General features: G+C 44.1%; 1 protein-coding gene across 3 annotated transcripts; it reads left to right on the forward strand.

Annotated features, from left to right (window-relative positions):
- Positions 1 to 14851: 14851 nt before the first annotated feature.
- GPM6B (glycoprotein M6B) lies at positions 14852 to 57875 on the forward strand. Of its 3 annotated transcripts, XM_006835622.1 has the most exons (9): positions 14922 to 15134; positions 19139 to 19176; positions 23572 to 23691; positions 46357 to 46543; positions 47502 to 47658; positions 52387 to 52558; positions 54106 to 54179; positions 55098 to 55163; positions 57542 to 57875. In XM_006835622.1, the coding sequence occupies exons 2-9, from the start codon at positions 19164 to 19166 to the stop codon at positions 57689 to 57691; spliced, it is 939 nt and encodes a 312-aa protein (XP_006835685.1). In that variant the 5' UTR covers positions 14922 to 15134; positions 19139 to 19163; the 3' UTR covers positions 57692 to 57875. The 3 variants fall into 3 exon arrangements, with proteins under 3 accessions (XP_006835684.1, XP_006835686.1, XP_006835685.1); XM_006835621.1 differs by lacking the exon at positions 19139 to 19176 and having other exon boundaries at positions 14852 to 15134; positions 57542 to 57691; XM_006835623.1 differs by lacking the exons at positions 19139 to 19176; positions 57542 to 57875 and adding an exon at positions 56006 to 56280 and having other exon boundaries at positions 14852 to 15134.
- Positions 57876 to 62586: the final 4711 nt, after the last annotated feature.

Consider the following 62586-nt stretch of genomic DNA (forward strand, 5'->3'; position numbering starts at 1 on the left):
TTTGGAAATGTAGCCCAAATCCAGAATTTGCTTCTGGTTCTTTAGTAATTGAACGATGATGATAATGATTAAATATAGATTCTCTGGATGCCTTATTTCAAGCACTTCAGTACACGTCATAGTCCCCCCAAACTGCCATTCTGTGTTGTAGAAGGACTCCCATTTCTGTGCTACAATTAACAGTGAGAACTTCCAGTAATTTGTTACTACTAATAAAGAATACAGATGTGCCTTGGTATTATTTTCTTTAAAGAATAAATGGAAGCATTTATTCAGCTCCTGACTGCTGTCACTCACTTGCACTTTGAAATGCTTTTCTGAGTGGGCAAGAGCGAGTGGCTTCCTACTATAGTAGTTGAGAATTGCATAGAAGCCGAGGTTTGCCCCTGAGGTGGTTGAGATGGAGCAGGTGATGGTCACAAACCCCTGTACCATCTAGTCAGTTTCAATTCCCAGTGACTCTGCAGGGCAGAGTGTTGCATCTTTCTCCTGCAGATCTGCTGGCGGGTTCAAACCAGTGACCTTTTGGTTAACAAGTGCTTTAACCGCAGCACTACCAGGGCTCCTTAGGTGGTTATTAGCCACCCATTAGGGTGTAGGTGGAGTAAGACTAAGCAGCCCAGTCCAGAATTGACTGCCTTCTTCTAAAAGCATTTCAAGACTTGCTCTGTCGTCCTCTATTAATAACAGCTGCTTTTTATTGAGTGTTTTCAGATCTTGAGCAGAACCCATGACATGCATTAGCTCCCTTAATCCTATGACAGGGGATATCTGTGGCTTTACATTAAAAAGACGAATTGACATTAACAAGCATTGATTGTCACAGATTTATGTCGTCGTCTCTGTAAGCCTCTGTCTCAGCCATTTTACTCTTAAGGTGCCTTTTGTAAAGATATGGCCAAGACCAAAGTTTTTTGTTTTTTGTTTTTTTTTTAATGAAGAATTTTCTGTCTTGCATACACATTGTAGATCTGGGATTTGGGCCTTTTCCTAACAGAATATTTACTTTGATCACTCCACATTAGGTGGAAATAAGAGCGTGTTTGGCTGTGAGTCAGGAGAACAGAGCTCTTCATTCAGCCTGTGTTTCCTGATTACAGATTGGAAAAGGAGCAAGAGAGTCTAGACAGTTTAAAACATTTCCCTTTGCTTTAGAGTTTTGTGTATGTGTAACATCTATTTAAATCAAGATCCGAAAATCGGAAGACTTGAAAATTCTTATTGTAGTTTCTGGGGGACGGGGGAAATTCTAGGTTGTGTGACTTGAAAATTCTTAGGTGGCAAAATGAATGCAAGTGGTCTGCCCTCTCAGGGTCCAAGATGACATTGTCATCTCCAAGGTACAAAGCCAATGGCATAGCCCATTTCTCCGAGTTGCTAGCCACCATTCAGTCTCCACTTTTAAACCACACTAGCCCATTCTAATGCTACTTCAGGGAGTCCCAGTATTCTAAAAAAAAATGATTTATTGTGGTTTGGTTTCCATTTGATCATTTCTATACAAAAACGGTTCACTGTCTTTAGTTACATTCTTCACAATGAGTAAACATTCTTAATAGTTTTCATTCTGGTTGTTCTGTTTCCTTGCTTTTAAGTAATTGTTGACCGTTTGGTCTCATAGATGCTTTTAAAGGAGCACAGTATTCATAGGTGATATTCTTTGTGAGCTGATTTGTTATTTAGCTACATGGGTGACCTTAGGGGCTAGTTTTGGTTGAAGGTTTAAAGAACACCCCGGGAAATAGTGTCAGGAATTCAACTAGCCCACTAAGCCTGGATTTTTTTTTTTTTTTTTTTTTTAAGTATTTGAGATTCGGCTCCACATTCGAATAGAATCTATCGCTGGGACCCCGTTCAGGACGGTTGGCAGAGGTAGCCGAGTGCCATCTACTTCTTCCGATCTCAGGGTATATGATGTTTTGGATGAGAAGAAATCAATAGTTGTATTTATAATTTAGATGGCTGTTCACACCAGTCCCAAAATTTTAAAGTGTACTCAATACCTTATTCCCAAGAGTATTGAAAGGGATTTTATCAGATGGTTTGTGAAATCAGTTTAGACAATGATGTTCTCCTAGTCTAGTAAAATGTTCATGGGGGCAAAGCAATTTTTCTAATTTAATGTTAGTTAGTCAATTTGTATGCTGAGTAAATAATCCAAGAAGCTGGACTATATGAAGAAGAACATGGTATCAGGATTGAAGGAAGATTCATTATTGTTAACCTGCAATAGCAGATGATACATCCTTGCTTGCTGAATTTGATGAGGATCAGAGACTGCAACCTTCAATATGGATTATACCTCAAAAACAAAAAAATCCTTACAACTGGACCCCAGTAAGCAACATCTTGACAAATGGGAAAAATATTGAAGTTGTCAAGGATTTCATGTTAACTTGAATCAACATGCTGGAAGCAGCAGTCAAGGAATCAAATGATGTATTGCATTAGCTAAATGAGCTGCAAATCAGCTATTTAAAATGTTAACGAACAAACATGTCATTTTGAGGACTAAGATGTATCTGACTCAAGTCATGGTATTTGCAGTTGCCTCATATGTGTGTGAAAGCAGGGCAATGACTAAGAAGACTGAAGAAGAGTTGAAAACCTCTAAACTATGGTGTTGGTGAAGAATATTAAAAGTACCATGGACTACCAGAAGAAGAAACCAATCTGTGTTGGCACAAGTACAGCCAGGCCCCTTAGAAGTCAGGATAGTGAGACTTCATCTCACGTACTTCAGACATGCTACCAGGAGGGACCAATCCCTGGAGAAGGCCATCATGCTTGGTAAAGTGGAGGGTCAAAGGAAAAGAGAGAGACCTTCAGTGGGATGGACTGACACTGTGGCAGCACCAATGGGCTCAAACATAAGAAGGAGGATAGCACAGGACTGGGTAGTGTTTCATTGTTTTGCATACACGGGGTCGCTATGAATCAGAACCAACTTGATGGTACCTAACACAGCAGCAATGTTAAAATTTCAAATGAAATGTTTAAATGAGGAGGGAAGCTAATTTAGTATTGTTACTGGAGTTGCCATAGTGACCCCTATGTCCAGCAGAATGAAAACACTGCCTAGTCCTGCACCATCTTTACAAATCATTGCTATACTTGAACCCATTGTTGGCGGCCACTATGCTTTATGAATGCCTTGCAATTTAGGGGGCTCATCTTCTAAAGGCTCATGTTCCCAGTACTGTGATCCTTAGGGCTTTCATTGGCTGATTTTTGAGAGTGAGTCACCAGGTCTGTCTTCTTAGACCTGCATCTCCGGGTTAGCAGTTTGAGTTCCTGAACGTGTTGAACTGTGCCACAAACAGAAAGAATCCATTGTGCTTCCCTTTCTTACCTACCACAGATTCAACAATAAGCATGGTCTGCCTTTCTGTCTACTGGTCATCATTTTAACTATTTGTGCAACGTAGTTAAACCAGTAAGGGAGAAAGGAAGAAATTCCATTGCATGTGTTCTTTGTTTTTTTAACTTTTTATTGTGAATTGAGCAAGAGTTTTACAGACAAGGCCATCAATTTTGCATTCAACAAATCATACATTTTGTCTTATATCGGTGATTGCAGTCCTCTCCATGCAACAGAGATCCTGCTTCCTACCTGCGGTTCCTATTTCCATTCCACCCACCTTCTTACCTTTGTCCTCAGGTAAATGTTGCCCTTCAGACTTGGAATGATTGACCATTCCATGGTGAGCATACCTTACTGGTGGTATTGTTCCTGCTGTATACCTCTGTACTGCTTGGCTGAACATTGGGCCACAAGCGTGAGTTCCTTTCCAGACCTGAAGGGTACTCATCAAGGGCCATAGGCTCAGCTCAGGTTCCTTCAGTATTTTTATAACCATTCAGCCTGGTCTTTTGGGGAGCCTTTGCTCCACCTTTTCTCCCACTCTATCCAGGACCTTCTAATATCGTTTTCAGAGCCTTTGGTGTAGTGGTAGTTGGATGCCATCTGGTTCTTCTGGTCTTAGTTGTGGAGACTGATGTTCACATGTTCCATTATTTCACTGGACTAATTGATTGTAAACATCTTCAATTCCCATCACTCTTCTTTCTTCCACACATGGAAAGACCAGTAGCTTTACCTTAGATGATGGCTGCTCATAAATTTTTTTTTTAAAGTTTTTATTGTGACTTGAGTGATAGTTTACATGGGGGAGCATCAGTTTTACACTCATTGTTCCATTGTAATGATTACAGTCTCCTCCCTCCGTGCATCATCATTCAATAGTATTTGCTTCTTTTCCCTCTGGTTTTTTGGGGGGACAGGAGGGTGTACACAAAAACACTCAAGAGTATATAATCATTTAAACAACCAAAGGGCACATTCTGTAAGCCTGCCTTCTGGCTGCCAGCACTCAGTCCCTCTCTTTCCGTGAGTCTAGAGTTCTCAGATGCTCTCTCTTTCCATGTCCTCATCTCTGCTTCCATCTCTGGTGTCGTTGCTTCTCTGGATAGGGTCTCGTGTTCTGCTCATGCTCTTCTCCCTCGATGGTCCTAGGGTCCTCTGTCCCTGGACTGTAAGATTAACTACTTGCCTCTTTTCATTACAAAACTTCCACCTTTACAGTTGTGACCGTCATCCATTGCATGTGTTTTAATAAATGTCGGAGGCAAATCTAATTTGGCCTTGAGTACTCAAGTGTTTGTAACATCCTCTACATTCGAGAAACCAATTTCATCCATTTGTTATCGAGTGCCCTTGGAGGCACATCTGTTTTAATCCCATTGATTTACTCATTTTAGTTGCATTTGGTTATTTGCAGCTTAGTTAATTGCAGCCATCATATCCAAGCTGTACCTTCCTTCAGGGAGGGCTCTGGGATTTTTTGAGGACAGACCGCAGGGAGATCTGGGGACATGGGGTTTGGGGGGTGGGCAGTACCCTTAGAAATGAATTTAGGCTACATGAGGATACAGAAGTAAATTCCTCAGGGACAGAGGCATGTTGGTGTGCAAGCTTTAACCCACGCTCTCCCACGTCCCCCAGTGAGGCAGCACTAGGAGAGGAGGCATCATCCTCCCCTGGTCTGGATGAAGGAACCAAGACCAAAGGGAGACAAAGGGACTCAGAGTAAATCAACCTGGAAAGAGCTGGAAGAATGTGGAATCTCCATCTTTTCCTTCCTCTTCCTCCCCTTCTCCTTTGGACCTACATGATAAGGTAGGAGCACTGAAGAATTTACAAAATTAAAATAATAGCACTTCCTAAGTACTGTACCCTAACACTAACCTTGAATAAAGCAGCTCTTTTATGAGCCCCACTTTACAGATGCTGAAGCTGGTGCTCAGGAAGGTCAAGTGTCATCTTAGAGTTGGTACTGAAGGTGGAGTGTGTCACCATTGTGCTGGTAAATGGTGGAGCTGGGTTGGAAGGGATGGCAGACTCAATTTGAATACAGACATGCAAACCTTAGTCTACTGTACGGAGCTCTGCAGTGGGGGTAGGGAGCGCCATGTGTAGGGGCGAATGTAGCAAGTTAAGGAAGAGCCATTCCAATCCCAGACTTTGGTGGAGAATTGGGATCACGGAGTTCTACAGTTGTGAATGGGTGACTGGTGGCAGGGGGAAGATTGAGTAGCTGGCCACTGGTCATATTGGTCCTTGTTTAGTTTGGGGTCCTGTCATGATGGCTGCCTGACCCCAGGACTTCCTGGTTTGGGCATCCAATGGCTTTCCCTCAAGGCTCAGCTTGACTCACTGGGTCACATTACATGAGTCCCTTCGTCTCCGTGTGGTCTTGATTCCGTCATCCAGACCAGGGGAGGATGATACCTCCCCTCCTAGTTCTGCCTCACTGGGGGACGTGGGAGAACATGGGTTAAACTTACACAGCAATGCCTCAGACCATAGCTCCTGAGCTGCTGCCACATCACATGTGGGACCCGTGGGCATGGCACTGAGTTGGTTCCTTGCAGAAAATGGAAATGCAGTTAAGAAGCACAAGTGCTGGCTGGTTTTCTGTGGTGACTTGTTAGTACAAAGCTGGGAAAAGATTCAGCCCCTAGGGCTGTGTGATGCTTTATGTTCAGATCCCAGTGATGTGAGTGCTGTCAGGGCTGTGCTTGGGGAGGGGTCCTGCGCCACAGGAGGTACATGGAAACCTGTGCTTACCTGAGGGAGCACCTGGCAGCCCCTCCCACTGCCATTGAGCCAATACTGCCTCAGAGTGAGTGACCGAACCCTAAATTACAGAGTAGAACTGTTCCGTAGAGTTTCCAAGACTATCGATCTTTACTGGAGCAAACAAGCTCATCTTTCTCCTTTAGATCAGTAGGTGGGTTTGAACCACCAACCTTTTGTTAGCAACCCAGTGCTTATACCACTGTGCCACTAGGGCTCCTACTTGGAAGCCAGACAGATACTCATTCAGGACAAGGTGATAGGGACTCCTGTATTTGAAGGGCGCGACCAGCTGAAGTCACATCTGTTGTGGTTGTTATGTGCCGTGGAGTCAGTTCCGACTCATAGCGACCCTGCACAGGGTTTCTGAGGCTGTTAATCTTTATGGGAGCAGAACGCCTCATGTTCCTCCCGTGGAGCAGCTAGTAGTTTCAAACTGCTGACCTTGCGGTTTGCAGCTCAATTCGTAAGCACTATACTACCAGAGCTCCTTGAAGTCACATCTAGGCAAGAATCAAGCCTTCTGATGAGCATTTGGAATCCTGGTATAGCGCTGTAGGATAAGCACTCGACCTTGGGGTTCAAACTCACCATCCGCTCCTCGGAAACCCTATACAGGGTCACTATGATTCAGACCCGTCTCAGTGGCATCTAACAACAACACCAACGAGCGCTGCGTATTCTCAGACATTAAAAATATCACTTCTTCATCCCTGCCCTGTCACACCCATTTTCCATACATACATTTTCAACCTCTCATGTGAAAATTGTCACAGTCCAGTGTGTTGTCCTACCTTCCATTTGAAGCTGCCAGGCTTCCTTCAGCAAAGCAGGCCCAAGAGATTGAGAGCCACCTACCTCAGGAAGCCTTTCTTGGGGGCACAATTTTGAAGGTTAGAGTGGGTTCAAGTGGGCACAAACATTTGCCTCCAACCTGTATGGAAGGCAGGTGACCAATGGCCATCCAGCCAGCTCCAAGTCACGTGTGTACTAGAAGTGTGCTTTTTAGCATTTAGCAGTGTCTGGTTTCTTGGAAGTACATTGCTAAGTCTTTTTTCCAAAGAACCCTGGGCGGATTCACAACGTCAACCTTTTGGTTAGCAGTCAAACATGTGAACTGTTTGTACCACCAAGGGACTTTGTTGTTGTTAAGTGCCATCGAGTTGGTTCCGACTCATAGCAACCATGTATAGGGTTTCTGAGGAGCAACTGGGGAGTTTAAACTGCCAACCTTGAGGTTCAAATCAGCTTTGCAGTCCAGCGTATTGACCTGCAGCGCCCTACAGGGCAGGTAAAAGCAACCAACTGTGCCTCTGCTGTGAATACATTCATTCCCCTGGGAGAAATTTGTGTTTATAGTGGAAACACAGAGGGGCATTAGCGATGGCTAAGAAGAGGTGGAGTTAACCCGGGAAGCTTACCAAAAGAGGTGGGCTTTGGGCTGTGCCTTTCAGGGAAGTGGGATCTGACAGGCAGTGCAGGTTGGGATTTTGGCAGTTGATGTAATGAAAACCCCCTTCAGAGCACCCAAGGTTCACACCTACCTTTGTAGTTGAGCCACTGACTTGCTTTGGGTAAAAGAATACTCCAGCCCCTGTGGTTTCTGGCGAATCCAGCAGGAACCACTATGGAAACATGACCCGGATCCCAATAGCTGAAATCAACAACTAACAAAGGCCTTGTTCATGCTGGCCTGATACATGTGGTAGAGGCATTAATTGGGAGCCCTCTTGGGGGACAAACCATTGATGGTGACACTCTTAATGAGGGACTGTAAGTGCCACACAGGATGTGATAAGTAATCAGAAAACACTTTGTCTGTGGATCAGCTGTCTGTCTTCTGATGTCTGCTTTGTATACATAAGAGGAAGTGGTAGAAATGTCCATTTTTAAATCAAAATTAGTCTTTTAAAAAATCTAGTTTTTGTTTCTTTGGGGGCTTTGTTTATTAAGCGTGGTTCTATCACACTGATGGGCAGCAATGAATGACCACATTGAGGGGCTTGCTTGACTGCCTTGTTCTACTCCTCCAGAGCCCCTGGGGCCTCTGAGCCCTGAAGATTCCTTTCCATTCAGCTCCCCAAGCCATGGGGCCTGAGGGCAAGCTGTTTCCCTTAGTAAGACCCAGATCTTGGGATTGTCCAAGATCTCTCCCAGATTTCTCCCAGAAGATGGGGGGGCTTGGTGCTGCTTCCCTCCCCAAACTGGGATGTGGAGCAAATCAAGGACCATTCTCAGTGCTTTAAACTGTTTCTGCCACCTCATGTACGGTGAAATCCCTTAACTCTTTGAAGAAAATGTCCCCCTTTTCTCCCTTTCCTCACTATTGTTTTGGAGACAAAAGCGGCTCATTGGCCTGTCCTCAGCTGGCCTCCCACCCCTCTCATAACCTTGGTTCTTCATGTGCCCGCCTCCACATGCATCTTCTTCAGTCTCATTCTTTCTAGTCTCCCTTTGAGCCTAAGAGATTGTTGGGTCTCTCTTCCTGGTGTATTTTCTCCCTGAAGTTCCCCACGTCTTTCTCTCTCCTCCTTCACTACCAACTTTTCACTTTCCAGTGCTTTATCGCCCCTTTATAATTAACTGGTTTCCACTCGAGTCTTTCTGCTAACCATGGTACAGAACTTGACATTTTCTATTTCGGTGGCTTTTGCCAAGTCCTTGCCTTCTGATTGTTTTGATGGCGACACACCCCCGCACCTCAAAATACCCTCCTCCTCTGGTATGGCACTCTTCCAGCCTCCTCCAAGGGTGGATCCTCCGCTGGGCCCGGGTGGGTGGCTCCCTCAGGCTCCTTGCTCTTCTCTGTACTGCCTCCCACTCTGTGCAGATCAGCAGCTTCCCTCTGCTGACTAGCCCACATCTTCGTTTCCACACTTGGCCAGGCTGAGCATCTGCTCAGACATGGCTTCCACACTTGATGGGTTTTCTCACTTCCGCTCCCCAGCTGATCTCCTTTTAGGCTCCACTTTTCCTTCTGCCTCAGCTGTCTCTACATTTTCCCTAGCTGAATGTGGCCATCCCGACTCGGGCCTCTCCTGTCTCTCATCCATCCCCCAAACCACCCTCCATATATTACAACAGCCAGAGGAAATGCAGGGGAAGAAAGATGGATATAAAACCATGGTAGCAGTTTTCCCTCCCCAGAGAAAGTTTTGAGATCTTTTTTGTTTGGGGGTTTTGTTTACTTAAGTGTGGTTGTTAACTGCTGGGGGAGTCACAGCGACTGGCATCTAGTGGGTAGAAACTAGGGAGGCTGGTAAATATCCTGCACAGGACGGCACCCACAACAAAGACTTACCCATTCTCAAATATCACTGATACGGCAGGTTGAGCAGCCCCTGGTTTACAGCTAGCAAAGAAGCAGTCATGCTTACCCTGACATTGAAATTGACAGATGCTATACACACAGTGAAGAAACTGTAAGTGCTTGCTCACGTCTTCGCACTCCCTGTGCAGTGCCCATTCACCAGCCTGATATGTTGAAACTTTTCACACCACACGTATTTCCTGCTCCTGCCAACTTCAGGCTTTTGCTTTCATTTTGAAAATGAGGTTCACGGCAATGGCTGCCGGGAGAGAGAGGCCCATCACACCTAAAGTTGGCTCTTGCCAAACTTGACAGTCACCATTTTGGTGACTCTGGCCGTTCCTCATGAGGTCGCTTGCTGCCTGTCTTTCCATAAGCAGCCAATTAGCTTGTATTTTTGGAGCCTTACCATTTGTAGGAACTGACTCCATGGCACATAACACCCAATTTGATTTGCCATTGCAGCTTTCTTTCAGCTTTATGCCATATTGTTTCCTATAAAGGGAAGCGTAACAAATCTAGAGGAGTTACTAGGGATAAATCCTACATTGGATGGAAAATTAGAAATGTCATTCTGGTAATGGGAGGCCTAGCTTTTCCAAATTGATTAAGCTTTGGGTAGGTTTAATTATGGAAAAAGAAAAGCCCAAACAATTCTAGACAATCATCTTTTTCGATTTCTGGCTCTCTGCTCGATTTCTAGTGTCTGTGTTTTTCATTGTATGTGACATTTAAGTTTATACAAAGCATAGAAATAACCATGTTATGAATATTATTGGTACCTTATATCAAAAGTACCTCTTTCTGCTAGAAATATAAGATTGGAGGATTCTTGCTGTCCGGGAGGTTCTCCCCCCGCTCCCCGCCCTGGGAAGGTGGCATTTGAGCAGAGCTGGACTTCTTGTCCATTGATGAGGCCTCTTCTGTGGCTCGACATTCCAGAATGCCTCCTGGACAGCTCCCCCAAGATATCCCAAGTTCATTGCTATTCGAGTCTATTCCAACTCATGGAGACTTCATGTATTGCAGAGTATAATTGTTCCATGGGGTTTTCTTGACTGTCATTTCCGTGGAAGTAGATTGTCGGGGCTTGCTTCTGTGATGCCAGTGGGTGGGTTTGAACCTCCAACCTTTAGGTGAGTACAAACCATTTGCACCACCCAGGCCTCCTTAAGCCGTTCATTCCCATCTTCCCCACCCGACTTCTTCCATCTCAATCAAGTTCAAAACTCTCGACTCACCCTGGAAGACTTTCTCTTTGACCAAGTCCACACATGCATTCCAGTCAGACAATATCGGGGTCCCTGCTTCTTCTCCATGCCACAGTTCAAGTCCTCACCTTAGCTTGTCTGTACTGTTTCAGGAGACTCCTAACTAGTTTTCCAACCTCTGTTCTCCCATACTACCCTGCTTTCCATGTGATCTATCAATCTTTGCCCATTGCCCCCAGGATAAATGTTTTACCAGTGTTCAATCTCTCTGGCCATTTTCCACTATTCTCCAGGCACCTCCCTCAACCCCACCACACATACCTGTGCCCTAGACCCACCCCCAGAAAAGCTATCTCCTGAACACTGTTACAACAGCTTTCCTTTTGTTTGCTTTTCATTTTCTCCTGAAACACTCTTCTCTTCCCTTTCTTTCCTGGTAAATTTCTAACCATCCTGTAGTCACCAGCTCAACTTTAGTGATATTTCCGCCCCATTTCACTTCCTTGCTCCTCCTCTTCTGTTACGATCCCTAGTGCCTGTTGTCTGTCCTTGAGTCATTACTGACTCATACCAACCCTGTGCCCACAGGGTTTTCTAGGTTGTCACCTTTATGGGAACAGATCACCAGATCTTTGCTCCTGGTCAGCAGCTGGTGGGTTTGAACCCCAACCTTTCTGTTAGCAGCTGAGCTCTTAAGCATTCCACCTCCTGGGAATAGTGTCCTGTTTGAGTAGAGTTCTTTGTGCCCTGTTGGCCTGTCAATTTCCTGGTGACAGGTACCCCCTCTTGAGTATGTTTGTGCTGTTTTCTTTTTAAGGTTTTAGTATGAATTGAGTGAAAGTTTACAGGGCAGATCATCAGTTTTAGATTCAACAAATCATATACCTTGTTTCAGTACAATAATTATAATCTCCATGTACCATCAGTTAACAGTATTCTCTTGATTCACTTTAGATCTTTTTTTTTTTTTTAAACACTCAGGCATATATAATAAATCACACCACCAAAGGGCACATTCTGCAAGTCTGCTTTCTGGCCACTGGCTCTTAGTCCCTCTCTTTCCATGAGTCTAGAGTCCTCAGCTGCTCCCTCTCTCCATGTCCCCATCTTTGCCTCCATCTCTGGTGTCGCTGCTTCTCTGGATAGCGCCCTGCTGTCTGTGCTTCTTGAAGATACATTGTAGCACGTAAGAGTTAAATACAGAACTTATTTACTGAGCCAACCTGAATTCGGCAGAAGACCTTCAAATAGCCGAGTTGAGCCATATGAAACTGCTATTTTATTGGTCAATGTCAGCAATTTCATATGGTTCGACCTAATACATATCCACATTGTAATAATTATTCCTGTTTTGGCTTTTCAGACTACCTTAAAGCTCCCAAGAATTATTCTCAGTTCTGGGAGACTTGCTGATTCTATTCATTCTAGATATCCAGTTTTTCTAGCCAATAATAGATGCCTTTGTTAGAAATGTTATAACGATATAGTCTGTTTTCTTCCTTGACGTTGACACTTTTGCTATCATTTTTTTATTACTCAAATGGTTCATCATAAACATTAGGTTTTAAAGGAGTGGCACTGTGGGTTAATGTACTGGACTGCAATGTCAGTTTGAACCACAATGTCAGTGGTTCAAGCTCACCAGCCACTCATTGGAAACCCTATATATAGGGTCGCTATGGGTCAGAAACTGACTTGATGGCACTTAACAACAGCAACAGGGTTAATGGGAGTCCTGGTGTGGCACTGTAAGATTAGCTATAGACTGCTAATCACAAGGCTTGTGGTTCAAACCCACTAGCTGCTCCTTGGAAAACCCTGTTGTACAGGGTTGCTATGAGTCAGAACCAACAGGATGACATTTCCCAACAACAACATCAGGATAATGAGTAACATCTAGAATTATTGTATTTACATGTAGTTTTTCAGGATGAAAGTAGATGATGGTATTAGCTGGAGGACTTGTGGGTATTTTCTCCAGTGGGTTTAATTTCAATGACTATAATATAAAACTGGAGTCCTGGTGTGGTGCTATGGGCTAATGCGCTGGGCTGCAAGGTCGGTTTGAACTTCAAGGTCAGTTGTTCAAGCTCACCAGCCACTCCTGGGAAACCCTACACAGGGTCGCTATGAGTCGGAACTGACTCGACAACACTTAACAACAACAACATAATCTAGAACTAGAGTTGTCCTTATATTTAGAATGTCTTCTTTATTCTGTTTTTCCACTTTTCTCAGCACTTTAATATTCTTAATAGCCAAAGGGAGTCATGCTTTTTGGTCCCTCATCATTGGCTGGGTTCAAGATTTAAGGGAACAGTTCTTTGTGGGCATGGTCTTCTAAGACAATGGTTAAAGTGAAAAATGAGATGAAAAATTGAAAGAAAATATTGCAACAGGCTAAACTGGTTTTTAAATTCCTTTCTGGTTGGACAGGGCCAGAAGTATTAAATGTAGAAGGGGATTACCTAAAACTACTGCATTAAAAGATTGGGCTATTAGAGGATTTTTGATTCTGGATCTTCATCTACTCTTTGTTGTTGTAAGTACTGAGCAGGAAAGCTTCAAAACTTGGGAGAAATTTTCAGTAGAAGGGTGGTCTCTAGTCTTTATGTTTGCTCTTTTGATGAGTGGTAAGCACAACCAAGGAGCTCCGGTAGTATAGTGGGCTATGCATTGGGCTGCTAACTGCAAGGTCAGCAGTTCAAATCCACTAGCCACTCCATGGGAGAAAGATGAGGCTTTCTGCTCCCATAAAGATTTACAGCTTTGGAAAGCCTACACAGGGGCACTGAGTCAGAACCAACTCCACTGCACATAACCACCATCACCACCACCAAGCACAACCAAGTAGAAGATTCCATTCACAGGGAACCTTTGACCCTGTGGTTATCAATGGCCATCATGTATTTGACTAGAGTTTCTATACTTTTGTTTGTTTGTTTCATTTTTATAGGTGAAGGCAAGTGGGTTAGCCATAAACTTCAAAAATAGTGCAGAATGCAGTGATGCTTGGAAACGCATAGATAACCATGTTAAAGACTTACATGCTTGAAGGACTTGAACTTTGGCGCCATAGTATCGGGGTACCCATGGTGCCTTGTCAACTTGCGGGCAAAATCATTATTGATACAAATGTTTTTATTCTGAACATTAAGAATGCACTTGAAAAATACCCTTTTGAATGAGAGTCTATATACATGAATTTTAAAACTATATACAAATAATCACACCCAACAAGAAAACTGCTCATTTTGATTTTCCTTCTAAAAGACCATTGTAATGTCAGTTGGCTATATGAGATGTCCAAAATTTCATGGGGAAAATGGAATTAAAAGAGAAGGAATTTTCCACAAACCTTTAGGAGTGTTCTGGTACCTGAAGCCAATGATGCTTATAAGGAGGGGGCGCCTCTCTCTAATTCAGGCTTCAGCTCAAGTTTCTCTTACTGTCAGTGCATGCTCAATTGTTGTTGTTAAGTGCCGTCGAGTCGGTTCCGACCCATAGCGATCCTGAACAGGATTTCCGAGGCTGTAAATCTTTACAGGAGCAGAAAGCCTCATCTTTCTCCCGCGGAGCGGCTAGTAGTTTCAAACTGCTAATCTTGAGGTTCACAGCGTGATTTGTAACCACTACACTATCAGAGTCTGGGAAATGGATTCTAATACTGAATTTCCGCTCTGCTATTGGTCAACCTGTCTGGACTTTTCTTCCCCTTTTGGAATTTTTTTCCTCCCCTCTTTAATATTCCCTTCTAAAATCTCTGAGAGAGGTTGATTGTGTGAAACACAAATATTAAAGAAAATCAAGACCATGAGCAAGTCCTTTGAATAGATTTTTCCAGGGTTGGGGACAAATGAAAGAAATCACACAGTGATGTACCATCAAGGGTCCCAGGGAAGAAAGAGTTGTGTTTATTCCTGGACATGCATTGTCCCAAGAGGAGGCAGATCCTGTGGCGACCAGCAGCCGAGTCACGTGGTGGGAGGGGGCTCTTAGCTTCCTCCTCCACGTCCCCTCCTCTGATGTCACCGATCTCTCCTTCCCTGGGAGAGTTAATTAGCATTCACTTGGTGCCTCAGAGTAAGGGAAGGGAGGGAGCCAGCGCGCGCCTAGAAAGGCAGGAGGGAGATTGCAGTGGGGGCGCCGATTGGAGACCCAGGCCCTCTTGGCACAGAAGGGCGGCTTCAGTATGGCTGCAGGCTCCTTGGCAGCTGTCTCTGTGGACCAGTGGGCAGACGAAAATTGACGCTGACAAGACTTGCATCTTGGAAGGGACTGTAGGGAGGAACAGAGCCTCTCAATCACGCGGGTATAAATAGGAGACGGAGGGGAGCCTAAAAGAAAAGGAAGAGGAGGGGAGAGAAAAGTGTGTGCTGGGGGGAGCGGGGCAGAACATTTTTGGTGGATGGTGTGAAGCCAGCCATGGAAACTGCAGCTGAGGAAAATACTGAACAAAGCCAAGAAAGAAAAGGTACCCAGGCTTTGACAATAGCCTATTTCAAGCTTTTCACTGGGGGGTGCTTTAAAAAGGGTTGAGATGGATTTTGTCTTTTTTTTTTTTTTAAAGTCTCTGAAACCATCTAGATGTCAGGGGCTTGTTTTTGGGGTGGCTTTTGCATGTAGACTCATGTTAAATTTATAGAGCAGCCTCCTCGCTTCAACTCTTGCCTCTTCCAAATCCTTCTACCGAATGTGGTGTTTCACATGAGTCCAGCAGCTTGTCACCTTGGGTAGATGGATTGGGGAAACGGTCTTATTTTTATTAATGATTTCGTTGTCGCTTAGGTCCTGTGTTCTATACGCTACTTTGGCTTAGAAGCCTTGAGCATGTTCCAGGGAGATAGGATGTGGGGTGCTTTGCTAATGCTATGGAGGAACTGAGGGGCACGCGTGTTAAATATGTTTTGGTACCACTAATGCTCTAGCGATTTGGACATTCTCTTAGTTTCTTATTCTGAGTGTGATTTCGCCCTGTGACAATGTTGGAACTTGAGAGAATAATGTCAGCTCTATCACCTAGGGCTAATGGAAAAGTGTTGGGGTGGGGGGCATAAGGGGGCTATCCCTCTGCTATTTATGACTTTGAGATTTGGGGAAGGAAATTTGATAAAGGTTCTCTTTCTTGAAAGGAATCTTAAGAACATCTCAGGATTCTGACAAAATGACTTTTGAGGGAGAAATGAAGAGCTTTGCGGTAAGAGGATGCCAGAAAAAAGAAGCTAGACTGAATCTCTTTTCCTAGATAATGGACTGATTTCAAGTTCGATACAGCGCATAGCATCAGTTCAGGCACTGTTAGGTTAATGGGATCTCACTGCATTGTAATTTATCTCCTTCACCCAAAGTGATAGATTGTCACGAATGCACAAAAAAACATATTCTGGAACCAAGATGGCCCTATTAGTAAAAGGCATCAGGCTTGGTGATTTCTCACGGTCCTGGGGTCCATTGAAAATCACTAAACAATTGTCATTCTCCAGGACAGAGAGACACAGCTGGGTTTGGCTTATGACTATATAGGTTGAACCATAGAAATTGCTGCCTGCCAATCATTTCTCACCCATAGCAACCACAATTTTCTGTAGTTCCACTCAATAGTATTCCAGTGGAGAGACGGTTTGTATTATATGGCATTTCTTTTGTACACAATGCTTAAAGAACATTTTAGCCTAAACAGAAGGAATTTTGATTTTAAATTTGGAGTTTAGTTCAGTCCCTACAGCAGAACCAGTTTCCTCCTTTCCCCTACCCACACTTTTCGGGTATGCGGGTTTGATTATGTGTATGTGTTTCCATTTACATAAATGACTAAATAGCAAGCTGAGGAACAGAGATCAAAGTTTAAACATTTATTTCCACGAGGAGTAGAGACTAAGTTGGTTGCATACTTGGAGATAGAATAATGTGATAGCATTGTTCTGAGGAAGTCTAGCATGGTTTATAGCCATTTTTTTTTCCCCTCTAGAACAGATGATTTTGTCTAGTACATAATTTTATTTTTACTAATATGGTATTGGTCAGTGGAAGTTAAAACCATTTTGGGCTTTGTAAAAATACACCATTTTTCTCTCCACAAGCAAGCAAAGATCAGAAAACCTATGTAAAGTCTGAACTAAACAACCCTGTGCTTCTTGATCATTTAGTTTTATAGAGTGTTATTATTTGATGTCAATTAAACATTATTTTTAAAAATCTGCAGATGGCCACTACATCTGTGGCAACCTGCATATGAAAACTTGTTACTTATGGTTTTAGAGGCAAAATTTAGAAGCAAAGCATAATTTGTGGGGAAACTTAAAAAATTTATTAGAATTCATAAATAAGCACCAGCTCTTTTTAAAAATAATTCATAAATACCAAGCTTACCAGAAGCAATCATCCCATGTATTCTACATTGATTTTCTTTCTTTCTTTCTCTCTTCCTCTCTTTCTTTCTTTCCGGATCTCTAGCAACGGGGGTCATGATTGCTATGTGGTCTAGCATAAATGTTGATCTGGAGAGTGGCCAGGTTCCTTATCCTCCTTTAATTTAAGCTTAGATGCCAGCTGCTCAAAATCAAAACTCACACAAATACTTTCTTTGCCGTTCCCCAGTTTGCTCACCCATTGTCATCGAAGGCTTATACACAAACAGCAAACTATAGCCCCAAATGTTTGGACTTGCTTGCCATTCTATCCTCCTGATTGAATCTTTCCTTTGATAAAATAATGTATATTCACTCCATTGAGATTCACATTGAAAAACTGGATACAGTACAATTGCTTATAGAAAGCTTTCTATAATTCTTGAACTGGTGGGTTTTTGTTTTTCCTTTTCAGTCTTTCAGCATATATATTTAAATTAAATTTACTCCTATATGTTAAAGGGCAATGCCTATCTCTTAATTTGGGGTGTTATTGCCCAAATTCCTAGTTCGCTACAGATTGTGAACAGATAACTTTGGATCATTTTAACAATGTTTCAGTACAGAAATGAAAGGAAGTTTTCTAAATCGATCTCAGCTTTATAGGTCATGTCCACTGGGGCCTTAGGGTCAGGAAGAAGGATAAGCCCAGCCATTGGGATTCACCATCTGCAACACCAAGTGGTGCCTTACATGAAATCAGAATCACTTTCCTCCTATTTTAAGCCAAAATGAATCCAAGTCCTTAAAGAAGAAAGTATATGGATTTGAAAGTCTTTATAGCTGTTGTCACAAGAGACCACTGTTGTTACGTATCATTGAGTCGGGTCTGACTCATAACAACCCTATGTTCAACAGACCGATATGCTTCCCAGTCCTGTGTCATGCTCATAATCACTGCTATGTTTGAGCCCATTGTTGCAGGACATTACTAGATGAACAAAATGTACAAGTATTTAGTAGATATTCGGGAATTTTAAAGGAAAGTAAGTACGTCTTAGACGGATGCAAGAGATGCTGCATGCTTACAAATGACAATTTTGAAATGGCAGACCTTAAATTGAATCAAAGTGTGAGAATTGAGTTAAGCAGATGCACTGAATTGGAGTAAGTGGAGGAAATGAATAGGACAGAATCAAAGGAAATAGATCACGGGACCCAACAATAGAGATGGCGAATTGGGTTTCCATTTATTGCAGTAGAGTATTACTTGATATCAATTCATTTGGGAAAACAAAGACAGCTGGATTTAACGGGAGTGCAACCACAGAGAAGAAAACCAAATGTGATCATAAGAACAACTTTGTATGCTCTGAAAATCTAAATATCTGAGAAGAAAATGAGTTTTATATCCCAGGAATTGGCATCAACTGAAACATTTATTATACAAGGGGACTTCACAGGGTCCATGGCAAAATGGAATTAAAAGATAATGGCATGTCCCCACTAACTTTCTGAAGCCTTCTCATAGTCGGGCTCGTGAAATCCCTATGAATCAATGCTGAAATAAATTCCAGAATGCTAGGCTTCAAATTTGAGTTCCGTACCCCCATTGGAAGAAAATACACAGTGCATCAAAAACAACGTGTAATTTAAAATAATCTTCAAAGGAAAAAATGAGCCAGTTGCTGAGTTGTTTCAAGAAAAGAACACATCCATTTAAATCTGTTGAGTCAGATAGGTAGCATTATGTTTTGGGTTTTTGTTTTTTAACTTAGCAGGATGCGTGCACTTTGGGCTTTCTTTTTAGGGAGAAAAGCATTTCTCGACACTGCCTGGCTTACATGCCAAACAACCCAAGCGACACATTGCTAATGTAACACTGTACCCGGTGGCCCTTGAATTCTTTGAGTTTGAGAATTAGAATTACATTTTCTAACTTGATGATGTGACTGTGGTACAGAGAAAAGTTTTTAGATGCAGGTTTTTCTCTGTAAGTATCTATCTGCCAAGGAAGCCATCTGAAGAGAGGGTGTCTGGGGAATATAGAACTTGCCTGCCAGATGGTGTTGGACATATGTGGGAGGTATGACACCAGCCGCCTTTGATTTTTTTTTTTTTTTTTTAAAAGGAAATTTAAATGTGGGAAAGAATGCATGGAGCCATTTGGTGTCTCTCCTACTCTTTTCTCGTCAACCCACCGTTTAAAGACTCAACTTTACTAGTCTGATTGGCATTAGAAAAATAATTCTGGTCTGTTTCTGGAATTTTCATTTGTCTTCCCTGAAACTTGAGTGTCAACCTTAATTTTGTTATGGTACTTAAATAAATCCTCTGTTCTCTGTTACTGGGTTGTACAGGCAAATTTAGGGCAAATAACTTTAGTAAAATGATTTCTTAGTGTCTTATGTATCTGAGAACACAGGTAGTAGGGTGTAAATGTCCCAGTACTTGGACTTGTGTGCTGGGTAGGATCGTCTAAGAGTTACTCGCTCTCTTGCCTTTGTTACGTCTGTGGGAGTGTGTTGGCCAGGGTTAAGGGTGGCGTGCAACTGATGAAGCAGGCGACCTCACTGACTTTGAGAAAGGAGGCAACAGCTCAGCTTCACAGATGTCTCTGGTTAGCTGCTTATCCATTCATTCATTCGTTCATTCATTCATTTACTTCACAATGTTCTCCTTTGAAATGCCATCCTTCCTCTGTTAATTCAGCTCATGTTTTACTGACAAGTGTGCTAACTCATGTTTGGGGACCAAAAAAAAACCCCAAATTCCCACTCATAGCGACCCTACATAGGATTTCCAAGATGGTAAATCTTGAGTAGACAGCATATCTTTCTCCTGCAGAGCTGGTTTAAACCACTGGCCTTGTGGTTAGCAGCCCAATGCATAACCCACAGGACCACCGGGCCTCCTTTAGGGATCATTGAGTGTGGTTTAATCTTGGTTTTGAACTACAATTGTGCTGATTGGTGGGAGATTAAATCGCAGACCACATGCACGTGGATCCTTAGCCAATCCAATATTTATTTCTCTTTGGAGAGTAGTGCACTTGGAGAAAAAGAAAATGTCCGCTTAAAGGCTGAAAATGTCCGCTTAAAGGTGTGGTACCACAGGGTAACCACTCAACCTCAAGGTCGGTTTGAACCACAAAGTTTGTGGTTCAAACTCACCAGCCACTCCTCTGAAACCCTATACAGGATCTCTAAGTTGGGTCCAACAGACTCAATGGCTCTTAACAACAATAGGCTGACTATGACTTGCATTAATTGCTTTCTATAGTGAAACCCTATTATGTAACAGGAGCAAGTATTCCTCTTCTGCAAAAAGCCAGATATTCCGGACTATGTGGAGCACACAGTCTCTGCCTCGCCTTCTCACCTGGTCTCTGGTAGGGCAAAGCAGCTAGAGGCTGTACTTAAGTCAATGGGTGTGGCTCTGTTCTAATAAAACTTTATTTACAAAAGCAGGTGTTCATACCTTGCCATTCTCTGCTGTATTTTAGAGTGTTGTTATGGAATTCCTTTAACACTTGAACCACTAAAAGTGAAGGGTGATAAATCTAGCTTTCAAATACCTTGCCCCACAAATAGGACCTTTCCAGTGAGCCTAGCCTTTGTCATTTAGTTGCCTCTGGGTCACAGTTTGCTAAATGTTAGAAAGCATAACCAGGCTGCCTTTCAGCTGCTCAGATGTACTCATTAAATCACATCTCCCTAAAAGAAAAAAACATGAAGAGGGCATTGTTTTGTTTGCATTTCTTTATCCTGGTAAAAACAAAGATAACCATGCATTTACCATTTCAACATTTGTTGGTTTGTTTACATGTACAATTCCATGACAGTTTATGTTCATCTCCGAATTCTTCCATTAACAGTAACTAAGGCTTTGGCTCTTTTTTCCCCTTCCATTTCTCGTTGCTTCCCCCCCACACCCCCAACCCCATACCCACCTTTTTTCTTTCTCTCTTTTCCCCCCATGATCCTCCCATAGTTGTCTCTCTCTCCATAAGCCGCATAGGTCACCTCAGCCCCAACCATCAATCATGTCTTGGAAGTCACTGTCTCTTGCTGTTCTGTGAATCTGGATAGATCTCCGTCCCTGTCTATCTTGCTGCTCTCCAAGATGGAATGTTTTTGCAGTCTTTAGCTCCTTCAGGACGCAACCCACATCTTCCTGGGTGAGTCCATTTCCAGTTGCCCATACCCAACAGGGTGTTATTATTCCACCATTTGAGCTGAGCCTCAGAGCCATGTGACTCTCATCTAAGTGTTGGAACTCTACTCTTTGAGATTTAAAAGTCTTTAGATGTAATATCTTTATTTGATGGTGGCTCCGACAGCTAACATGGCCTTACTTCCTAAAGCATGAGTCCAGGAAACTTCCACATAGTTGGTGATCTTACCTCCACTCCTGCTGGAGTCTCTTGTTTTCCCGCAAGATGAGGCTGGCTGCCTTGCTTTTCTCAGAAAACATGTTAGTGTTGGGCAGGCAGTGTTTTTGTGTTGTGGGTGCCTACTACCTATACCGGAATGTCTGTAGTTCCCTTCCCCCATCTACATGAGACGCAGACAAACAGGCAGAAGGTGACCAGTGTGTCCTGTGCAGCATCTTCTTGACTCGCATGGCCTGGATAAGGTAGAAGTCAAGTGTGGCAGGGGGAACCAAAGGTCCATTTCTTGGTCCACAGTGTCCCAGGGGCTCCCTTGTTTGCAACCAAATATTTAGTTGGCAAACCTTTGTGGGCACCTACTGGAGTCCTGGTGCGACGCTGTGGGTTAATGAGCTGGACTGCAAAGTCGGCTTGAACCGCAAGGTGGGCGGTTCAAGCTCACCAACTGCTCCGCGGAAACCCTATGCGAGGTCACTGTGAATTGGAACCAGTTTGATGGCACTTAAGAACAACTGTGTGCCGGGCATGTGGTGCTAAATATTTTTACAAGGAGGATAATAAGTTTTAGATTAAAAAGATAGTGATTGAAGTATTTATTTGAGATCGATATGAAAGACTCAGACAACTTTGTCAAAGAGAAGTCTGATCAGACAGTGAGTTGATACAGCTGCCTTCAAGGCTGTTTTCATCCGTTCCACTGGGTTTCCTTAGTTTCAGAGAATGTAGCCCAACCTATGTCTGAGACAGGATCCTCGTGAGCAGTGAAGCAAACATCGAATTCCCATGAGAGAACATTTCTTGAGGAGGCCAAGAAATCCAGCTCACCTCCAAATGAAGCACAGAAATCCTATTGTTGAGCCGACCACTGTCTCAACCAAAGAGCAGAAAAGTGTAGCAGCTGCTCAGGTGCAGTAGGACAACTCGTTGTTGTTGTTGTTGTTGTTGTTCGGTGCCATCAAGTTGGTTCCAAGTCCTATCAACTCTGTGGTCAACAGACCAAAACACTGCCCAGTCCAATTCCATCCTCAAATTCCTTGCTGTGTGGGCCCAGGAGCCACGGTGTCAGTCCCAACCTGATGGCTGAATGATCTTGGGAAAGCGATTTATCTTCTTGCCTTTGGTTTCTTCCTCAGTATCTCTCTCATAGGGTGGTTGTAGCACATGAGATACCATCATAAACACTCGGTATATCATAGCGATCGGCATTGTTCTTGGCAACAAAAGACACACGACAAAAATCGTTTTGTTCTAACCTTATCCTATCTTTTTATTTATTTTTGTTTTGCTCTAAGTAAGGTGTTTTTATCTTACCTTGAAGTTCAAAAAGGTTTTCCTTTCTTGAAAACTTACCTAGGAAATGGTGTCTCTACTTCCCATTTTAAGAAAATGACAGAGAGTAGAGTTAAGATTTTCTGCTTGCTAGGTCTTTGTCCTCAGTAATTGAAGGTGCTTGATCTGCTAATGGAATAATGATCCACATCAGTAACAGAATCATTCTTTTTTATTGTTAAAATTCTGTGACACCTCAGAGGGCCATGCCCCTTAACTCTGTTTTGTGGGATTCTCAGACATTAACCAGCCAAGATTCAAGTTCAACTAACAGTTACCAGAAACCTGCTCTGTGCCAGGCACATCAGTAGGTAATTTTCTCCTCAAACTTGTATGAAGTAAGAAATACAGTCATATGATGCACAAGGGCCCAGAATCCCTAGGAAGCCAATTGTCACCAGATTTTCCCGATGAGGACTGGGTACCATTATGTAGCATGAGCTGGTATTCTCTGTTGCTTATACGACTGGCAATGATAATACTACTCTGTTGGTCTGAACATGCAATCAAAAGAAAAATACTGTGAATTGAGAAGCCGTGTTTTCACTACAGAATACTGTCTGCCCAAAATGGGCCTCTAAGGGGTTAGAGGGGAAGGGAAAGACAGAAAATAAGGAACGAAAAGCTAATTTGGAAGAATTGATGTCACCTTACATGCAAACTCAAGTGTTGTCAATGTGTCATGCTGAGTGTGGAAGCTGCTTCTTAGGGCTTGCATTTGAATAGCATATTTGGGTAATGCCCCAGGTTGCCTTTATATGATAAAAGAATAACTAGAAATGCTGATATCAACTCTTTGCTGGGGATAGAGACACTGACTCTTTGCCACCTGAAATTGGCAGTGAACAGCAGAGCTGAAATGGAAATTGGCAGGTACCACTGGATGTACCCAGGCTCAAAGAACCACCAGTACCATCCTGTGCCAACCCAGGGGGACAGGGCTGACCCCTTGAGCAGTCCAGGTAAATACAGCCTCGGGATGCATTCTAATAGCAAGTCACTGTTATCTTGAATATGATTTGTAATGGCTTTTTCAGTTTGGTGCCATTTTATGTTTTGCTTTGATGCATTAATTTGTTCACATGGGCATGGGTGAAATTGACCCTTTAAACAGCTTTAATCATCTTTCTTTTTTCTCTCCCCCTCTCCATTCCACCCCATCTTTCTCCTCTCCTCCCCTTTCTTCCCCTTCCCCTCGTCTTCTCAAAGGGAGCAGAGCACCCTGGGCTATGCCTTTGGGGTAAACCATAAAATGTCCAGTGACAAAACCAGTAATGGAGGGAGAGTCTCACACATCCAATCATAGAACAGAGAACTGGGCAGGGCGCTCAAGTGTCTTCCCAGTCCCGCCTCTTAGCACCACCCTGTGTTAACTTGTTGCCTTTGAGAAGTAAAAGAAAAATCAAAGCCCCTAAAGCTAGGATCAGATAACTGTGTTCTTGATTCCACCCCAGGTAGGTTTGTGGGATCCGAACTCCGGAAGAGTGCTGGTATCTTACAGCTGTCAGGTGCTTGTGTGAGTGAAATATGCATGAGCCAATTGGGAGTGCTAGAGGGAAGAAATGCCAAACACCCTGAACGGTTCCAAAAGTGTATGTGGGTCTTCGTACTGGGTACCCAGAGCTAAGACTCTGTGTAATTCAAGTCACTTTAACTGTGGACCTTAAAGGGATGGTGGATCGTGGATCCAATAAACATAACAATGAAAGAATCTCTATGACTACATGAAGCCACAGTGTCATTGCTCCCAGTCGCTTATTTTTTCAGAAAGTAGAAATGATAGTGTACAATAGAGCACAATGCAACACACTTACCAAATTGCCAAGTCTGAAAACCCGTAACTAATATAAAAATCAACCGTTTCCATCTTTCTTTTTAAATCTGATTCTTGGCTTCCGGTTACCACATCATCTGACTTTAGATTTACTTCTGTTATCATGGATAAGCTGTTCGTTCATTTGACATACAGCCAGGAGAGGCCAGCTTGATGTGCGCCTGTGTAGTACTGCTTATGAAAGGAGCAAGAGGGCACGTTTCCACCAAGCCTTTAAAGAATGGCGGCTTCTGGAATCGTCATCATCTGCTATTAAGCACCTCCCCCAGAAAAACTCCAAAACCAAACAAGAACTCAAGCCTACTGCTGTTGTGTTGCTTCTAACTCCTTGCCATCCTAGAAGACAGAATAGAACTGCCTCATAGAGTTTCCAAGGCAGACTTCCCCAATGTTCTGGAATCTGCCATTAGGTGTAATATCCAGACAATGGAATGTAATCTGGCCTTCAAGAGGAATGACATCCCTATACTTGTTACAACCTGGTGAGCCCTGACTGACCCAAAAGACCAAATATTGTTTGATGTAATTTAAGACCAAATATTGTTCGATGTAATTTAGATGAAATGCCCAGAATTGGCACATTCACAGAGGACGGGAAAGATTGGTGGTGGCCAGGGGCTCAGGGAAGGAGACTAACAGCTAATGGGTACACGGTTTCTTCTGGGGTGATGGAAATGTTCTAAAATTCGATTGTGATGGTGATTACACAACTCTATAAATTTACTTTTAAAAAAACCACACCAGTTGTACAGTTTAAACAGGTGAATTTTATGGCATATATATATATATATATATATATATATATCAGAAAAACTGATTTGAATAAAAGCAAAAAAAATGCCATTTACTGTGCATAATCGATGACAGAGATAGAAAGGGGCATCTTGTTAACATGACAAGAGGGGCCCCATGTTGTCAGAAACTTCGGTTTGAGGGAAGACAGTCTTGCTTTAAGAATAAGTGTTGGAAGACGCCAGCACCCTTGGAAATGTGTGTGTGGTGGGGGACACGTTTCTGGAATGTAGTTAATTAGTAAGCTGTGGGCTAAAGAGTAAACCCAAATATCTTAGGGGCCCACAGCTCTATCCATTGCTGTTGTGTGGTTTTGGCTTAACAGCTGAGCCCTGCAATATTGGGCATTTCAAACAGCATTCCAAGCAGCAGCCGAGAAGAAAAATGAAACCAGTTGTCGTTGAAGTCAATGCTAACTCATAGCGACCCCATGTGTGCCAGAGGAGAAATGTGCTTGCTAGATCACCAGGCCCCTTTCCCCCAAGGTGCCTCTGGGCGGGCTAGGAGCACCAACCTTTTCAGTCAGCCGCTGACCATGTTAACGTGTTGCACCATTCAAAGACCTCCTGAAAAGAAAAACACAGGACGCTAAGCCTTTGGGACCAGATTTATTTAAATTTGGGAGGTGTTTGAAAGGTAATATGGTGCCTACATGATTATCCCCAGCTAAGATTGGGTTGTTCCAGCAAATCTAAGGTGTCAGTCTTTCTGGAGTGCCCACATTGGATAAATGAGGAGTATACAACCTGTGTAGCGTAGTGGTTACGAATCAGGCTGAGAACCTCAGGGTCAGCAGTTTGAAACTACCAGCTGTTTCATGGGAGAAAGATGAGCTTTTCTGCTCCCGTAAAGATTGACAGCCTCGGAAATCCTGTTACAGGGTCGCTATGAGTCGGAACCAACTCCATGGCACATAACCACTACCACCACCATACAGCCTTGTGCGTGGCACTGTAGGATAAGCACTTGACCACAAAGTCAGTTTGAACTGCAGGTTGGCAATTCAAACTCACCAGCCACTCCTCAGAAATCGCATATGGGGTCGCTGTGGGTTGGAACTGACTCAACGGCACTTGACAGTAACGGTATACCATTTGGGTTGGGTTTGGACACCAAGTCAGTTCAGGTCCTAACAGATTTTGCTGCCAAATGAGGTAAGTTTTTATATATATAAAGTCTCTGCTTTTAGACTTGTTTGGAATTCTAGAATGGTATGGTGACAGATTGTGGAACTGTAATAGTACCAGGTTACTGGTGATGTTGCAAGCGAGAATTCCATGAGCAGGAAGGAGGCAGGCTCCTGCCCAAAAGGGAGAGACAGAATCCCTGATTTCTGGAATCCTCTTGAAACGGTCTCTAACCACACGTCGTTTACACGTTTTGTGTGAAATGGCTGAACTCATGGGAGAAAAGGTACCCCCATGGCACAAACATCAGAGCATTTATGTCTGGAGCCGGCCTTTGGAGACCTTATCCATGGCAGAAGAGTGGCGAAGGCCACAGATCGGAGGGCTCAAGCCTCCCGGTTAGCACCCTCCTGTTGCTTAGAGATTTTCTTGGCTCCAAGTCAGAGCAGTTGCCATTCTGTACTTAGATCCCAAACCAGATGGTGGGAGGTAAAAAATAGAGACCTCCATATGGCTCAAGCCTTTCTTTTTTCCCAGAGTTCTTAGTCTTCTTTCCATGTCATGGGTGCAAGGGGAGGTTTTGATATAGGCTGATCAGGAACACTTTGCTGAAGGAAAATGCCTCCCTGAACCCCCGCAGTGTCAAAAGTATAGGGACCCCGTCCTTCAAGGTGGTTCCAGTTTCCTATGTTGACTTTGTCCTGGTTTTCTGGTTTGCTTGAACGTCTTAGTGGAATGGTGTCTTTAGGGCTTTGATGGTTATTCTTCCATGTTTCTGTTGTTTTCTATGAGTGTCTTTGGGTAGGTAATGTCCACATCTTCGCTAGACCTAGACCAGTTCCCATGGAATTGACTGTAACTCATGGTGACCCCATGTGTGTCACATTAGAACTGGGACTGATGCTGGAGGCAGCAGAGAGAAAGGAATCCTTCATGCTCAATCACTGTGTATGTGCTGGACTATTATGCTTACCTGTGTCGATTATTGTAGTTTGTATCATACAGGGCTTCAGAGTTTGGTCTATAGTAGGATCAGCACTGGGCTGCAACCACAAGGTTGATGGTTCAAGCCCACCAGCCATTCTTTGAAACCCTATACAGGGTCACTATGGAAACTCTGTACGGGGTCACTGTGAGTCAAAACTGACTCATTGGCACGTAACAACTCAAGTCCTTGTGTGGATCTGTAGGATAAGCACTTGGATTGCTAACTGCAAGGTCAGTGGTTCAAACCCACCAGCCACTCCTTGGAAACCCTATACAGGGAACCAACTCAACCGTACTTAGCAGCGTCAACATTCAAAATGAGGAGTCCTGGTGTGGCACTGTAGGATAAGCACTGGGCTGCTAACCCAGTTCAGACCTACCCTTGGAAACCCTATACAGGGTCTCTATGAGTGAGAACTGACTGGAGTCAGAACAGTTATCAGCTTCATCAGGGAGCTCATTTGAACTGCAGACAGTCAGCCTCAGCCCCCAGACTTGGGGCATCAGAGTCTGCATTTGAGAGGCACTCATTCAGTGCAAGTACCAGGAGTATGGAGGAACTGAAGTGAATTTACCCCCCCCCCCAGAGATCTAGAAATCTCTTTTATCTTTGCAAAAGATTTGTTTAGGCCTTTCTTGGCACACAGGATCATTTACTGTTTTCATTCTTTTCCTATTTGTGGGGAGAGATATTGCAGAATTGCCACGAACACATCCGTGTGCTGAATCCTGGGTGGTTTGAAAGACTGTGATTTGACCTTGATTCTCTTCCCTCCTTATTGGAAATTCTACCTTATTTATTATTATTATTTTTTTCCTTAGTGAAGAAGGTTGGGGACAAGTCAGTGAAAATGGGAAGTGTGGGTTTTGTTTTTTTGTGTATGTGTGGCACGGGGGGAGGGAAGCAAGGAGAAAGTAGTTCATGGGAGCTTGGGTGAAATTCTCAAATGTCCCTTCTCTTTAATAGAATTCACTGACATGCAAGATGGCATATACTATAGACTGCAAATTCGTGGACCAAGGACAACTACCCATATGCATGTTTCATGCTGTCAAGTTAGTTCCAACTCACAGCCACCCTGTACAGGGTTTCTGAGGAGCAGCTGGTGGATTTGATTGAACCGCCAACCTTGTGGTTAGCAGTCCAGTGCTGATCCTAAAGCGTCACACTAGGACTGCACCCATATGCAGGTCCACCTGTCATTCAGTCGGAATATGTAAAGAGTGGAATAACCGACTGGTTCACCCATCATCCATCAATCCCCCTTGGCTTGGGTGAAGATGGTCATAGATGATTCAGAAGTCCAAACATGGAGCGTGTCTGCCCATGTGGATTTTGGGGGAGAATGTGGCTGATGTTGGGGTTTAGCAGGAAGCCCGAGTGTTGTGATTTGTGTCCAAATGAATTCCTGAGTGGCCCAGAGGGGAGGGACCTGTGTATTGCATGTCTTGCTGTGACTCAGCTTGTGCTGCCTACCAGCCCAGGTGCGACCTCCACCTGGCTCCCTGACAAACACAGCCTGTGTTCCTGAGACTACAGGGATGGCTGTGTGTCAGGTGACATTTGCAAACATAAAAAATCCTGGGAAAAGGTATCGGATTTTTGTCGTTCTTTAGAAAAAGAATCGGAGCTAAATCTCTAGAGGGTATTACTGTCACTCTTTCCTTACCTAAGGTTGCAAGGCCACTAAGTTTGAGGTCTTTTCCCAAAACACTTGAAAACAGTTCAAGGGAAAATGAGCCTTAATCCTTTTGCACACACCATTGGTTCTCCCATGTGTGGGTGGGTGTTAATGGGGGTTTTGTGTGTTCTGATGGTGATGTCTCTCCGTTCCCAGGAGTCTGGTTGGAGGAACTTGCTTAATGCAGGTAAACAGTGAACGCCGTTAAGCAGATTATAGCTCAAATTCATATGATAAAGTTTCTGAGTTTGGTAGTTCCTTGCATTTTGTTTTCTGCTATGTATCAATTATTTCAGTTTTTGAATCACAGCGCCCCCCAAAAGTGCCTTATAGAGCAGTTAACTTGTTTTTTTGGCAGTAAAGGTCTAGCAATTGTATTTTTTTAAAAATCGACCATTAAAAACCCCTTGGAGCACAGTTCTACTCGGCTATGAGTTAGATTTGACTCATTGGCAACTGGTTTGATTTACCAAAGGCGACGATGTTGTTTTGTTTTGTTGGATGCCCTTGAGTCGGTTCCGGGTTTCCAAGGAGCGGCTGGTGGGTTTGAACTATTGGACCATTGGCTCGCAGTCCAGTGTTGATCTTACAGCGACACACCATGCTAGCCATTATACAGATACGAGGGGTTTAAAAAAGTTTGTGAAAAAATTTCCTTATCTTTTGATTCCATTTTTCCATAAACTTTTTGATGCCCCTATCATAGGGCTCTGTTTTAATTTTTTTTATTTTTAGTATGTGATAGACACTTGATTACGTAACAGTGCCTTGCTGTGTTCGTGATTATCAACAACTTCCTTTGCATTTTGGTCTGGTGTCTGCTCCTCTGCTCAGAGTAGCAAAGAAAACAGAGATGAGCAGAGGCAGCAAATGGACTGGTACTGAGGGTTGATCTAGAACTTTGTCAGGCAGTTGGAGGGACACTACCTTGGATTACTCAGAGCTGTAATTCTCTGCCTGTTAGAAGTAGTGGCATGTGGTTTTCACTCCTTTTATATTTTTCTATTGTTATAAGTGCCATTGAGTCAGTTCCAACTCAAAGCAAGCCTGTGTAGGGTTGGATTTGAACCACAGACCTTACAGTTAGCAGTCCAGTGTTTACCCCACGGTGCCGCACCAGGACTCAATATTAATTTTCTTTTTTTGCCACACGTACACATCACTTGGAGGCACTCTGAAGTAGCTGGGAAGGAACTTGGCATTTGTCAGTTGCCCCTTTTGGGTGCCTCGTTTCCTGCCCCAACAAGGGGCCCACAATTGTTACCATGTCATGGAAAGCTGATATAAAATGACTATAGCGAATGGAATGTTTTCGTTGAGAGGATCATTCAGGTGGAACTGACTGTCCCTGGAAATGCCCTGATAAAGTGGAAAACAGTGTCATGGAGTCGGTTTCGACTCATAGTGACCTGTATAGGGTTTCCAAGGAGTGGCTGGTGAGTTTGAACCGCCAATTTTGCAGTTCAAACTGAAAATACGGTCTAGCACCACACCACGACTGCTCAGTATAACATCATTGACAATGTCTCATTTCTGTTCAAAATGTCTTTCCAAAGAACAACATAATCAGCACCACTTGAAATTCAAAGGCAATCTGTATCTATGTTTGTTATCAAGATGCCCAAGGCCAATTCCCCATATCCACAGTAGACAGTGTGATGATTGAACTTGAAGTAATGGCATCTTGAAATATTTCTATATTATTACTGCACCTTTGCATATTTTTCCAAGAATCCAAAAGTGTATCCTATTGTAGAGCTGCAGGGAAACATGGATCTGAGGCTGTGTATTAGTTATCTGTTGCTACATACATCAGCCCAGAATTCAATGGCTGGAAACAACCACATGAATTACCTTTGTTTCTATAGGTCAGGAGACTGGGTATAGTGTAGCTGGGGTTCCATGTCTAAGTCTCTCAGGAGGCTGCGATTAAGGTGTTCACCGAGGGCTCTCATCTGAAGGTCCGACTGGGATTCTTTGGTTGTTGGCCAGAGGTCCCCTTGATTCTTTGCAACATAAACCTCTCCTTAAATGCGTCACAGATGGCTGCTGGCCTCATCAGAAATAACAAGCCAAAAGCAACAGAGAAGTCACGGCCGTCTTTTGAAACCTCAGGATGGAAATGACACCCATGTATTCTCAGATAAAGGCCTTGGTGATCTACTTCCGAAAAATCAGCCCTTGGAAACCCGATGGAGCTCAGGTCTGCCCTGGCACACATGACTCCCAGTTGACTCAACAGCAACTGCTTGCTTGCTTGCCTGGATGCTTGAGGTCTTCAGGATCCCTTGCGTGTAATTTGAAATTACGAGAAAAGACCCTAATGGCATTTACCTTTGAGGGATGATGACATTGTCACCAATCAGTTCTCAACCTCAGCTTTTACAGTAGAATCACGTGTGGGGGAAGGGGCTCTAAAATCTGAGACCACACCCAGACCGACTTAGTCAGACTCTCAGGGGGGTATCCCAGACACTTTTGGAAAGCGCCCAGGTGTTTCCCCTGGGCAGCCAAGGTTGAGAACCACTGTGGTTCTTGATCAGGGGCATTAGGGCCTGGCTTAGTTCGCTGGTGCTGCGATCACAGAAATATCCCAAGTGGATGACTTTAACCAACAGCAGTGTAGTTTCTCACAGCTCAGGGAGAAGGCTTTCTTTCTTTCTTTGTTGGTTCGGCAGTGGGGTGGAGGGTCCCTTGGCATCAATTTCCCCCAGGTCTAGGAGTTCCTCAGCACAAGGGCCCCTGGTCCAATAAGGATTTGCTCTGCTCCTGGCTGTTTTTTTTTTTGTTTGCTTCTCCTTTGATCTCTTGTTAGATAGAAAGTGGTGCAGGCCACATCCCAGGGCAACTTCTCTTTCCATGGGATCAGGACTCAGACCTGAGTTAGGGTTACATCCCACCCTAATCCCCTGACTGATCACATCATGGGGAAAGATGACATCACATCACTACCAGACCACTGAGAATCATGCCCCCAACCAAGTTGACACATATTTGGGGATGACGTAATTCAGTCTCTGACTGCCTCTCAGACATTGGGCAATGTCTGGAGATGTTTTTGGTTGTCCTAACTCAAGGAGTGGAGGGAGGATACTAGTAGCACAGAGTGGGTAGAATTAAGACCAGGGACACTGTTTATATACCGAACAGGACAGCCCCACCACAGAGGACAAGCAATGGCTTGGGGCTAGTGTCCAACTTCCTCCAACTTCACAAGGGGGGAGACTCACCATTAACATCAGGCCAAGTCCGATTTCTACGAGGCAGAGGTCAGGCATGTCTCCATCCTCCAACCTCTTCACCAATTCCAACACCACCCATTCCTCCCACAGCACTGTACTTCTCAGCTGGGTTTGAAAATTCCGTGTAATAGGCCTTAAAATTATGGGGTTGATTAGGGGAGTTAACAGAAATGTTCAAGATCCAGTTCTTCGGTCAGGACAGCCTCTTCTTTGCCTTGGCCTAGCTCGGTCTCAGCCTGGCCTCCACCCACTAGGGTATGTTACAGAGCTCTCCGTCCGGCTGCTGCTAAATGCTCAAAGGGCACTCCATTATAAGCCTTACTAACTCTAGCTTCCTGAGTCAGGAAACCCAGTTCCCCAATTAAGTGCCTGCAGGTGCCTTACTCACAAGTGAGCCTCTAGCCCAAAGTCACTCAGCTCTATTTGTTCTCCTCTGCCAGAAAAGGACCCCTTTCTGCTCCTGGATTAAGGGGGTTCAGTGCACAGGAATATTGGGGCTCCCAAGGACATGCTCCCCTTCTGGCTCTTCTTCCTGGATGGTTGTGAGATCTCCTATTCTTGCTTCTGAGAATGGCTCATTTTATTACCCCTGTTAGAGGTCCAAATTTTTACAATCATAATCAAGCCCATTAGCAGTCACTTCAATCTGAACCATATAATCCTGTCAGCATTTTCTCCCCGCCCACCCCCCCATCAGGAAAAGTCATTTGATGATAGTTTCAAAGACTAGAGCTAAACGAAAATCTAAATAATTCACTGTGTTGCACAGAGATTGTTACTGGTACCGCGGTGGAGAAACTGGGCTAGATCCTGTGCTTATGTCTGGAAACTACCCTGGATGGAGTGCCTCCATGGAATAGCTTTTCCTCAATGGCACACAAGAGAACTTAACTGTGCTTTCTAAAGAGAAAATGTGTTTTTAATAGACATCAAGCACATAAGCAACAAACGTAAGAGGACAGATATGTTTATGTAATGTCTATATATTATACATGTATGTCTATATATATATATATATATATATATATATACACACACACACACACACACACACACACACGGTGTGTTCATCATATATGTGTATGGGTGAGGAGAGATTCTGGTTAGAAGAGCAGTGAATGGCTTAGTTTATTCTTCTTCCTGTTCTTTCCCCTGACTCTAGCTCTGTGTCCTCTGTTTGCCTGTTAAGGTCCTAAATCCTGAGCCCAGAAGATTCCTCCTGCTCTGTCTTGCTTCTTCTGAGTAAGCACAGTGTGCAAAAACACTGGTCTGGGAGCTCCCTGACTTGCTCCCACCCTCTCTCCGTCACCAAGTGGGTTCTGCTTCCAACCCCATCCACGTTAATCTAGCTCCTACCTTTTAGAGTCCTGGTGTGACATTATCGGATCAGCACTAGACTGCGAATCACAAGGTTGGCGGTTCAAACCCACCAGCTGCTCGTCGGAAACCCTATACAGGGTTGCTATGAGTCAGAACTTGACTTGACAGCACTTAACACCTCCTGTTTGCTACCAGGTTACTCATTTGCAAAAGGGGTTCTCTGGACACTTTGAAGCTACTTGTTGGTAAGTGCTGTTGAGTTGGTTCTAACTCATAGTGACCCTCTCTAGGGTTTCCCAGGAGCAGCTTGTGAGTTCAAACTGCCCACCTTGTGGTGTGAACCGACCTTGACATATGATAAACTACAAAATTTTTAAGTGCATTCTTTGATATGTTTTGACAAACATATATGCCCGCAAAACCATCACTCCATGGTCGCCTCCATCACTCCCAGAAGTTTCCTTGGGCCCCTTTGGAATCCTTCTTCCCACACCCTCAGCACCACAAAAGCTCTGCTCTTTGTCACTCTGGATTAGTGCACCTTTTTGAGAAGAGCTCTTATAAGGACGTGTTTGCATAAATGCGCTTGCATCTACCTTTCCCATGAAATGTGTGACGTTGAATGCTTCATAGCTCCACAGCTTCGTCTGTTTTTCATCCTTCCTGCTCCCATTGAATATGTCCTGCCCCCTCCGAATAAAATTTTAAAACCCCATTCTGCCACCACCCACAGTTGAAGGCTTGCGTTTGCACCCACTCAAACCCAGCCTACACACTGCTGCTTGATCATCCTGAAGCATGTGCATCGCCACTGCCTGCAAAATGCAGCACAGAGGGCTTCAGGCGGGCTTCCAGGCCGCCCACTGCATCAGCCCACCTGCCTTTCTCTCCCCTGACACCTCGAGAAGAGCAGCTACACGCAAAACTCTCCCAAGGTCCCCCACACCACGTTGGTCCTGTTCTCCTCTTGTTTGTCCATCTGTCCTAGTCCAGGGGACCCTTCCATCCTCAATGCCATTCTGTCGACACTACTGCCCTCCCATGGTAAGCTGTCCCACTAACATCCTGGTGTTTCCTTGTATGGCACGAACTTTATTCAACTTTAAATTTTATCTATTTGTGTGCCTACCGAGCCCTCGCTCTACCCCAAGTGTCAGTGCTGGAAGGGCAAACAAGCCCAAGACAAAATGCCTTGCACAGAGCAAGAGTGCAGCAGACACTCATTGAATGGTAGCCAGGAAGGCATCTAACAGCACCCAGATGATCAGAGGAGGTGGAGTGCCCCTAAAGCTTAAGTTTGCAAATGGTTCTCAGAAAGCTTGAGCTCCCTACAAATCACTGTACTCTTAAAATCTGTGTCCTTTGAGCTTAGAATGAGCTTCCGTGTGTCCCTACCAGGCCTCTGATTAGTCACCCCCCCTTCCCCTCTCCAGCCCTCCGCCCCCCTCCCCCCCACTGCAGTAGGCTAAGAGTACATACTGTGGCCTTTAGCAAAACCAAAGACAAAGGAGGCTCACAAGCATTTGTTTCTTGAATTTGTTTATTCGTGAATGTATCTTCAGGTTAATCTAGGCCAAGACTTTCACAGCCTGTCACAAATTTGAAAACTCCGGAGCTGCTGAGAAGCTCTTCTTAGTATAACATTAGAAATAGTTTCAGTGTTATTAGCAGAAACACTATTTCTTATCTATTATATTATCTACATAATATATATTATCTATTATATAGATAAACTTTAGGTCGGGACTGTAAGGAATTTGAGAGAATAAGAAACAACTTATTTCTTGTTTAAAGGATTTCTCAGTTAGCTTTTCAACTGCTTGTAACTTTATACTACCTTCTTAATGCATTATACTGGTGTTCCTCAGACTTTGGAGTCACAGTCCCTTTTACACGCTTAAAAATAACTGAACCCACTCCCCCCACCAAAAAAAAAAAAAAGATTGGAGTCTTGGTGTGGCACTGTAGGATTAACACTGAACTGCTAACCACAGATTGGGAGTTCAAACCCACCAGGCACTCTTCAGAAAGCCTATACAGGATCACTAATCAGAACCCACTCGATGGCACTTGACAAATAAGAAAAGCTTTGCTAACTCATTGTGCTAATTATCTCTTTGTTTTCTAGATTAGAAAACAAAGAATAAGAGTTTCAGTGAGAATTTCTAATAACGAAGTTATGTAAAATACTAAATAATGAACCCATTACATGCCAACATAATATCTATGAAAAATAACTGTTTTCCCCAAACAAAGGAATCCTTTAGTGAGGAGAATGGCAGTGTTTGATGTTTTTTGCAGATCACCTTATTGTCTGTCTGCTTCTGCACTGAATCAGGCATCGTGGGCTATATTGCTTGTGTTGAAGTATACAGAGACTCGACTTTGCATGCATTTGTAGTTGGAGAAGGGAGGAGCGTTTTTGTGGCATTTTCAGATAAGGGACTTGTTCCTTGATAACACACCAAAATTCAATTAGTAGAAGTTTCTTGAAGGTTGCTTGTAATGTGAAATCTGAAACCCTACTGATGAGCATTTTATAGTCCGTTACACTAAAACCTATTCTTTATGCTACACTTCAGTTGGATTTCATTTTCAGGAATGGCTACGTGACATTACACCTTACTCTTTCAGAAAATACTGGTTCTCCAAGTTGTACAGATCTAGAAGATGCTTTTTATACACATTGCTTTTTATACAACATAATAAATCACATTCGTACATCTCCCCATCGGTTTCATCAAGAAGTCTATATAGTATTGGCAAACTGCCAATCTCATGGCCAACACATGAGTCTCGGTTCATTTTCTCAGAAAAGTTCTGCCACATACCCAAGTCTAGATAATTCTGGGATGTCTTTCCTAGAGTTGGGTGAGGTTAAAAAAAAAAAAAAAAGTGTCCTATTGGCGGGAAGGGGAGTGCTAGTTTAGCTGGCAACTCAGTTACACCAGGACTTCAGCAGACGCTGAAAGTTCGAGACTCTTGTCTACAGTTACAGCAACCACAGGCAGTGTATTGAATAAGTGTGGCTGTGTGCCAATAAAACTTCATTCATGGACACTTCTGTGTCTGAATTCCATAGACATTTTCAAGTGTCATAAAATATTCTTTGGAATCTTTTTCTTCTTATTTTTTTCCCTCTCAGTCATTTGGAAATGCAACATCTATTCTAACTCTCAGGTTCTGTGGAGAGTCGGATTTGACCCTTGGGCCCTGATTTGCTGGTCTCTGTTCTGGAATGCTGGTTCTCAGCTGGGGGACCTTTAAAAACAAACTAATTTTTGAGTGCCCACCCCCAAAACTTTGACTTAATTGGTTTGGGCTAAAGTCTGGCATCAGGATTTTCAAATGCTCTCTGAATTCTGCACTGTAACATACATTTATTTTTAACAGTACATTTTGTCTGAGGAGTCCTGGTATGGCGCTGTAGGATTGGCACTGGACTGCTAACCACAAGATCAGAGGCTCAAACCTACCAACTGCTCCATGGAAACCTTATACAGGGTTGCTGTAAGTCAGAACTGACTGACTTGATGGCACACTGACAACACCAATACATTTTGTCTTAAGTATTTTTCATTTTAGAATCTGGCAGTATCATGGGGGACAGGGGCATTTCAGGCCAGAATTGTATAGTCTGACTTTAGTCATACACAGTTTTTCCACTTAAGGATGGGTCATTGTTGGTGGGAGAGTGTCCTGTGCATCTACCCATTAGATGCCAGTAGCACCCCCCACGTGATTGTGACATTGTTAAATGTCCTCTGAAGGGCACATTTGCCTCCCGTTGAGAGTACCCTGCTGGGAGATCTCAGGACCTCACAGAATCGCTGACCCTCTTCACCCATGTCCACACCTGCCTCCATTTCCCTGCGGCTGTTTGGTGGATGTTGCAAAGCTTGGTTCCTGCTCCTTTCCGGTTCTGTGGCTCATTAGGCAGGCTGTGTGGAGAGGGCTGTCTGTCTGTCTGTCTGTCTGACTGACTGTCACATTCATTTCATGGGGGAAGAATCTGAGTTTTTTCTTGTTCCCGCTGGCCACTCTTTGGAGCCAGTGTTAAATCTACAGCCAGGATCACAGACGCTTGAGGGCAAATTGTGGGGCTGTTAGGAACTCCAGCCGTGGCAGTGGCCAGCTCTAAGCCCTGGGACAAAATGGGTTTTATATTCTGTTGTTCTGCACAAAGGGTTCTAGGCACGCTGGACACAAAATGGCCGTTGAGAGAGGCATTGAGGCATATCTTTTGTGTGGCGCTGTAGGATGAGCCCTGGACTGCAAGGTCAGTTTGAACCACAAGGTCGGCAGTTCAAAGTCACCAGCTGCTCCTTGGAAACCCTCTACAGGGTCGCTGTGAGTCAGAACTGACTTAACAGCACTAAACAACACCAAATCCTTGGAAACCCTATACAAGGTCGATATGAGTTGGAAACGACTCAACAGCACTTAACAAAAGCAACAAATGTGGTTTCCTGGAATCCTGGTATAGCACTGTAGGATAAGCACTGGACTGCTAACCACAAGGTCAGTGATTCAAACCTACCAGCCACTCCTATACAGGGTCGCTATGAGTCAACCCGACTCCACAGCATTTAACAACTACTTTCACAATCAGGCAGTGTTTAGTTCTGCTGTGCATAAGGTCCCTATGAGTCAGTACCAACTCGATGGCACCTAACAACAACTACTACTATCACTAAGGAGCTCTGGTAGCATAGTGGTTATGAGTCAGACTGTTAACCTCAAGGTCAGCAGTTCGAAACTACCAGCCATTCCATGGGAGAAAGATGGGAACCTTCTGCTCCCATAAAGATTTACTTGGAAACCCTATGCACACTGTGCAAACCACTCACATCTTTCCTTGACTTTGGTGTCAAGTTGAAGCTGGCAGATGCATTGGTCCAATTATCCACCCAAAATCAACGCTGAAGATATCGCAGTCACTTCAAACTCAGCATGTCAAAGATGCAGCTCAATATCCTTGTTGTCAGAGCTCATCAACTAGAGTTTCTGTCAGCGTTAGCTCAGGGAATGACAATGCCCATCACCAATCCATCTTACACATCTTCATCTAATCCAAACCAACACGTGCCCATTTGATATCCCAAAGATCTCTCAGACCGTACGTTTTCCTCCACTCCCCCTGCCCCTCCCCTGGTTCAAGCTGCCATTTTCTTGGTTTGAACTATTGCAATGGGCTTCTACTCACCCCCCACAACTATTCTGTTCCCTACCATCAAACAGTTATCCTTCAAATTCCAAATCTCTTACCCATGCTTAAACATGCTTAGTAACTTTCCATGATTCTTAGGCTAGAGCCCCAAATCCTTAAGGTGACCTAGAAAACTCTGAGTGGTCAAACATCCTCACAGTGAACTCTGCTCAAACACCACGAATGTGCTCCGCTTTTTCGTTCATGTTCTTCCTGCTTCCTGGAATACCCATCTTCTCTCCCTTTAACCAAACCAAATCCACCACTGTGGAGTCAATTCAGACTCGTAGCAATACTGGTAGGAGAGAGGAGAAGTCCCCCCACAGGATTTCCAAGGCTGTGATGTTTATAGAAATAGATTGCCCCATAGTTCTCCCAAAGAACCACTGGTGGACTTGAACTGATGACTTGAACTGATGGTTTGCAGTGGAGTGCTTTGGCCACTGTGCCACGAGGGCTCCTGGCCCTTTACCTAGTCAACTCAAAGTCATCCTTCAGAGTTAGGCTCTGAAAGCTTCTGGATTTCTCTCCCCCAAAACATCAGTCAGTCCTCACTGATGCCTCATTTGGTTAATACCTGTTTTCCAAGTAGACTGTAGTTCCATTAGGGTGCAGACCAGACACATCTTAATTCCATCGGATCCCAGCACCATGCCCCATCTTAGTTCACCATTGAATCCCCAGCCCCATGCTTATAACGTCAAGGACACTTACTGAACCCTTTTTCTCATTTTTCTTTTAATTTTTGTGTTGTCGAGTCAGTTCTGACTCGAATAGTGACCCTGTATAGGGCTTCCAAGGAGTGGCTGGTGAGTTTGAACCACTGACCTTGCAGTTCAAACCGAACTTGAGGTCCAGTGCTTACCCCACAGCACCACCCCAGGACTCTTTGCTTAGAGTGGTAAAGATACATACAACAAAACTTTGGCCAATTCAACAGTTTTGACACTTACAATTCAATGACATTGATTACATTCATCATGTTGGGTGACCATTGCCACTCTCATTTCCAAATGGCCAGACACTCGGCCCCCTCCATCCACTGACCCTTTCTTGAGCAAGTGAAACAGAATGAATGAGTGAATGATCCCTCCCTCCCTCTCTCTGCTATTGTTCGTCCTCACCAATTCCTGTCACTATTCAATGGACTGCCGCAGTAAACAGGCTGTTAAGGCATCCCCACTCCCAAGAGGAGGCTACCACATTTGAAGGGAAGAGTTTGTCTTGCTTGAGTAAGCTGTGCCTTTCGAAGGGTCTCTGTTAACTGCTTCTTCCCAATAAGTCACAGGTCATCCAATGCTGCCTCTTTGGTCGAGTCTTTAATAATTGGCTCATTCGTCACAGGCTGGTCTTCAAAGCCTGAGGCCCAGTATCTCCAAAACCACTGTTTCCTGTGTCATGTCTAGTGTTGTTCAGTTGCTTCAGGCAGGAAGCTGCATTTGGTCCCTGTTAACTCCATCTTGGCCAAGAGGCAGGAGTCATTTTGTGACATTTTATATTTATGTGAGTAGAATTTGGCTGGAAATTCAAAAGAAGTCGGTAGAAGTGAGGCGGTAAAGAATTTGTAGTGCACAGCAGAGTCACCACAAGGCTTGTTCAACGCAGTGATTGAGTGAGTTGTTCCCAAGAATGTGCATTTTTAATATATTCTCGGGTGATGCTGATGCCGTTGGTCCAGGAAGCCTTCTGTGCTTCAAGGGATGGACCAGCCAACTTTTTGGAAGGAGTTTCATCATTTACGAGCCATTCTGTCTCTGTTGTAACTACTCAACTCCGCTGAGTAGAGCGAAAACAACCATAGGTCATTTGTAAGTGAATGGGCATGGCTGTATGCTAATGACTTTATTGACAAAAAGTACAGGATACCATTTGCCAACTACTGGTTTAGGAGAACTTTGAGCATAGTCCTTGTGATGGCTAGGACTAGGACAGCGGGTAATTGCCATTTATGGGGATTAGATCCACACTATAGATACCATGTTAGCTCTGCAGCTAACTGGTTAACCAAGTCAGAAAGGTGTTCAGTTCTCCCACGTTGTATGCCGCAAGCTTCTAGTCACGTTGGCTGGCAGTGTCTGTGTGAGTGGAACAAAGGTGACCAAGATGATTTTTGTTTTGTAAGAGCTAGATTTCCTACAGGCACAAATAAAGTGATCTGCTGAAAACATATAAGTTTTGGTGGTACATTACATCTGCTGAGAGGGGTGATTTCAGTCATGTGAGCCTTCAAATTCTTGGGTCCCTGCTTGGGTCCCTGGTTTTCCCTGCTGGTCTAAAACTGGACCCACAGCATAGGGCAGATGGAGTCTTTTAGAGAGAGAAATTAGAAGGAAACTGTAGCCTCGATCAAAGCTTGTTCAAAGCATCGCTCTTCTAACCCCACTTGGCATTCTGAACAGGGGAGCAGCTGTGATCTTTTCTTTGAAAGACACAGAATGAAAAAAAAAAAAAAAAACCTTTTGAAGTGGTAAGTGTGGGTCATGAAGGAAGAGCTCTATTATTAAGGGGCAAGTGCCTCTGTCTCATAATACACAACCCAAACACCAAGTCATGGGAAAGGATTTGGGTTTAGTAAATAGAGGTATAGATTATATAGCAGAAAGCATTGAGAAATTAATGAACAGCTTAGGAGCTCATCGTCAGTTTCACCATGTCTGACCCCTTCTCCAGTATGAATTGAATTCCCTGCTCTCCTTCCTTCTCCTCGGCCTCTCTGCCCACCATCCACCAGCTCCCGGCAATCTGTACCTGGGCACTTGTTACACTGTATTATAATAATCAATTGTCTGCCCACAACATTAGACTGACTTTCCTGCAAAGCAAAGATAGTGTCTGAGAAGAACAAAGGAAGAGGCCTTCATACTTCTAGATATGAAAGCATACTGTCTAGCTACGGTGGAGTCCTGGTGTGGTGCTGTAGTATAAGCACTTAACTGCAGTTATCGGTTTGAACCACAAGATCAGTGGTTCAGCTCCACCAGCCACTCCTTAGGAAACTCTATACAGGGCCACTATGAGTCAGAACCAACATGACAACACTTAACAACAACAACATAGCTACTGTAATCAAAACATCCTGGTACTAGTCAAAAAATAGACACATAGATCGATGGAATAAGAATTAAGAGTCCAGAAATAATCCCACATGTTTATGGTCAACGGATTTTTTGAAAAGGGTGCGAAATTCATCTGATGGGGAAACAGGAGTCTTTTCAATCAACCGTGCTGGGAAATTTTGATTTCCACATGCAGAGAAATGAAATAGGATCCGTGTCACATCACACACACACGCACACATACACACCACACATTTAAAATGGATTAAGCACCTCAATGTGCAGCCTAAACCCATAAAACTCTTAGAAGAACAAACAGGGACAATGTTGTCAGGTCTAGTAAAAGCACAACCAACCAAAAGACAAAATGCATAAATAGGACCTCGTAAAAACAAATTTTGGTCATTAAAAGGGTGCACCAAAAAGTGAAAAGACAAGCTACCAACTGGGAGAATATCTCTGGAAATCATATATTCAAGAAGAATCTAATAACTAAGCTATTCATAAACCTTTGGCAACAAATAACCCAAATATAGAATGGACAAAGAATTGAATAGACATTTCACCAAAGAGTGCACTCACATGTCTACCAAGCACATGAAAAGACACTCAGCATCATTAGCCCTCAGAATTGAAATCAAAACCACTACACTCCCACTAGATTTAAAAACGAAAATAAACAGAAAATAACCAATAGTGGTGAGGCTGTAGGGAAATTGGAACCCTTAGCCATTGCTGGCTGGAATACAAAATGGTACTACCATTGTGGACAACGGCATGGTCGTTACAAAAACTAAAAATAGAAGTACCATTTCACTCCACAACCAGCAATTCCACTCCGAGCTGTAAACCCCAAAGACGTTGTTAGAGACTCAAAAAGAGATCTGTCCCCCAACGTTTATTGTAGCACTATTCACAATAGGTATGTAGGTGGTTTCTACCTTCTATCAGCAGGTCAATGGAAAAACACAATGTGGTACATTCATACAATGGATTACTCTTCAGCCAGTAGGAGAAATTAAATCTTGATACATGGTACAGTACGGATGGAGCTTGAAGGCATTATGAGAGTAAAATAAACCAATCACAAAGGATAAATATTTTATGACCTTACTTACATAAAAAGCCAAGAAAAGGCAAATGTATGGAGATAAAAGTGATCGATACAATGACCAAAAAGAAGTTGCTATGACTGCTTATGTACAAGCAAACACTTGATGGGATTTGGTTTCTTGGTTTGAAGTTTAAGGTCATAGTTTCACGGGACATCTCGATTCAGTTGGCCTCCTAACATGTTTAGGGAATTTGGCTTCTTGGTTTTGAAGTTTAAAGTCATAGTTTCACGGGACATCTCGATTCAGTTGGCCTCCAAACATGTTTAGTACTTCTGTTCTACTTCCTATTGTGTTGTGTAGTGCCTGGGGTCTTAATCAGCTTGCCAGCAGCCATCTAAAGCACAAAAAGTGGTCTCTACCTATCACCTGGAGCAATGGAGGAAGGAGGAGAGTCAAGAATGCGGAGGAGGATATGGAACGTGTAGCTAATTGCCTCCACTAACAATTGCCTCCTTTGCCACTGGACCGGAAGATCTAAATGGTGCTCAGGTACAATCGCTGAACATTTTGATCAGAGATTCCATAGAATTCTGATCAAAAGGGAGGAAACTGGAGAACAGAATTTCAAATTCATGGACTCTAGACTTTCTGGAGCCATGGAGACTAGATGATTCCCTAAAATTATTGCCTTGAGATCATCTTTAAGTGTTAAACCAAAAATATCTTCTTAAAGACAGTTTTTGTTTTTTTTTTTAAAAAAAAACAACCCAACTCAATTCTTAAGTATTAGCTTAGTAATCAAAAAACCCCTACCTTAAGCATTATGCTCTTTTTAGATCTATCTGTATGGGAGTCCTCGTGTGGTGCCGTAGGATAAGCATTGGACTGCTAACCACAAGGTCAACAGTTCAAATCCACCAGCTGTTCTGTTCCTTGGAAACCATATTCAGGGTTGCTATGAGTTGGAACTGACTTGACGGCCGGCCCTCAACAGCAATGCTATGGGATCAGATTGACACAGTGGCTGGAAAGATGGAAACAGTGAGGGTGGCGTTGATGAGGGAGGAACCACTCAGAAAAGGAGAGTAAGAATGGTTGTCCAACATGAAGAATGCCCTCGGTGTGCCTGAAGTGTGCACGGAGAAACGGGGAGCTGGTGTATGCTTTGCTGTGTATGTGTTCAACAACAAAAAAAAATTTAGAAGGTGAAAAAAATAAGATATCTGATTTCATATTTGTAACCGATTGCCAAGCACAGGACTTGGCATCCAGTAGGTCTTCAAAAAGTACTAAATAACAAACAGAATGAAAATCAGAACACAGTTAGAAAATCAAATATGGTGTAAGCAAAGTGTGTTTTCCAAAACAATGTCCTGCAATGATGGAATGAATGTTCGAGACCTGTGCTGTCCACTACTGACCATGTGAAGTATGGCTAATGAGAGTAAAGACTGAACGTTTTGTTTAATTTCTGTATACTTCCATTGTAAATTGCCACACGTACTAGTGGGGACCCTGTTGTACAGACCCAGTCTCAAAGCCACACATCTCTATCCACTAAGGACCAGTCACAACGGCATTAGCCAGGAAAGTGGGCAGTTGTCTATTTAACATCATCTTAGAAACACTGAGCATGAGGGAGGCTGGAATGATAAAATACACAAATGGCTCTTTTTTCTCTTTATCAACATGATGCATTGAGGCCAAGGACGTTAGTTTCTTTTGGTTTGGGAGCCTGGAGAGAATTGGGACTTTTTGTTGGCATTCTTCTTACTCCGCCCTAGTCCCCAGGAAGTCATATAGCAGATAAGAATGGAACTCCACCGTAGATCTCTGTTCCCATCTGTCAAGTGGCCGAAGCTCTTTAATGTACTGACTTGCAAGTGAACTTGAACTGGTTTTGTGTACAAGTTCCCATTTTGTGTAGTTTCACAAATCCATTTCAGGGGATTGATCTTCCTGAAGACAGAAGGTCATCTATTGGAATACAAGGAAGCACAGCTTTCTTAGGAAGGTCTGTCCCTTTAGCTTTTCCAATGGCCTAAAGAAAATCGGGTAATAAAAGTTCTTAGCTACTGGCCATAAGATGTTTAAGCAAATGCCAACTTAGGTTGGAACATTCATCAAAATTGAAACATTTCTCTCTTTTTTCCTGTAGACTGGTCATTCCCTAGGAAGACCATCTGGAGGAAAGAAATTGAGATGCCTTCCTGTTATTGCCCTGAAGTAATGAAATGCTCTTGATTAGTGTTAAGCATCATAATGTATTTCGAATTGGCTCCCCCTGACAACAGACCATTTACTTTAAGGGTCTGGATAACATCAACAGGGAGGCGAGGTTAGCCAGCACTGCTTTACTGAAGCATAGATGTCTCTTCAGATGTAAAATGTCACCTGGCTCTGCCAAGGACATCAGCTAGACATGTCAAGTAAAGATCTATTTAAAAAAACAAAAACAAAAACAAAAAGCTCATTTTTTCAAGTTTAAGAGGGAATTGTGGCTCTTTCCTTCATTTCCCTTCATGGATGCTCATTTTTTTGTTCTTTGGTTTTTCATGTTTCTTTTCCTTGTTAAGTACTGAAACATCATTCGCCACGTCTCAGTTCTTTCTCTGAACGCATGTTGGAAAGGGGGCAGATGGGAGCTGGGGAGGAGGAGGTGGACGGACTATGAATCAACTGCTTAGGCTGGCTTGGACTGAGGGGAGAACATTTTTATAAAAGAGTGAGGTCACTTTTAAGATTGATTTGAGTGGATCCACTTGAGTGGGTCTTGGTGACCTTGCAAGGAGGGAGACCCAATTACCCATCATCTTCCCCAAATGATCATATTGTTTTCAGAGCCCAGCAACAGTATAATTCTTCTGTTTGATTCTTCTGGTTGTCCAAGAGGCAAGCCATTGGCTGCTACAGAAATGAACGTACTGAACACTCCTAGAAGGTTGGGGCTTTGGGGAATGCTGCTGCATGTCACTGATGTCCTTGCTTTGGCCTTGACTAATGGAATGAGTGTTCCTCATTGTCCCAAGAAGTCCCCATGGAGCAGGAAACTCCAGCATTGTGACTCGGTCCACCACTGTTGGCTAGTTGACGGCTCTGCCATTCACCACCCCTCTGGACCCTTTCCTTTAGAGGTGAGAGCCCTTACTCAACATGAAATCATCATCACTATCCCAGCAGTACTGCCCATTGGGATGTGGAGGTCTCAGCCATAGCACCTGAGGGGACGAGGGCCAGTTGATACTTCTCTGTTGAGTATAGTATTCATGAAGCTCAGAGGCATTTTGCCCATAATGGCTCCATCTGCTCCTCTTTGGGCCCAGGCTGCTTCGAATGCTGCATCAAGTGTCTGGGAGGAGTCCCCTATGCCTCCCTGGTGGCCACCATCCTCTGCTTCTCCGGGGTTGCCTTGTTCTGCGGCTGTGGGCATGTGGCTCTTGCTGGCACCGTGGCGATTCTTGAGCAACACTTCTCCACCAACACCAGTGACCATGCTTTGCTGAGCGAGGTGTAAGTATTGCTTCTCTTTCAGAATGTGTGTAGATGTTTTGAAAAGTTAGAAAATTCCATTATCTATTTTGCCACAAATGTTTAGAAGCCCCCCCTCGTGTTCAAAAGTGGTCAATCTGTGTGATATTTTCAAAAGACTACAACGTACTCCTCTAGCAAAATTGTGTCTGGATAGAAAAAGGTCTGTGAGGGAAGGAAAAGGCAAGGGCCCAGGTGCAGTGGGTGTTTGGGACCTGGGATGGGTTCCCACCTGGGAATGGTGAGGACATGGCACATAGTCCCCATGGGCTTGGGGGCCTGTGGCCAAGTGGGAAGTCGTTGATGCTGCCTATCATCACCCTATAGAGTTAGCATTGGCATTCTCATTGTCCAAGGGACTGTGTGTCAAGTAAGTTGAAGACACAAAAAGTTACTTCCCAGGCAACTTGGTTCTATGGAAGTCTAAATGAGCATCTTCACACAAGAACATCTGCCCCGGTTACTTCTAAAGAAGCCCTGAGCGTATGCATAGGGGTAGTCAGAATGACAGTAACCATTTGGGCTGGTTGGGAAGCATTTTGATATGGTAGAAGGGACGTGAAAGTAATTTGATTTTACTAATTCTCATGTTGGTTTCACCACCAAACTGGATCTTTGGATGAGTCACGTCACTTCTCCACGCATGTGTATTTATTATGAGAAACAGGGATTCTAATCCTCACCTCGCAGGATGGGACTCCTGCCCTTTGGTCAGAGGAAACTACTTGGCCACTTCAACCACCATGCCCACCCATGGAAGGAAGGCCTAGGTTGTTGAGGGGTGGGCAGGGATGCCTACCCAGAACACCCCATGAGCCAATAAAACCAATAGAGGGATGGGAGATGTCCCAGGAAGATCACTCTCATGTGCTCTCTTAAAAGTCCAGGAAGATAGTCTCTCTCTTGTGGTGAAGGTTCAGGGTCTCCTTTCTTTTCATAGGATCCAGCTGATGCAGTATGTCATCTACGGAATTGCGTCCTTTTTCTTCTTATACGGGATCATTCTGTTGGCAGAAGGCTTTTACACTACAAGTGCAGTGAAGGAACTGCACGGTGAGTTTAAAACCACCGCCTGTGGCCGATGCATCAGTGGAATGGTGAGTACCATCTCTGAGAACACTAGCCGCCGTCCCACGAGAGCTGTGTTGTGACGTGTTTGTTTTGATTAGGTGAAAGCTGTGGTCTGGACAGTTGTGTGGACAGACCATGCCCAAATCTTATCTTTACCAACACAAAGCTAGAAACCAGAAATCCTTCGACATGTTGATGATAAATGAAAAGATTTGGCTGGTGGCACTTAATCAAATGGTTCCCTTATCATTGTACAAGTATTACTAGTGATATCCACCACCACCATCCCCATAGAAAGTTTTCAGTATGGAAGGAGCTAATATTCATATTATCTGATGTCTTCTTTTTTTGGTTTTGAATATGGATTGTGACCATAAAGATTTACATGCTGCCATAAATTGTCACAGTCAGAATGGGAATGTTTACCAAGTTACTTCCTGTGCAAAATGCTAGTCTTTGTCAGTTACGGGGCTGCAGACTTCAAGGAGCTTATAGTCTAAGCCAAGGGTCAGCAGACTACAACCTGGGAGCCAAATCTGCCTGCTTTTGTGTGGTCCATGAACTAAGAATGGGTTTTCCATTGATAAATGGTTCACCACCAACAAAAGAAGACGATTTCATGACATGACAGAATACCCTGGCTAGGCAGTGAGGGGGAGGAATGTGGCCTCTTGAAGACTTGGGCTGCATGAGGAGGGGGAGAGTCAGTCAGATACTGGGGCGGGGGGGGGGCTTTCGGAGAACTCTGGGCTGAAGACAACTGAACGACAGAAATGGACAAGTTTGCACGGAGATGTGGGAACAGGGTAGAACTCAGGGCTCTCAACGTCTAGTCAGAAGCAGAAGAAAAGAAACAAATGTGGTCAATTCAGGAAGAGTGGCTGGAGAGGAAAATAGTTATCCCAGAGCTCAAAGGAGGAAGAGGAAATGACCAGGGAGATACTACCAAAGGGCCCAGATAAATTTGAGGAAACCTCAGGGCCTGTCTGCAGGTCCTTGAAATGCTTATGTAATGCCACCAGTGTAGCTTGGGGCTCTTGTGCAGGGCGCTGCCGCTGCAGATTGTCTGCTGCTATCTGTGCTCCCCACAGATGTTGTTGCTGTTAGCGGCCACTGGTTTGCCCCTGACTCAGGACGACCCCATGCGCAACAGTGATACGAGACCTGGCCCTGTGTCAACCCGATGATCAGTTGTAGAGCAGATCAGTTGTGACTCCTAGGGCTTTCCTTGGCTGATTCTCAGGAGTAGATTACCAGGTTTTCCTTCCTAGTCCGTCTTAGTCAGGAAATGCCACTGAACGCTGTTCAGCATCCTAGCCATGATGGACGGGTGGCTAACCCTAGGGTTAGGTTAAGTTAGGGTTAGCTGAGCATGAGCTGTGTTAGTAGATGAATGAAATCCAGGTCTGCTCCACCGAGGCAAGAATTCTACCTCTGAACAGACATGTTAAGTGCCACCAAGTCGGTTCCAAATTCATAGCAACCTTGGATAGGATTTCCGAGGAGGGGTGGGTGAATTTGAACTGCCAACCTTGTGGTCCAGTGCATCATCCCACAGCTCCACGACCACTCAATACTACCTCACAACCAAACACAGGTCATAAATGCAATCGAGTCTGTCTGAGACCAGAGCCACAAGAAGACGGTGGTGTTAAAGAGTTCCATGAAGCTCTGCCTTTCAGCACGTGTGGGCACAGCTTGAGTATTTGCTTTCCACCCCACACCTGCTGGCAATGGTCCTTTTCTTGAAGGACACCATTTGTAAGACTTCAGAGTAGCCAGTAGGGCTGGAGCCCTGTCTGGACCCCTTGCAAATCCCTCTATTTTCCTGTGGCTGCTTGAGTAAGAACACACAGCATATGCTCGTGTAGACACCCCTCCCGGGGACCGACAATCTCTTCATAGAGAGCCTCACTTGGTGCTATTTCTGGAAACCATGTTCCTCAAAGAATCAATGGACAGAGCAGAAACCTTGCCCAGCTGATGCTTTGAGCAACTCCATTCTTGGCCGAGTAGAGCCTCTCCAGTCTTCAAATCCAAGTAGGATACTTGGTTTGGCTTGGCTCTCTCAGCTTAAGTTCATAAACCAGCCACCTGACTGAATGGAAGACTCAGGAGAGTTAGCTATACATCAGTGAAGCTGTCATTAAAAAGACGAGGATGCAGTGACAGCCACACTGGGAGTGGCTACTGCCGCAGGTGGGGGAGGAGACAACTGTAGTAGAAAACTTGACTGTAGGAACAGAGGGAAATTAACAACAGAAAGTGCAAAGGCCTTGACAGATTTAAAATGACACCTTTCCTCTTCACTTGTGCTCAAGTTCTAGGGGGGAAAAAAAGGCCCAATTTTTGCCAGTGCCCTGATAGCATTTATTTTGGAACACTTTAGTATCATGCTTGGTAAAGACGGCCAGAAAAAGAAGACCTTCAGTGAGATGAACTGACCCATTCACTGCAACAATGGGTCAAACATGGCAGCGATTGTGAAGAGAGGACAGGAATAGGGAGTGCTTCCTTCTACTGTTTGTTGGTTCGCTCTGAGTTGGGGAACAGTATCTGATTGCACTTTAGGTAGATAGTGCTACCACGTGTGCCTGCCTGCCAGTGAAGGCTTTTGTGCTGCTACAATCAATGCTAAACAGGTTCAGCAGATCTCACCCAGGAAGAAAGGCTTGGAGATGAACCTCTGGAAATCAGCCAGTGAAAAAAAATCGGATGGTCCGATCCACAACTGAGCGTGGCGCTGGCGTGGAACTAGGCAGTGTTTCCTTCCATTGTCTGTGGGATTTCTGGGAGCTTAAACTTGACCTGGTGGGCACTGAGATGGGCCTGCAATTTGGAGTGGTGCTGGAGGAGGAAAGGGTGGAGATACACTAGGGGGGCGCTGGAAGGCCTCCCCCACTCCATTCTCAGTGGCACAGCCCGCTTTATATGGTGAATGTATGTGATTCCACTCGAGGAAAGGCCTTGGAGAGCGTCCACTTCATTATTGAGTCCTGCACCATCTTCCCTTCTGCCTCACACGCTGGGACCATGGCACTGACTTGCCTGGGAGCCTATGAGGAAGACGTAGGACTCGTGAGGGCTGACGGGTGGGCTGGAGAAACATACTGATGACTGCAGGGGGCGCAGTTGTGCAATGTGGAGGCAGACAAGTGAGTGGTCCTGTGCTGTTTCCCAGCAGGGAGAGCACAGTGCTCTTGGAGCCTCCCAGTGGCTAGTCCTGTATGGAACTCCTTTACCTAGTCACTGACAGGATGCAGGAGACCACTGTGGGGAGGGAAGGGCGCCACTGGTCTTCCCTCTGGAGCCCTGAGCATGGTGCAGGGTGGGAATGGCTTGTCAAGGCAAAGAAAACCCTTCTTCTGCAAGTATGTGTGGCAATGCTAAAAGAAAATCCAGATCTCTTCTGAAGAGAAAGACAAGGGAACCTTAGTCTATAGTGGTGGCCTGTTGGCATTGGGTAAGGAGGTGGCGACATTGCACAGGCCTCTCTCTGAGGGGGCTTTACAGAGTTCACGGACAGTTCTGTCATCTCTCAGTTCCAGCTTTCCATGAATGTTTTGATGCCCCCTTTTATTCTGGAGAAATACCAATACTTCCAAAAATGTCAGTGTTTTCAAATTCAGGTGAAAAGGTGACCTGTTCTTGCAGTTTTCTGGGGTGACCAGCAGGAGGTACCCTGTTTGAGCCTGACACCATTGTTTAGGTATATGCCATGTGAAGAGGTAGGTGGGATCTCCAGGTGTTTACCACCAGCTTCAAAAAAATGATGCTAAGTGAGGAGCCCTCCAAACTCACGCCCACATGCATTGTGGGTGCACATTTTATATATAAATACCAGGACATTTTTGAAGTTGCCTTTCAAAGTTCTGAGATTTGGTAGTCAAGATGGAAGATTGTGAAGAAAGTACAACGGTATGATTCTGTTCTGCTTGAACTTGCCCACGGCAACGTGTGGGTGAACATGAGGGTTTGGGGTTTTTTTTCACACTCCACCAATGAGTTGCTTGCAAAGTGGCTGTGACTTTTAAAGACTAAAAAAAAGCTAGAGAGATGAGAAAGGCTAGCTTGAACTTTTAAATTTCACAAGCTCATGAAAGGAGCCAAGCTTGTTTCCTGTAGCCCTTACTCTTTTCTGTGATGCCCCCCACACCCGTTATGTATAGCATCAGCAATTCTGGTAACATTGGTATGAAGCTGTAATTCAGTACCATGGGAAGACATCCATGGACTCCATGTTAAATAGGATGCTGATTTTTCGCAGTGCATGTTTAGAAGAAGCACCATGTGACAGGTCCCGTCACTAATTTACTTTGTGACCTTGGACAAGTGTTATCACCTCCTTAGTCTCCCCTTAACACAGGACCCCAAAAGTCCAAGCAGTTGCTTCTAGCATTAACATGCTAGGATCCTCTCATCAGTTGCCACCGAGTTGACTCCAACACCAGGCCTTTCTTCTGAGGTACCAGGCCTTTCTTCTGAGGTACCACTGGTTGAACTCAAACACCGCTCCATTCAGATAGCTACTGAGTAATGGTTTGCACCGCCCAGGGACGGCTCTAGGCCTATAGTTATGAAGAGTTTGAATTCCAGTCCCCAGCCACCAGCTTTCCGTACCTATGGTAGATCGCTCCATCCTCTGAGTCCCTCCCATGGGTTCGGTATCGTGCCCAGAGACGGATCATCATTCCTTTCAAGGACTGCAACTTAAGTTTGAGTGACGGGTCTTCTTCCTCTCCTTCTCGGCTTAGTTCATTTTCCTCACCTATGTGCTCGGAGTGGCGTGGCTGGGTGTCTTCGGTTTCTCTGCTGTGCCCGTGTTCATGTTCTATAACATTTGGTCAACCTGTGAGCTCATCAAGTCACCACACACCAATGGGACGGCAAGCGTGGAGCAGATCTGTGTGGATATCCGGCAATACGGTACTCACTTTAAATCCCAATGAATTTGTCGCCTCTTGTGCTTGTATGTGCCTGAGCCTCAATTATGTGTTGTTACCAAAATCACTCTGCCTATCCTCGGATGGTATCAGTTTGCCTCAATCTTTTCAGTTTTTACCACCTAACTTCCCTTCCAAAATATTGACGAATAACTGAATTATAGACGTATAACTGAATCATAATGGAAGTAATTTGCATGCCCAACTCTTTTTGGTTTGGGCCAATGGCTTAAATTTTGTGTTATCATTAGTTCCAGAGGCGTTTTAAAGTCATCAGAATGTCCCCCTTTGGCAGCCGTCCTGGCGACCCTGAATAGGGTTTCCAAGGCTGTAAATCTTTATGGAAGCAGAAAGCCTCCTCTTTGTCCCACAGAGGAACTGATAGATCTGAACTACTGACCAGCAGTAGCAGCCCAACTTGTAACCACTTCACTACCAGAGTCCCTTGGACAAGCCTTCAATTAAATTGGGATTCTTCTACCCTATCAGGCGAGAGAATTCGGGGTTTAATTGGTGCTGCTAGTCAGGGTGAAGTCTTGGTAGGATAAGCCCCGCCCCCCCTACAGTGTTGCTGTGAGACCAAACCCACTCGACAGCACTGAGTCAGGGTGGGAGGAAGCACGAAGAGTGAACCAGGGAAAAGTGCTTTTTATCACATTTGAAAAAGAAATGCCTGCCCTTTCAAAACTTCACTGTTGAGAGACAGCTTTTTGTTTTTCCTGTGAGAATTATCCTCAACCTCTTCCCTTACAGCGTAATCCAAACCATTCCAAAACTACTCGTCAGGTCAGTCTCATGTCCTAAAGCCCAATAGTTGGCAACAATGTTCTTTAGCACCGATTAACAGTAGATGTATGTTGAATTCGAAAAAGTTTATCATTGTCCATTTCCGTCACTTTTCACCAAAAAAGATTCATTATCTGTTGTTGTTGTTAAAGTGCCATCGAGTCGGTTCTGACCCATAGCAACCCTGGATAGGGTTTCCGAGGAGCAGCTGGTGAGCTTGAACCACCAACTTTGCAGTTCAAATGGCTTTGAAGTCTGGCACATTAACCCACAGCACCACACCAGAACTCATCGAGTAATCATCTTTTTAATCTCATCTGCCCTGGTGTGGTGCAGCAGGATAAGCACTGGACATCAAGGTCAGTTTGGACCCTAAGATCAGTGGTTCAAACTTACCAGCCACTCCTCGGAGTCGCAACTGATTACACGGCCCTTAACATATTTGCCCTAGTGCAGCGCTGTAGGATCAACAGTAGACTGCTAACCGCAAGATCAGAGGTTCAAACACACCAGCTGCTCCTCGGAAACTCTGTACAGGGTCCCCATGAGTCCTGGTGTGGCAGTGGACTGCTAACCACAGATTGGCAGTTCCAATCCACCAGCCACTCCTTGGAAATACTGTCCAGGGTCCCTATGAGTTATGACTGACTCAGTGACACTTAATGAGTTGATGGCAGTGAGTTCAGGTTTTTAAACGCATTCAAACTGGCTCGCACTAAAATTCTACTGGGGTTCCCTTTGCAGGTATCATTCCTTGGAATGCTTTCCCAGGAAAAATTTGTGGTTCTGCCCTAGAGAACATCTGCAACACCAGTGAGGTAAACTGGGCCACAGGGCTCCTCCACCCCTCTCTTCATAAACAAGGCTGAGAACATTCTCCTAGGTAGAAGAGAGAGAGAGAGCTGCCTCCAATGCTACTGATTAAGGATAGCTCTTTTGTTCAGTCTTTAGGACCAAACACTATCACCTTTCAGCCATTTTTCACTGGCAAAAGTTGCCATTTCATAGGGTACATCGAATTTGTTGAGTCGTTAGGAATTGGTGGTTTGTCTTTTGGTAATAATTTGGGAGTGATCCCAAACCCAGAAATCTGGAAGAATATCTAGATTCTTCTCTTTCCCCTTCAGGAAGTTTTTCAAAGTACAAAGAACATATGTCACATAACAAACGTAATGACTTTTCTTAGAAAAAAATTCCCCTGAATTTGCTTTAACTCCTAGAAATTAAGGCAGTTAATAAATCCACAGGGATTTTGGTGTTAATTTCTCATCCATCCTTAAATTGACAGTAAATCTTTTAACACTTTAAAATCTCTGAGCTCTAGAATTATTCTTTAGTCATTGGCTTCTAATGGTTTAGAAAAGACCTTTCTCGGATGGACTGTAGGAGTTTGAATACTTAACAGGATCCTAAGGTACTCTGGGAAGAGTAATGAGTGCAAGAAGTTATTAGCTCCTACTCAAATTGGCTATGGATTTGGCGCAAAGCAGGGACTCCTAACATTTGGGCAGTCAAGGAGGGAACATTACAATGCACTGATAGCTGAGATCCAGCCCCTGGGAGTCTGATTAGACTGTTCTGGGTGCGGCCTGGGCATCAGAAAGTCATCCAGGTTAGCCTGTACCCAGCCTTGCAGAGAACTGCTGCTAGAAGTGGCGGTCCCCAGGCCAGGGAGGTAGGCCATTTCCTTCTGCGTCTCGGTCTCATGCTCACGTCCGTGCTCTGTTCCTTCGTAGTTCTACATGTCCTATCACCTGTTCATTGTGGCCTGTGCAGGAGCTGGGGCCACCGTCATTGCCCTGGTGAGTAACAGCCCCCGGGCTGCCCCTAATCTAGTGCCCCCTCCTCCCTCCAGTCTCTGTCATGACAGATTTCCCTTACAGCTCTTACCAGCCTCGGCTCACTAGCACCTGTGAAAACGTAGCACACGCTCAGGTCGGCAGGAAGTAAGTGTACTAGTTGGCTGGCCCGGCCCAGGTTGTAGGTGATGACATTTGGATTCGGTGAAAAGGAGAGGAGGGTACCAGCCAGGTACCTGAAGCGCCTGTTGACTAGGGCTAGCGGACTGCTTTGTTGCATTCAGCCCTTAGTGCCAGAACTTCAAAATGGACAGATACTCTCACTGAGACACTGCCCATTTCCCTTGCCAAGAAGTCCTAACTTCCAAGTAGAAATAGTCACCTGTATATACACACATACACATATATGTGCATGTATGTGGATATGTTTGAGGCCTGGGTTTGTGATTTGAAGAAATCCAACAAAGAATGGGAGAGTGTCTTAGAAAACCATTTCTTCTCAAGTCCATGAAAACTAACCGCCCCCCTTTTCGGTAGCCACCTATCCGGGTTGTTGTTTTCAGCCGGCACCAGGCAAGGAGAAGGGGGGAGCTGAGGCAGCTGACTGGGCTGGTGGGGGAAGATTGGGGTGGAGGGGTGTCAGGGGATAAGGCATCTAGAAGCACCTTTCCCTTGCCGTGGTCCCAGCTCTCCATCTTGTTCCTAGAGCCCAGCGAAGTCATTTGGTAAACACACACTGACTCTGAGGCCATGTAGGGGGAGCTGCCCCCCTGCCGTTGTGTGGATAATGGGGAGGATAGTCCTGACTGCCTGTCTCACCGCCCTGTTTTGTTCTCTTCCACCAGCTGATCTACATGATGGCTACTACCTATAACTATGCCGTTTTGAAGTTTAAGAGTCGGGAAGATTGCTGCACTAAGTTCTAAATTGTCTAAGGCTGATAAGGAGCTTTTTAGCAAGCTATCTATCCTCTGTAGTGTGAAGTCTCCCTGACCCCCTAGACTAAAGCAGAGCAAGGTTTCTGCAGCCACGTTAGAGTCACTTGTACATAGCTTTAGTAAACTCATTTTCGCCCGGTAGCGTTAATACTGTACCTGAGTTACCCAGTACTGAGACCTGGCTATATTCATATGTCGAAAGGATCAGTTATTTACTGATGCTAGTGAAAGCCATGGTGAGAGAGAAAGCTGATTTTCTTGAACATAAACTCTGAGCAGTCGCTCTAAAATGCAGTATTAAAAAACTTCTGACTGCCTGCCTCTTCCATTAACTCTGCTTGATCCATAACCACTGTCGGCAGTGAGGATGAAAGTGGAGAACCGTGTTAGTGTTTTCTGTCAGATTTTTGCAAATTTGTATTTAAAAACAAAACAAAAACATCATTACATAACTCCTGATCCAATTAAGGCCACTTAATAGGAGCCCGGTGACAATTGGAAGACAAATACCCCCTTTCGTGCAATGTGGATTTTTGTACTCACCACCATTATTCCTTTTAGAATGAGCCCCTTTAGAGCATTGTGTTTGTTGAACGGTAACTGATCCCTTACTCTTCTAGCCAGTTCCCAAACTGCACGTAAGACTTTACTGGGAAAAGAAGTTGTACCTGGATGGGAATGTCTCAAACACGTTGAGAAGGAAATATGAACTGTGTCAGGAACTGGAGATGTAGATTAATTTTGCAGTAAATGCTGAGGAACATGAACGAGAGAGAAGTGTTTGCCACATCAACTGTCAAGAGTGATAATGAGGATTATTACGTTTTGTGAAACGCAGTACGGGCAGTTAGCCAATTGAAAACTAGTTCTACTACAAAACGTGTTAACCCAAAGACTGCATGCTTTGCTTGCTAGTTCTTAATTTTGGTTTTTACATTCATTTAATTTTCCCATGTTAAATATGTAGTTTAAAAACAACAACGAGCTATTTACCCAAAATAAACAATGCTCACACTTTTAGGCCTTTGGGGAAATTGATTTTCATCCACAGGTAGAAAAAAGATCTGTGCACTCCACTTGTTTAAAATAAAACTACGTGTTTCAGACTTTTGTACTAGTCTTTGACATTAATTACTCTCAAATGATAAAAAGCACCTTCTCGTATAATTTTAGTTTTTTGCTTTTTCCTAACAGTAACTTGGGCCATTTTCTTTTTATAAAGTTCATTGTATGTTTGTAGACTAACTTTTCTTCGGCCTCTTAATAATGAAGCAAAGGAGTAGAGCATGCTTTCAGTCTCTGACCCCTCTGACGGCAGAATGAGTATTAATCCCCTGTAACCTCGCTCCCTTTCCAAGTGCAGCCCGTCTAATGTGACTGACTAGCCGCTTGCTTTGCCTTCTGACATGCTCACTAGCCATCATGCTCACCCTTCTTTTCCAGATCCACTTCCTCATGATACTGTCTTCTAACTGGGCTTACTTAAAGGATGCAAGCAAAATGCAGGCTTACCAGGATATCAAAGCAAAGGAAGACCAGGAACTGCAAGATATCCAGTCTCGGTCAAAAGAGCAACTCAATTCTTACACATAAGTGCTTGCCAGAGTATTTCCGCCGGAGAATTGACAGCTCTGACCAGTCAGCAGACAGCTGCTCAGCAGCACAGATGTGTGTCCCACCAAACAAACCCCGGTACAAGTCCAAACCCTTCACTGTCTGTCTCAAGCTGCTGGGGTGCATTTCTAGGAAAGCCTTCCAGCGGGTAAATCTTTTCCTTCAAAACAAACAGATCTGGGAGGTTTTACGTCAGCCATTTTAAAAGGCAACACTTTGACAAAATGATGGGTCCATCCTTTTGAAATTTGTGGCAGGTTCATCCTTGGGGCTAGAGCAATTGTACCCGGGACAGGCCATTGGGGTGAGTCATGCTCCTTGATGGGGACCAGTGACGTGCCACATCAAGGGATGTGACCGTGAACCCCCACATGCCACCTATCCTCAAATCAGTCTACCGAGAGACAGCAAATAAAATGGAGGGTCCATTTCTGACGTGCTTTCTCAACAATTGACCTCCATACCCCTGAAGTCCCGACTACATTCATTTCCTGTGCAGATCACACTTACACTTTTCAATAATGTCTGAGGAGCCTAGGTTCTGACTCATTGACAAGGCTCCCCAGAATCGAATCTATGACGGATTCCATTTTAATAAAACAGTAATGACCTAGTAGTCACTCTCATTCTGTTAGATCTAAGTGTCAGCTCTGTCTTAAATTTGTATTTAGGAGACCCTAATTTAAATTTGTATTTAGGAGACCCTAATTTAAATTTGTATTTAGGAGACCCTAATTCCTTCACAGAATTTTGCTCCATTGATGTTTTTATTAAGAAGTGTTACCTTATTAAAATGACCACCACCCAACACCATTCTGAAGTGGTCTGAATGAGTTTACAATTTCATACCAAGGATCTGAAACCGAATTACAAACAGGCCACAGACCTCCTACTTTTATAGACTTGACTACTTCAGTAATTTAAATGAGGGTATTTATTTCTTTTCATATCTAAATCTTTCCTGGGATAATAAAGTTCAACGAGAAAACTGCTTGAGTTTAAGCCATTTGCAACAGAAACTTGCCTTCTACATCATGTGCTCCAGAACATTCCATGACTCTCTAGGTATTGGGTGTTAGTGATGGTAAACTTTGTGTTGTTCTTTCTGAGATGATACATATTAACTGTCAGGTACATCAGTGCTTTTCTAAGGGGCTGCATTATATAGTTAACAATGTATATTCATGTTAAGAGTTAACTTGTGGTTTGGCTGTTTCCTGGATTTTCAAACCTATACGTGTGCAGAAATGTATTCAAATGAAAGGAAGCATACCTTTATCGAGATGCTATTAAAATTGATCTTCCTCCAGAATGAGTTCATTTGGATCTTTTTTTAATTTTTTTTTCCCTTTGTGGTTAATGCCTAAACGCCTACTTGGAACTTGTTTGGTTTTCTGATTGGGAGAAGCACTCTTCTGTTAGGGCTCCGTTGTTCCGGAATAGCTTAGTGTTCTCTTTCCCTGTTGCATGACACATTTCAATATTTTCCCCAGCAGTGGAGGTGCTGTGAGCGTCCCGTGTTCTCCTTGGAGAGACAATGTTTAAAGCCTAATTTTCCTTTTCTAACTCTGGTAGAGTGCCAGGAACTTTGGAAAGTTTTGTTTAAGTAGTCTAATATTTTTTATGTCAAGAGCATTACATTTTGCTATGTATAAATTTTTGTAACCTAACAGTGAATCAATATTTTCTATCAGTGCCAAGGGCTTCCTGTAGTTCTATTCAAGTGTTACAATAAATATTTGGAGATAAGAGTCAAATACCCTGTGTGTGGTTATTTTGAAGGTCTCTGTAGGTGGAAATTATTGTGGATGTACTGAGTGAGAGGCAGGAAAATGAAAGCTTCACTCACTTGCCTTTTTACCAAACAGAAATCCATCTTCTTTTTTCCTCAGTACGTTGTGACTCTGAAACCCTACGCATATTCGTGATCGCACAGTTGCCTGGAAATCAAGCCCGTTAAGAAATGGCTGCAGGTTTCCTTGCTGACAAAAATAATAAAATCTTGTATTAAGCAAGAGAAAAATAATATAACCCACACCAGGCTGTATTTTGCATCAAGCATAGCATTAGCACTTTCCAGTTCTGTAGAGAAAGCACAGAATTTTTCTGGCTAGTTCCAACAAATAAAAGCCATATACTTAGGGGATTCGCCCAGGGAACAGGGAAAAGCCGATGCAGTGGAGATGTTTGTGTAAGGGTCCATGTCCCTTTGGTGGTTTCACAAACCCAAACCATAGCAAGCCTATCAGAAAGGTAGACTCAGGTATACACAAAATCTATCTACATCTAACAGTAACTCTCTACAAAGCAGAGGTGACTGACCGTCAGCATGATTGTACACATGACTGTACACAGGGTTTTCCCCCATCTCTTCATTTGAATTACCTGTCACCATTTCCACATGGACTCCAGATTGTCACACTTGACCACACAAACTCGGACAATCCAGAATCCAGTAATTGTTAAAAGTGGCATTCCACTGTCAACAAGTCGATTCTGACTCATAGCAACCCTTTCTAAGGTTTCTGAGACTGTAAATCTTTAGGGAAGCACACAACCTCATCTTTTGTCCACGGAGTAGCTAGTGGGTTTGAACTACTGACCTTGCAGTTAGCAGCCCAATGCTTAACCCACCCCACCGCCTTACCAGGTGGGTCAAGTGGATGTAAAATACTAGGTTAAGAGCAACATGCCGTCTCTTTTAACTGAAAGAAATCATGCCACCAAACACTACAAGAGGATGAATTTCCATTTCTAGAGTTCATGCCCTGTGACACTTAGAAGAGATGAAAATAAAACATCGAAGACTCCAGGGGAGGTGCCTACTCATTTAAAATCTAACGCGTGAAAATACCTAAGTGCATTCCTGAAATGACCAAAAGATTCCACAGCAATACATTAAGAAAATTCCTTTTAGGGCTTTTACATGGTATGATTGTCATAACAGCATAGGGCCAACCCGCTTTGGTAGAGGTATCTTAAATGATGGTGGTGGTGGTTAAGTGGTGTCGAGTCAGTTCTGACCCATAGTGACCCTGTACAGGGCTTCTGAGGAGCAGCTAGTGGTGAGCTTAAATTGCCGACCTCACGGTTCAAACTGACATTGCAGTCCAGCTCATTAACCCACAGCGTCAGAGCAGAGTTAATGTAGTCTCTCAAATGCTTGTAAAAATTTACATGTTATACTTACAGAAATTGTTCCAAAATGAATACTGGAATGAATGCAATTATATGAGCCAGAAAAATGAGGATGCTGGGGGTGGGGGCGATGATGAAGCTATCAAATCCAAGCTAGAAAAGATTTACAGAGAATTAGATAAGGGCTTTGAAAACAAAGGGGGATGGGGAGGAGGAACTGAGTGTTACTTGAGGTGGAAACAATGCCAAATTCTCAGTAGCAATATGGTACTTAGGTAACATTTCTTTGAATTACACTCAAAGGTATGATGTTGTCAAGGTACATATGAGTGTACTGCAAGCCAAAGGAATCTCTCTCTCTCTCTCTCTCTCTCTCACACACACACACACACACACACACACACACCATTTGCAATTTGTTATATAACCCACTGACCAAATGTCATTTGTAAAAACAAGTCGGGGACTGACAAAAGGAGCTTCTGCCAGAACGGCAGGCCACACAAACCCTTCCCATGCTAGCAGCTGAGTGGCCATGGTTTTAGCACCCAGAGCCCCACGCCGGAGGGCTCTACCAGCAAAGCCACTCTCAAAGCAACCTGCGAAGTTCCAGCAAGCAAGGTACCTGTATCCCCAGATGGGAAAGGGAAGCAAATACACCACACCGCCCTCTTTCCTTGGCACTAGTGCTGTGGGTCAGCTCTCAGGACTTGGTCATTCTGGAGTGGAACATCCCAGGCAGTTACAAATGGCAGGTCCTGGATCTTGCTAGAATATGTTGCGGCAGAACTGGTCTCAATGCCTGGATAACATCCAGCTCTGACTTCCTAGATCTCAGTCAAATAATCAACCCCTCTCTCTGCCTTGCATTTGCTAGTCTATAAAGGGTGGTAAGCACTACTACCAATGCATCACATGGCAGAGGCCAAGGCTCAGATGACCTACACGCAAAGGGTGAAACTGTACATAGCACAGATATATGTACTACCTGGGATTTCTAATCACCAAGTAAGAGGAGTCCTGGTGGGGCACCGTGGGATAAAGCACTGGACTGCAAGGTCCGTGTGAACTCCAAGGTCAGCTTGAACTGCACGGTCAATGGTTCAAAACCATCAGCCACTCCCTGGAAACCCTATACATTGTTGCTATGAATTGGAACCGACTCCACGGCACTTAACAAGAGTTTAGAAGCACTGGTAGTGCTGTAGGGTACGCACTGGGCTGCTAATCACAAGATCGACAGTTCAAACCCACCAGCTGCTCCTCAGGAGAACGAGGCCGTTTCCTGCTCCCATAAAGATTTACAGCCTTGGAAACACTGTGACATCAAAAACCCACTCAATAGCACTTAACCAAAAAGAGTTTATGGGGTCCTGGGGGTCTAGTGGGTCTGTAGTTCAAACCTATCAGTCACTCCATAGGAGAAAGATGAGGCAGTCAGCACCTATAAAGATGACAGCCTCGGACACCCTACGAGACAGGGTGGGCGGGTGCTGTGAGTGAAAATCGACTGTGAGTAAGGGTTTCTGTTGGTTCTGAAGAAAGAACCAAAGCAAAGAGTAGAGGCAACACGGTGGTGTTTCCGGAGCCTGTGTGTGTGTGTGTGTGTGTGTGTGTGTTAAGTGCTGTTGAGTTGATTCCGACCCATAGCAACCCTGTCTAAGGTTTCCAAGGAGCACCTGGTGAGCTTGAACCACCGACTTTGCAGCTCAAACGACTTTGCAGTCTGACACATT

The sequence above is a fragment of the Chrysochloris asiatica genome, unplaced genomic scaffold (assembly GCF_000296735.1).
Source record: "Chrysochloris asiatica unplaced genomic scaffold, ChrAsi1.0 scaffold00018, whole genome shotgun sequence".
Lineage (NCBI taxonomy): Eukaryota > Metazoa > Chordata > Mammalia > Afrosoricida > Chrysochloridae > Chrysochloris > Chrysochloris asiatica.

Bases quoted from the DNA above. Each gene is read 5' to 3' on its own strand.
- GPM6B (XM_006835621.1), top strand. From the start codon at position 15,086: ATGGAAACTGCAGCTGAGGAAAATACTGAACAAAGCCAAGAAAGAAAA. The intron at 46,544-47,501 runs GTAAGTATTGCT...TTCTTTTCATAG, and splicing joins CATGCTTTGCTGAGCGAGGT to GATCCAGCTGATGCAGTATG. The intron at 47,659-52,386 runs GTGAGTACCATC...TTCTCGGCTTAG, and splicing joins GCCGATGCATCAGTGGAATG to TTCATTTTCCTCACCTATGT.